At 49.2% G+C, this 64569-nt stretch overlaps 1 protein-coding gene across 4 annotated transcripts; it reads right to left on the bottom strand.

Annotated features, from left to right (window-relative positions):
• Positions 1-7312: 7312 nt before the first annotated feature.
• CTTNBP2NL (CTTNBP2 N-terminal like) lies at positions 7313-30324 on the bottom strand. 4 transcript variants are annotated; one of them, XM_051808570.1, is made up of 6 exons: positions 30140-30260; positions 26861-26939; positions 25169-25276; positions 13915-14145; positions 12074-12181; positions 7313-11303 (listed from the first exon to the last, which is right to left on the bottom strand). In XM_051808570.1, the coding sequence occupies exons 3-6, from the start codon at positions 25265-25267 to the stop codon at positions 9822-9824; spliced, it is 1920 nt and encodes a 639-aa protein (XP_051664530.1). In that variant the 5' UTR covers positions 25268-25276; positions 26861-26939; positions 30140-30260; the 3' UTR covers positions 7313-9821. The 4 variants fall into 4 exon arrangements, with proteins under 4 accessions (XP_051664530.1, XP_051664532.1, XP_051664531.1 ...); XM_051808572.1 differs by lacking the exons at positions 26861-26939; positions 30140-30260 and adding an exon at positions 30268-30324; XM_051808571.1 differs by lacking the exon at positions 26861-26939 and having other exon boundaries at positions 30140-30271.
• Positions 30325-64569: the final 34245 nt, after the last annotated feature.

Here is a 64569-nt window from a genome sequence, read left to right as displayed (position 1 = left end):
CCCCCAAGGCAACATTTTCCACGAAGAAAAAGGAATTTCTGGGATTTTGCTTTTAAGAGATTAGGTTACTAAGCGTGTGTGTGTTTGTGCCGAGGAGAGGAGCTTTCCCACACACACACGGGTGATCTGTCACATCCTGGGGCGATGCAGGGAGTGGGGTGGGGTGGGGGGACAGGTCCCCCAGGTGCTGCCTGGCCCTGGCAGCTCATGGCCCTTCCTCCCTTGCATCCCTGCATCCTCTTCACCCCTCAGAGTGGTCCTGGTGTGGGTGTCCGTGGCCCCACGATGGCCCCCCTGGGGATCAGGGGGGGTCCCACCACCACGCTGGTGTGGGGTCACCCCTCTGGGATGGGGAGTACAGGGTTGGCATCGCTGGGCATGTGGGAAAGGAGGGGGCTCATCCTTGCTCACTGTTTTGGAGGTCACTGCCCTGGCCCTGCTCTTTGAGCCAGAATCACCAAGTATCAGGAGCTCTCTGCCTGAGGCTGAGTTGCTGTGGCTTTGTGGCTTTCCCTGTCCCCAGTGCTGTCACAATGCTCCTGGGGGGGTGGCTCATGCCCTGGCAGAGCTGGGACCCACCTCCTGTGCCTGCGGGGCAAGCACTGACCCCGCCGTGCTCTTGCCTGTGCTTACAGGAAACCTCAGCTCCTCACAGGGAGCTGATCCCACGCCTGGAGGCTCGGCCTTCCGAGGGCTTGGCTGCACAGTAAGTGTTGAACAAGGTTGTGCTTTCATTGGCAGTGGCTCTTGTTATTAAATCCTTTTCGGGAGCTCATCTAAGCCCAACAAATTAACATAAGGGAAGCACGACAGCTAATGTCAACCTACCAAAACAATCCAAATCTGTACTTACGACAGGGAAGACATAAACACAGCCCAGGAGGAGTAACTGCTGCGTGTTCAGCGTCAGCATCTGGGCTGCTGCTGCTCAGCAAGCGCTCCAGTTCTGCTGGGAAATAACCAGGGGAAGGGCAGGTGCAGCCTCGGAAAAATTCCAGCCCCTGCCAAACCCTCGGGCGCTCGGGGATGGTGATGTGAGGCCGCTCGGGGGACACCTCGGGACATTGCCGTGCCACAGGCACGGGGGGGGAGCAGAGGCAGAGTCCTCTGAGAGCCGGGACATCCCCACCCCTGTTCGCGTCTGCCGGGGGATGAGCAACGGCTTCACCCCGTGAGTCACGGCTGAGTCAGCCCTTGCTCATCCTCTGCGCTCTAAATGCCTCTTATTCGACAGTGTTCGGGGGGACAACACGGAGGTCTGTTCCTAGAGAGACGAGAAGCTTTTCCCTTGCTTCGGCTGTAGCCAGTAGATGAAATAATTAACAATTTCTTTCTCGAAGAGTGGCCCGCTTGCTGCCTGGCTGAAGGACCAGCTGCCATGACCCTGTTGGTGGGAAATCAAACAATTCCCAGCTTTTCACTGCTTCTGACAAGTTGTTTTCGACTCTCCTTTAGAAGTCAATAAATAAAAATAGTAGATTCTGCCGAGCTTAAACACAAATGTGAAAGTACATTGAAAAAAGGCTCTCGATGGCACAGGCAGCCCAAGCACACGCAAGAGCCCCCACCAAAATACACAGAACAGTAGGTCTGTATCACACATGCAGACACACATTATTGTGGGTATTAAAGAGCCTAAATCTGATTAAAGCCTTTCTATCCCCACCAGTGGTCAATTCCAGAAACCAGCTCACCCAGGAGGCCGAATTCATTTCATCCCCAAAGTCTAATTAAAGCCATTAGTGTATTCCTCATCTTTCTGATAAGATCAAAGCATTCCAAGAGCCAGGCATTACCTTATTTTCAAGACAATTATACAACATACAGCATCGATTTATTCTGCCTCCAGCTGTACACATTTATCTCTGTCTATCATCGGGTAATCGGGACCATCAGACACAGCCCAGCTCTCGGCTGACAAGTGCCTGCGCTGGCTGGGCCGGGTTTCTTTGCCACCCTCACCTCAAATTAACATCTGAGGCAGTGCCTGGTGTCCAGACCCCGGTGCCCATGGGCACGGTGGGACACGGGGCATGGCCGGGCTGCTCTGGGGGTGCTCAGGTGCTCCTATGGCATGTGCCAAAGCCGTGGGAAGTTGGGGTGCCCACCTCCCCACAGCGATGCCCCTGAGTCCCCTTGTCCCAGTTGTCCCTGAACAGCCCTGGATTGGTGGGTGTGCAGATCCAGGACTGTCCCCGCCTGGTGCTGCCCCGGGGGCTCTGCCCAGCCCGGCACTGTCGTGGCTCAGCAGGACCATCAGCCCCGGCTGGGGCAGCGTGCTCGGGGGTGCCCTCCCCTCGCATAAACACCTCTCCAACAACTCACGGCCCCTGCAAGAGCCGAGCTGTGAATTTTCATCTCTCAGCTAATCAACTCGCCGGCTAGTCCAAACTTGTCAGGAGCTTTATCCCTGCCCTGCCAGCCTCCTCCCGGCCCACGGGTGACAGGAGACGTTCCCATCCCTCCCCGAGACACATCCAGCTGCTACAAAAACAAACATCCTCCCGCTGGTGATTCCTCCTCGTCAAACAGTGCTGACCCTGGTCCCCTCGGGAACATCTGCGCTGCGCCCGTGCCCGGCCGCCGGCACATCCCGAGCCTCCGGCAGCGCAGGGCGCTGTTTACGGCGGGGACGGCAGAGCCCTGTTCCTGCCTAAGCCGGGGCTTTATTAATTGCCCGTTCTCCCTATTCCTCCGTGACAAAAGATTAATCACCCGGCCGAGGCCGCGCTGCCCGGGAGGCTCCTGCAGACGAGAGGCAGCTGTGGCAGAGTCGGGGCTCCCGCACCGGCTGAGCCGACAGCCCCGTGCTGTGCCCCGGGAGGATGGGCTGCCCTGGCCGGGGTGCCTTCGAGAGCTCGGCAGGGTCTGGGCAGGTTGCACACCTAGGGATACCCAGGAACCCACCTGGGAAGCAGCTGTGGGATGTAGGGGAGACGGTGGGGCTGGTCCTGACCCTGGCAGTGTGTCTGTCCTGGTCTATTTTGCCACTGTGTGCCGTTGCATTAAATGCCCTGAGTGCTGTGCCTGGCCCAAAATGTGGCTCCAGAACACCCTGCACACACTGCTCTTCATCCTCCAGTCACCAGGGTTTCCTTGGGGCTTGCAGCCCTGCCAGCCTCAGTCCAGTGTCCCCATTTCTGGCACCTGGCTGGAGATGCTGGTGGCAGCAGATCTGCCCCTGGCCTGGGAAGGGAGGCAGGTAGGGAGCTCTGGGCACTGCTGGGCAGCACGGGGGCTCTGGAGGAGTCTCTGCCCACGGCATGTTGGGCACAAGAGTTTGTGCCCAGACCCAGCAAATATGCTGCACCTCCAGCTCCTCACGAGCTGCTTCATCAATGTGTAAACAGCTATTGGACTCTACATGAAACAATTCCCTTCTGTCTTTCAGAGCAAGGTGAAAACCATCAGAATCAGCCCTTTAGCTGGATTCCCTCGTCTGTGCAGCACTCAGGAGCTGCTCACCCCATGGGAGGGCAGCACAGGGGACAGAGCCTGTGATGGGGAGCTCTGCAGGCCTGTGCCTGACCTGGGACCTGCCACCCTGCACCCAGCACCAGCTTCAGTTTCCAAAGCATCACCCCCCCAGCGTGGCTCTCCTTGGGGCTCAGCAGCTGCCTGACCCACCGTGTGGGGTACAGAGCTGGCCCCTTGTCACCCCTCACAGCCACTCCTGTCAGCCAGAGCTGAGAGCAGACTCGAGGCACGTGGGATCAGTGGCCCAGTGGAGCTGAAATCACACAGCCATGGGGGAATGTTTTCAGCTGGACACCCGCTGATTCCTAATTAGACGAGCCGTGTTTGATTTGTGTTGCAGTTACACCTACAAACACCACTGCAGCCACACACACTGATTTTACAGAACCCTTCCTGGCCCTGAGCAGGTACAGACACATCCCCTGAGCAGGGATGAGCTACAGGTCCCACATGGAGCAACTCAACACACCCCAGCAGGACGCACAAACTGGAGGCAGAAGGCTGAGACCAGCACGGGGCGTTTCAACCTCCAAACCCAGCCCTGTGTGTGCTACTTTCACTGTCCTCATCCCAAAAGAGACAATTGCCCCCCAGCCTGGTTTTCCCAGACCCTTTAAGCTGCTGCTCTGGCTGCTGGGGTGGTTGCTGTGCCGGGGCCGTGGTGTGAGTGCGGCGCCGGGCCGGCGCCCAGGGGTTATCAGCGGCGGTGGCCGAGGCTGAATTAGCAGGGCAGGGAAGTGGGGCAAGCAGGGCTCAGCTTCTTGGCATGTTTGCTTGTGCTAAACCTGCAGCAGGAGAACTTTTCACAACAACACTCAGCGCCTGAAGACTCGCTTGGCTGCGTGCAAGAGACGGGGTTGGGTTGTGCAAACAAACCATGGCCGCGGGATGGCCCGGAGCTGGTGCTCGGGGTGGATGCACAGCAAAGCAGAAGTGCTTTTCCTGGCAGAACTGCGGGTCACAGCACCTGGAAGGGGCAGTCACGTTTCCCAGGGGATGCTCCTGGTGGGATCACCCCGGCCATGCTCTCAGTGCTGCCTGACAAAACCTCACCAGCACCCGGCATCCCCAACGCTCCACTGCGTCTCCCTGGCTGGTTTCTCTCCCCAACAGCAGTTTGTTGTCCTGCAGTGGCTCCATAAGGTGTTCTGGAGCAACAGGGTGCACCAGGACTGCTGGCTGACCCTGCATGAGCTCCAGTCCTGGGAGGGGAGGACACACAGCTGCCCCCAGCATCCGGGAGCTGGGATCAAGCAAGCCCATTCCTGCGTTGCCAATTAATTTAGTAACCCAAAGCTCCTGCCCTCCCTGCCGTGAGCACCGTGGTGGCCCTGCAGCCGTGTCCCCAGCAGGAAGGCACTACTCTTGGGTTTTGTGCCATGTTTTACCCATGTTTGGAGGAAGTTGTGGCTCTGAATGGGAGGGTGGGAGCTGGCACGTGGAGCCAGAGCCTCGCAGGACTGGTGGTGTGTGACCAGCTGGGTGCTGGAGGCTTCCTCCAGGGCTGAGCTCCTGCTGGGACAGAGCTGGGAATACTGGGAACAGCTGGTGTGTCGTGACAGAGCAGTAAAACCATGGCTGTCCCAGTCAGATGGGCTGTCCTGTGCTGAGGGTGCCCTGCCATGGGGGTGCCTTATGATGGGGGTTCTCTACAACAGGGATGCCCTGAGATGGAGGTGTCCTGCAACAGGGATGCCCTGCGATGGGATGCCCTATGGTGAGGGTTTCCCTACGATGTGGGTGCCCTCCGTCGGGACAGGCGCTGCCCGTTTCCCCTCGCGGGTCTGGCCCTGCCTGTCCCCAGCGCGGTCCCGGCACGAAGCGGCCGCCGGGCGGGTCTGGGAGAGGGGAGCGGGCGCGGAGTGGCCCCGGCCCGGCCCGTTCCTGGGCACAGATCGCCCTCCAGCGGCCACGGACCGGGAGAGGATGAGCCCTGCACAAGCCCTGGCCCGGGCTGCCCTGAGCATCCCTGCCCGGCCCTGAGCATCTCTGCCCGGTCCTGGGCTCCCCTGACCGACCCTGAGCATCCCTGCCCGGCCCTGAGCATCCCTGCCCTGAGCATCTCTGCCCGGCCCTGAGCATCCCTGCCCTGCCCTGAGCATCTCTGCCCGGCCCTGAGCATCCCTGCCTGGCCCTAGGCTCCCCTGCCCAGCCCTGAGCTCCCCTGCCGTGTCCGGGCTGCACAGAGCATCCCTGCTCGGCCCTGAGCATCCTTGCCTGGCCCTGGGCTCCCCTGCCTGGCCCTCAGTTTCCCTGCCCTGTCCATGCTGTACAGAGCATCTCTGCCCAGCCATGAGCATCCCTGCCCGGCCCTGGGTTCCCCTGTCCATCCCTGAGCATCCCTGACCAGTGCTGAGCTGCCCTGCCCAGCCCCAGGAGCGCTGGAAGCAGGGTGGGAGTCAGGGGCTGCAGGGATGGCTCAGGACGTAGCACCCAAGCCCCAGCCCCACATCCAGCAGTGCCTGCGGCCGGCCTGCAGAGGGTGGCAAACCCCCGGGCCCCCTCCTTGTGCTACACAGACCTCCGGGTCCCCTCCTTACCCCATAAAAACCCCAAGACCCCTCCTCACCCCACACAAGCCCAGGACTCCTCTCCTCACCCACACACACAAGAACCGAGCTGGCACGGATGCTTTTTGGGGGATGAAGGGATGTCTTCTGTCCAAGGAACTGATGCCCTGTCTCCTGTGCAGAACCCAGCTGTGAGCAGGGACCAGGACCAGGACCAGGACCAGGACCAGGACCAGGTTCAGCTCATCCCACTGGAAACAGGCTCCATGCTCACCTCAGCTGGGCTGGGACTAACACCGTGCTCACCGTGGGTCAGAGGCACGAGGAACCAGCCCGGTGCTGTTTACCCAAGGCATTCCAGGCTTGGGCAAGGACCTGCCACCCCTGGTGCTATAAAAAGCCATCAGGGCTGTGGCTGAGCCACACCAGCTCCCAGTTCCTGCCCGGGCAGGGCTCCTCACCTCCTGCTGCTTACGGGTAGGAAGCAATGCTTGTTCGGTGGCTCTGGGCTGGTGCCACCGCTGGCACAGCACTCTGGGGTGTCACCATGCCTGGAGAGATGAACAAAGAGCTTCTTCCCAGGCTGCTGCAAAACCTGTTCAGCTGAACTGATGTAAAGATAAGAAAACCAGGTCACTACCGAGGTGCACATTAGGGAGGCACAGGAGCCGTGGGTGGGAGGGGAGGCACCGGCAGCAGCTCTCCAGGGCAGAGAGGTGATGGTTCTCTGCATGGACACGCTGCATCCTGGGCAAAGGGGGTTTTGCCACAGCCAAGGCCTGTTCTGAGCTGGGTCACTCCCTGTGCCAGGACTGAGCCACACTGCTCCATGGCAATCTCCATGAGGAACTCTGCATCCTGCCTGAACAAATCAGCAGGGGACTGGCACATCCACTTCCTGCACATCCACTTCCTCCCCAGGTGTTTATTCATAGAATACCCCAAAAGCGTTATCCATCCAACATCTCAACACTGTGGCAAAGAGATACTCTAGAAAAACTGGTTTTACTTAAAAATACCTAAAAGGCAGAGTTGTGTGGAGCACCCAGAGCGTGCTGAAGCACACGGTGCCCCAGGGAACCTCCCAAATTACAGCACCAGCAGCTGCAGGTGGGGGGTGATGGAGGAGCCACACAGCCCAGGCAGCAGCAACAACTGCTCAGGACTTGCTCTACTCCCCAGAAATTTGCTTCTTTCTGATATTTCAGAGCCTCCATTAAAGCTCCAGGTCCCTGTCTGAGCACAGACACCCCGTTCTCACCACCAGGACTGTTTCCTGTCGGGCAGTCCCAACTCCAAACATCTCCTTAAGCAATTTGCACATCTTAAAAATAAAATCCTTTATTGATAATATGAATGTTTAACATGTTTAATGCCATCAGCTATAAAAATGATTAAAGACTTCAGCTTGGTACATTTGGCTTTACAAATTTACAAGTGTTAATGAATTAATACTAGTGTTATACATTTTGCACTTCATTATACTCCATTAGCCAGTGACAAACTCTGCAACAATGTCTGCTTAGGACTGATGTGAGTTAGAGAAGAAATATTTAGTTGCTTCCACACAGAATCTACATCAACAGTTAAATACTAACTCTAAATGTCTTACTGAATTAGTTGGATCCATTTTAATCCCTTGTGCTTAGTCTCTCTCAGAAGTTAGGCTACTAGCAAAAATACATTCTTTTGCATACCCCCTTCCCATATTATATTTCAGAAGAAACAGTACTCAGTGCATTTCCTATTAGACTTCATCATAGTATCTCTCTCTCTAGAGCTATCAATAAAGGGGATAATACCAGTTAGATTAATGTAAAAGCAAAGAAACTCGTTAAAGCAGTGTATACAAAAGCCTCACTTTTGAATTGGAAGGGATACATGGGCCAAAATCCACCTGCCCATCCATTTTTACAGTTTCTCTCAGCAAGAGGGAAAAAAAAAATCTCCTGTGGATACTTAGTTAAAAAAGTAATAAATGTGCTTCCAAAAGAGTCACTGCCCATTTAGCTCTGGCTGCCTCTGTCCCTCTGCTGTTTGTGCACAGCCTGCTCCACTGGATTAGGAACAACAGCCTAGAGGATCACAATTTAAAAGGCTGCTGTTCTAGTCCAAACACCTGCCACGGTGTGTGGGGTCACTCAGAGCAGCCCAGAGCTCTGCTGTCCCATGGGACGAGGCTCAAAGCCCCCAAGGAACCTCCCTGCCATGGCCACAAGTGCCTCCTCCCAGGGCACAGGGATCCTCCCCCCAGCAAAGGTGTTTTATCTATGGAAATACTGAAAACTGGCAAAGGAGAAGGTGTCTGTGGCAGTGGGAAGCTGTGCTCTGTGTAAACACCACACTGCACCCAGGGAAGGGCTCTCAAAGCAGCAAGTCCAGGTTCTAAATTTAGGCTCAATTCCCATCCAACACCGGAGATCATTAACTCAGGGTCGTGCTCTCAGCCCCTGCCACTGATCTGTGGGGTTTCTCCTGTATTTCTCACCACAGTGACTCAGAAAACCACTGTGCTGTGCTGGCTGCTTTGCCTGCAGCAAATGTTTCTGCACAGGAACCAGCTGCTTTCTCCCCTCTCAGGCCCAAATGCCTTTTCACACTCATGATTTGCCTCAAACTTAGACAATTCCTCACTAAATGGTTTTTTTTAATTGCCACATCTTCTTCCTATTAGGCAGGAGATCAGGAGCATATAAAGATTTCCCTAATACACTGTGTGTTCAGTACATATGTGTGTGATATACCTACACATATATACATATTCATTTCCACAGCAGTGATGATTTGGTTCCATAATTGCAGCCAAGGAAAGCCAGCAAGATCCCAAAGCTGGTGGGTAAAATCCAGGTCAGTCAGACACAACTGACAGAGATGAGGAACAAAATTATTGCTTTTGTTTATAGTCGAAGATCCCATGTTACTGTTGCAAAAAAAACTGTGTCATGTGGATTAGTGATTTTTTTTTCAAGTAATAGTGAGATCTTTGTCAAGTAACAGAAAGATCCTTTTCTCAGAAGTTCTACACACAACAGTAGAATGCTTGAGGAGCTCGAAAATTCTGGGTGACACACCACAAACCAGAGTTTAGCCATTTAAAGCACACAGGCATCTCTGCAGAATGTGTGAGAGGAAAGCAAAAAGAACTACATGGACAAGAAATGCTGTGAGAAAAAAGTATCCAGGTTGTATTACAGCTACATTTTACCCCAAAAAACTCATGTGCTTCCTCAAATTAGCTGGGAGCTGTGTCCTGAAGGGCACAGCATGGTTGGCTGTGTTGGTCTGGTGGTCACCTTACAGAATTTGTAGTGTATTTGCTAACTTCTTGTAGCAAATGGAAAGAATTCAAAAGAAAACCAGTGTTGGTTTCAACATTCAGGACTCAGAAGGATTTGTTTCTGCAGCTAGATGGTCCCCTCCTCACCTTTTCCCGAGAATCACATTCATATTGCAGGCTTAGTTCAGGCACTTTTATAAAATGTTCATCTGGAGTAAAAAGTCTGCAAAAAAATCTTTTTTCTGCATAATTTAAAAGTAGCATTTCAGTCCCATTAGAGGTTGATAGGTCCCACCACACGATTATGGTTCTCTCTAATGATTTGACTGTTGCCATGAGACGTTTGGAGGCTACTGTATAGCTGTAGTTAAGGTTTCTTCATAAACAAAAATATTTTCCTACCTATTAAAAAAAAAAAAAAAGAAAAAAAATATACTAAATGCTTTATACAGACAGAATCTGCTACTATGGAAATAAATAACATGGAGTGGAAAAAACAGTGTCTTATAGCTCCAGGGTGCTGAGCTGTGGAATGTCACATTCCCAGGTTCTGGAGACTAGCTGCTGGTTGGCAGGAGGATCTCCAGGTCTTTGCCATTCGACACGACAGCGTTGTTGGAGCAGCTGCTTGCCACGTCCATGGGGGCCCCCAGGGGGGACGCCTGGGCAGGGCTTTTGGTGAGAGGAGCAGGAGCAGCAGGTGACTGAGCCAGGCCAGGCTTCTTGGGAGGGATGGGCGGAGGGTTCCCCCTCTCTGCTCTAGGAATGGTCGGCGACTTAATCCCGGGAGACAACGGGCTGAGCGGGCTGGACACCTTGACAGGGCTGGGGGAGTGCCCAGCCTCGGTTTTGGGGCTCCCAGCACTGGCCAGGGTTCGGTAGTCCGTGCCAAAGGGGGAGCTGTTGGGGGAGACGGGTTTGATGGGGCCCTGCTGGCTGGTGAACCTGGAGAGCACCTGAGTGACCGTGTTGCGGGCCAGCTGCTTGGCTGCTGAGTTGTCTGCCAGGGTGGGGGACAGGTCCCGGGAGGGGGGGCTCTGCAGCCCACTGGACTGGTGGTCCTGCTCTGCCTGGGACTGGAACTTGTGCCTGGCTGCATGGAAGCGCTGGTTGATGCCCACCTGGTAGGAGGACTGGTAGCCAGGGCTGCTGGCCGAGGCTCCCACCAAGCGCTTGGTCAGCACCGGTGAGGAGCAGGGAGAAGGTGTCAGGGAGGACCCAGCTGTGCTGCTGGGAGACAGGGAGACCCCCCCAGCAGGGTGCTGGGACATCAGGTGCACCGGTGACTCCGTTCTTACGGGAGAACTCCCGTTCTCCACCGCGCTTTCCGAGGCTGCACCAGCAGATCTCTCCCTCTGAGCCTGGCTCTCTGCGGGGTGTGTCTGCAGGGGCTCCCCACCTGCCTGCCCATCCAGGTCACAATGCCCATTGGATTTTGCATAGGAGTGAACTGGTGCAGAGGGGTTGGGAAACATGCTGTGAACAGCTTTGCTTGTGCTGGCAGGGTTTGCCCTCTCTGCCTGCAGACACTCGGTCTGGCAAGACACAGACTTCACCGGGGGACTGTCGGTTGCGACGCCTCTGGACACCACCGAGGGGCTTGGCTGCAAAGGCTCAGAGGGACTGTGCTCCTGCTGAGAAGCCTCCAGCTCTTTCAGGGCTTTCTTCAGACATTCCACCTCTTCTTTGAGTGCTTTTGTACGGTTTTCTTCTCTGTTCAGCTTGGCTTTCAGCTGCTCCCTTTCAATGTCGAACTCCGAGAGCTGCTTTTCGACCTGTGCTTCCATCTGCAAACCCCGCTTCCTCTTGGCTGCCAGCTCCTCTTCCAGCTTGCTCACCTTACTCTTCTCCTTTTCCAATTTCAAGCTCAGTTCTGCTGTCTTCTGCCCCTCCTCAGCTGCTTTGGCAGTGGCTTTCTTGCACTCCACTACAAGCATGGAAGACAGTTGCTTGTGGCGTGCCCTCTCCTCCTCCAGCTGGCTTGACAGCTTCTTCTGCTCTTTCTCAAACTTTTTCACTTGGGATTTTTCAAACTCCACCTGCAAATTAAGAACAAAAGAGATTCTAAGGGAAACTTAAAGCCTTGAAGGATAATGCCCCAAAAAGGAACGGGGTTCACTGTGTATCTCGGAGAAATCACACAGTAAAAGATGGCAAAGGCTAAGAAAGAGGTTCTTGCCCCAGAAACCTGCAAGACAGTCTGGAATGACTCAGCTTGCACGTAGTAAGAATTATTACTTACTAGTAGTTTTATCATGTATGAAATTCAATTGACCTTTAGTGAGATATACACCCAGCCTGCCATGCACTGATGGAACAAGCGAGCCGGAGCAAAGCCTCCTTCCACCTCATTTACTACTTTGTCAGTTTGCCTTTTAAAGGCATTTAGGCTTTAAAATGCTGATGTGTTATGTGTGCTTAATAAAGGCAGCAGCGCTGGAGTAACTGAAAACAGTGGCTTAAATATTTATTAGCATCTCTGAATAACACCCCCAGGAGATCTCTCATGACTTATTCTGAATTTTGAGCACACAGAGCACCACCAATTGTAAGTTCAGCCCTGTTCTTGAGCACTCCTCAGATTTCAGGCTGAAGGAATATCTGATTGCCTATTAATAGCTTTTAGCACTGCTCAGCCACCGAAACGCCCCGAGAAATTAAGGTTGTTTTTCACAGCAAAATGATAAAAGCCAGGAGTGCCTTGGAGAGGGAGGTTCCTGCTACTCTTTCAACACGTCCCTGAGGGGTTCAGCACCCAGGAGCTCGGGGGTTTCTGTGGGCTGGGTAATCAGCAGCTCCCAAACTGTACCTGCTGGGTGAGCCGCTCCCGCTCCTTCTCCAGCATGTAGGTGACATCGTCCCCCTCGGCCGTGTCCTGGGCGTGCCGCTGCCTCTCCTCCTCCAGGTCCAGGATCACCTGCCAAACAAACACCAGGGGATGCCCAGCTGTGCTCACAAGCAGGGAGAGGTCAGCACAGACAGTCACACACGTCCAAAGCCACAGGGAGGGATCTGCGCCCTCGCACAGGCTCGAATGACACACGGGAGCAACCACTGCAGGCTCAGACATCCAAATTCAGCTCAAAGTCACATTTTTGGACAGGCTCAATGCTATGGTGTTACCTGGTCTAACTGAGTCAGTTTGTGAAAGAAGTTACAAAAATGTCACACTGCATCTGTCTTCACATCTTCATTTTATCATTAAATACCTGAATTGCGTGATTCTCCTCCACGCTGTGGAATAGCCTTGAGAGGTTCCTGCTATGAACATTCCCATCCCAGAATGGCTGGGGTTGGAAGGGCCCTCTGGAGATCACCTAGTCCAACCCCCTTGCCAAAGCAGGTTCACCTGCAGCAGGTTGCACAGATCACAGCCAGGAGGGGTTTGGATATCTCCAGAGAAGGAGACTGCACAGCCTCTCTGGGCAGCCTGTTCCAGTGCACTGCCACCTTCAAAATACATCAGTTTTTCCTCATATTCAGATGGAACTCCCTGTATTTCAGTCTGTGCCTGTTGTGCCTTGAAACTCAGAATTTCCTGGCAAATACAAACCCCAGCAGGAGCAGAGGTGCTGCACCCAGGGGACACAGCAGTGACAGGACAGTCCTTGCTATGGTTCCAGCAGTAATTCCCACACAGGCTTCTCCCCAGTGCCTTACAGGGATTTGAGGACTCCAGTGCCAAGTTTATTTTAAAGAACATTAATTTGTTCCTCCACTTAAGAGCAAGATGAGCTCTTGAAATGAAACTGCTTCCCATAAGGACCCAGTTAAGGAGCTCCTTCAGCTTTAACGCTGAATTACATGAATAATTGAAATTCTATTAACTCAACAAAAAAAACCCACTCAGAATACAAACTTTCCAAGAGGATCTGCTGTTTCTCATCACCGAAACTCTGAGCTCTCCCAACACATGCTCAACCTGAATTTAGCAGCTCCTCTTTAGCAGTTCCTCAGAAGCTCCGTCTTCCTGAAATTTAAGCTTCCAAATAATGCTTATATATCATTAAGTATTCAAGGGAGATTTTCACAGAAGGAGACAGGAAGAACAGAAGGAGAAGGGGAAAAATATCTGATTTTAATAGTATGATTTAATTAGATATTTGGCTGAAAAGTGAACCACAGTCTTGCTGTCACTTCCAGAGGCTTCTATTTCTGTGGAATTATGTGAACCAAGGACTATATTGATGTCAATATGCATCTGAAGAATAACAGGTGCTTCATTAAAGAGGCCAAATAGCATGGAAAATACTTCTGGTCACTCCATACTTCCTTAGGGAAGCACAAGGAGGTGCTATCTCATTACTACCTAGCACCAGCTCCTCAACAACCACTCACTACAAGCCACAAGCAGAACAGTGACTTTCTGCTGAGAATTCCATCTTCCAGAGACCCTTTCCTACATTTTGGGAAGCACTATACCCTCCCAGCTGCAAGCTAGCTCCTTTTTGGACTGTCCCAACAAAAACATCTTGTGTGTGCTTCAGATTTTGGAATTATAACTAATAAACTTACCAGCTGCATCACCTTGAATGAGAAGTTTAAACAAAGGTGTAAAGTCCTTTCACTCACCAAATCTGAGGGATTTAAATGTTCTTGCTGAAGTTAACATATCACCAAAATGCACATCTTACTTGAAGCAAAACCTACCTTTCTGTGTCTGCTTTCTGCAGCAGCCAGTTGGGATAACATTCTTTCCTGCATGTTCTTGCAATGTTTCATCACCACTTTCAAAATAGATAAAGGATTGGAGCATACTGGTTGTTTTTCACCATGATTCCCCTCTTTCAGGGTCTCAAAATCCCTCTGCAGAGCCATCAGTGGGTCGCTGATGTTGTACTTGCCATAGCGTTCCTCGATGAACGTGTCTCTGTGCTGGGCCTGCAACACAAAAACAAATTTGCATTTTAATATCCTTGAAGCAAACAAACAAAAAAAAAAAAGAGCTGAAGAAGGAAGCATTTTGTAGTTAATATTCCTCTCTCTCTGTTTTCCACTTAGAGATAAAGAGAACTCCACACAGTCTGATTCATATCCTGTTATCTGCTACAAGAATAGGAGCATTCAGACAGGAAAAAACACAAGTGTCATGTTAAAGGTTAACAGACAGGAGAGTAATTCATAAAACAAAGGGGTCTACCTGAAAGGCAGCACAGCCCATGCCACTGAAAAAATAAAAGTCCACCTGGACCTTCTGATCACACCAATAACAAAGGGACAAACACTCTGATCAAATTAATACCATGAGAAGGTAAGTGTAGGGTGAGGACAATAATCCTTCTACCATCAGAAGGGGTTTTCAAGCTGTTAAGTTTAAGGTTTCAGCTGGGCCCCAAGCTGATAAAAATGCTCATTAATACATTTAAAATGGGCAATATACCTCGAGTGCTGTGTCCAGCTCTGGCCCATCACTGCAAGAAAGACATTGAGGGGCTGGAGCGTGTCCAGGGAAAGGGATGGAGTTGGGAAGGGGCTGGAAAAGGGGCTGGAGCACCAGGAGCAGCTGAGGGAGCTGGGGGGGCTCAGACTGGAGAAAAGGAGGCTCAGGGGGGACCTTCTCTCTCTCTGTGACTCCCTGACAGGAGGGGGGATCCAAGGAGGTCGGGCTTTGCTGCCAGGGAACAAGGGACAGGAGGAGAGGGAACGGCCTCAAGCTGTGCCAGGGGAGGGTCAGGTTGGACATTAGGAGGAATTTCTGCATGGAAAGGGTGGTCAGGCCTTGGCAGGGGCTGCCCAGGGAGGTGTTGGAGTCCCCATCCCTGGAAGTGTTCCAAAAACGACAGGACATGGCCCTCAGTGCTCTGGGCTGGGGGACAGGGGGGTGTTGGGTCATCAGCTGGACTCGATGATCTTGGAGGTCTTTTCCAACCTTAATGATTTTATGAAAAGCTGGTGGTCTCCCACTAACAAAGACAATAAAATCTACAATATGGAAGTAAAGCCAGCTCTGGCCTGGATCAGATGCACAGCTGGGCACCTCCCCACTTCACAACTGCTCTCCAGGTGAGACACCTGGAGTGGTTTTTGTAAATGTTCTCATTCCCACAGCTGGAACAGAAGCAAACCCACACTATTCAGCCTGAAACAAGCCCTGAGGAGGTTAGAAAAAGCATGTGCTTGATTAACTTCTCACTGTCCCCGTTGAACAGTGATTTTTAACCAAGTGGCCCCAGACAAACAAGAAATAAAGGAAAATCTTGCTTAAAAACAGCATCTCCACAACACATTCAGTCTACAAACATCCTCATACCACACCTACCTGCCATGGCCATGACTTACATTCCACAACTGTGTGAAAGCAAAGAAGGTAAGAACCAGCTCCTGCTCAATAAAAGATCTAATCATTTACTGTCCCATCAGTGAAAGAAGCAGTTTGTGTGGTTTCCCTGACTGTGTCACCATCAAAGAATTTCGTGTTGAGCAATTAAAGAGTTTCATTCTTGCCAGAGCCTATAAATCTGTGAATTGTTAATAAAATCCTTAATGTTCTCATCCAGACTAAACAGAGTTTAGTTTCTCAAGAAGCAAGACAGGACTGATGAGGTTTCTTTGGTGACATGTAAGAATTGAGACAACTCACATGTACCAGGCTCCACATTTACAGTGTTTAATGGTTGGACTCGATGAGCTCAGATGTCTTTTCCAACTCAAATGATTATGAATCAGCCATTCCATCTGGAAATCTGTCTGTTAGGATACCAATAGGCTTATCCTACTGAATGATTACTGTGAAGTTCTGAAAACTAAACAAAACTTCATAAACACCCAGATATTAAAGTATTATCTGCATGTTTACCACCATGATAAGAAACCATGTGAAAACAGATATTTATGCAACAAAAGACACAGGAGGGAAAACAGTTCTAGATACAAAAGAGCCCTCAGAGCTGTCCTGGCTGGGAGAAACATAATCATTGCTTTCTACTGAAGTGGTTCTGGGCTTTGTGAAAACCTGGGACTCTTTCATTGTGGGATTCTGAGCATTTGTGAAAACCTGGGACTGTTTTATTCCCACGGGTACCACTGACAGCACAACCCCGTGCCCAGCAGAGCTGCTGCACCTGGCAGGGAATAACACCTTCCAAATCCCAGATTTAACTTGGATTCCTCTGGATCCACATTGTCTCCTAAGGACTGGTTACCATGACAATTCACACCTTTCCTTTTGCCATATAAATGGCTCTGTTCTGTTCTGACCTGGCCCTTTTTTTTTAGTGAGGCCACACATGTGGGTTTTCCTCTGCACGAGTTCCCTGCAGCACTGCAAGGCAGGAGTGAGTTCTAGTGCCTTTAACCACAGTGTGTTTAATTTAGAACAAACTTTAGCACCTTCAACCAGCCAAGCACTGTGTGACCCACAGGAGGCTTCTGATCCAAGCTGCACTTTTCCTGCCAGGGCACACAAATGACATGTTTTTGCCTCCAAACAAATGCTGCCTGTACTTTTATCAGATGTGCTTCACCTTTCTGCTCCCAGCAGAGCACAAACAGCAACTAAACCATCCCAAATGGAGCACAGCAGTTTTCCAGAGCTGGTGGAGGGCTCCAAGCAGCAGCCCCACACAGCCCTGACTCTGCTGATGGTGTGAATGGCACAGAGCTGGCACAGGGTGGAAAACAAAGCTCCCAGTTCTGAATGCAGAGCCAGCCCGTGCCAGCCTCGCTGGGCACCTCCCCAGAAACCCCCTCAGAGAACAGGACTGGCAAACTGTCCCCCATTTCTCATGGGACTGCACAAGGACATCTTTCAGATAGCAAGGACTGAGCCTGGCTCAAATGAAAAGGCAGCTCAGAAGCCAGGACTTCTTGGAATGGCTGTTTCCTGATGTCCCAGGATCAAAAATGCAAATATTTCACTTGAGCACACAAGGGCTGTAGTCACAGAGCCATGGAATATCCAGAGTTGGAAAAGACCCACTAGGATCATTGAGTCCAACTCTTGGACCTGCATTCTAAGGTGCAACCACGTGAGTGGCATGAAAAAAAATTAATAAAGTCAACTTCTGCTCTCCAAGGGAGAAGTGTTTGCATTGCCTTGACAAAAGGCAGAAAAAAATGAAACCAAAATACTTTTATTTGCATATCTCCTCCATAACCAAACCCAATTAGGGACATTCATCCTGTTTGGAGCTGGGTTTTAACCCCTGCAGTAAACACCCACAGAGGAACAGCTCACACTCACAGAAACCCCTCCCTCTCTATCAGCAATACCCATCAGGAACTGTGGATACCTTTGATCAGAGCTCCAGATATTGTTCTAACTTTACACAATGAAAAAAAAAAAGGAGAGGAAGGAAAAGATCAGCCCTGGAAATGGGAGGGCAATCCTGGATAATGGGGCAGCCCTGGTTTAATGAATCACAGGAAAAACTACAGGCTGTTTTTTTTTAGGTTTGTTTGGTTTTTTTTTTTTTCCAGGAACAGGGAATCTTCAGTTTTTCTGAAGAATTTATAAAAATGACTCAGTGAAACCTCAGTATAAGTGTGGAGGGAATTTCTACGTGACTCAAGCTTTAAAAAGCCTGTAAATATAAATTGGGATATCCATCCAGCTGGCCTAATTGCCTTGACAGATGAGCTTAATCCCAACTCATCCCAGTGTTGGTCATTCCACAACCACCCAGGAACATGGGAGAGACCCTTCCAAAGGGCACCAGTGTTTCAACAGTGTAAACAAACCTTGCCTTTACTGGGCAAGTTCTTCCTAATAAAATCTCAAAGAACTGGGATTAAGGTGTGTCCCCCTCCATTTTTTGCAACACTGGAGGTGTAACCAAAGCCCTGTTTTCCTTTGCTCCTCACAGCACTGATCCCTGTTGAATTTAGTGGGATGGTTTATTTCCTGTCTGGGAAAGAACAAGTAGTTCTTCCTTGCTACTCTGAGCAATTAAGTGTTTTCCTGCACTGGCATGACAAACAGATGAGACTATCATAACATTAAGAGCTTTCTCAAGTCCAGCTATTCTTCTTTAATAGCCAGCAGAGCATAAACACTTAATTAAAGTTGTCTAGACTAGGAAAAGTCTCAACCAGGTCATCCTACACTGACCACATCTCGTTTGCAAAAACAGACCCAGTGCTTTGGCATTTGGGCCACCGTGCACTTGGGAATGCAAACAGGGATTTTTTTGCAGAGCAGTCACCAAAAATCATCGAGGCAGCTCTTTGAAAATGAAGTCACAGTGCCATAATATGCAGAGGTTGTTTTATACAGGTGTGGAAGTGTCACAGAGTGACTCGTGCTCCTCACTGAGACAACTCTGCAGCTCAACTTCTCCACCACTGGAGGACTCATGTACAAACATCTCCAACAACTGGGATTTTGTCCTGTCTGAACTAAAGTTCAGTCTTAAATACAGTTGTTCAACCTTCAAAACAGAAGGAACTTCATGATGGAAGAGAAATATTCTGCTAGTGAGCCCAAAAAACTTAGACCTCAGATCCCACTATCAGCCTGCTGAAACACAGAGATCCACAGGAAGACAGGTTTTGATAGTAAGGAAATAAGGTTACAAAATGCATTGTTAACTCAGGGGTGGAAAATTTCATCTGGATCAGAGATGACATATATACTCCCAACAGCAGCAACTGTGCTTTGAAAGAAGATGAAATCCTCTGCAACTGGATGATCTCCTATTTTAGCACCTCCACCTGCAGCATCTCAAATATGCAGCTGGGAATTTCCTATCAAAACACTCCAACCCCTGAAGCAATTAAATGGATTACTCAGCAGTTTGGAAGACTAATAAACTGCCCTCTCCCAACAGGAAAAGAAGATAACATTTAAGCTTGGGCTGCTTTTAAAAAAGGAAGCAGCCACGCACATCAAGTGCTCTTAAAAATAAAACTCCAGACTTCTGGAAGAATTAGGCAACAGCAGAGAGGGTTCCATGTGAAACTGGCTGGCTTTGAGCTCCAGTTTGGGTAATGGACCACTGCTGGTCCATTTGGGAAGAGATAATTCTGATTTCATGGAGCAGAAGCAATATCTGACCCAACTGACAAGATATTTCCCATGCAGGCAAAGCAAAGGCTTCGCTTTCTTAGGAAAAAAGCTACAGTTTCCTCTTGGGATTTCTAGACTGGTTTGGGATGAATGTTTCCCATAACCTATTTCTGTAGGATTTTTTTTTTAATAAAAGATTTCCTTTTGCTGAAACCTTGTTTATGTGACAGCGTTTTCTCCCTGCATTCAATCATCTTTACAACTTGTTTTACTGGAACATCAAACAGGGAATTTCCAAGACTTTGTTTCAAGTATTTCTTGGACACAATGTAGAGTATTCCTCCTGCCTGTAATTTCAGAGTTCATCAGCACAAGGCAAACACACTGTTAATTAACTGTAGCTACTGTGTATGCAGTTCTCCAGTAACAATTTGCACAGAAGTTCCTCCTTCATGCAGCAGAGAGTGGAATAATCTTTAAATAGCTTCTTGTTGCTTTGAACTTCCTTATTAGCTTCTCTCCCCAGAGACAGATATTGGGAATAAAGACAGGCTGAGGTCACAGTAACCACTAACAGAGAAGGGAAATGGGGGTGGGGACCACTTGCTTTGCCCAAAAATGAATGTCAAAAAATGATGGAGTGGGATTCCCAGTGTTGCTTTAGCTCCAGCTCTGCAGCAATGCCAAGCACAGAGCCACAAGCAAACTGCTCCAATGCAGCTTCTGTCTTAATTGCCATCATTATATCAAGTGGACAAACCAGATAAACGAGAGCTGCCCACTTGGAACACATGTAGGGCCTGTTATCAGCTTTGGAGAAGACGTGGAGTTTCCTTAGGAAATGTCAAAAGAGCATAAAATTGCAATTTCTTTCTCTGGGAGCTTCTGGTGCAGTGTGTAAAGCCTGGCTGTGCCCAGCTCCCAGCTGGTGCAGGGATGGCACCGTGCTCAGGAACTGCACCTTGGTCACCCCTGAACCAGGGAGCCCAACGACACCCTGAGAGCTGAAATTCTGAGCAGGAGCCATTCCAGAGTGGGAACCATTCCCACACCTCTCTGCTCCCTTCTTCTGCACCTTCCTGGGCACCGAGGAGGTGAAGAAAATCAGGGTTTTTTTTGAAAGATCCTGGCAAAGTGTGCTGCTACAAGCAAGGAATAAACAAAAAACTCCCCGAAGCTGCAAGCAAAGCTGTGAGGAAGGGCTGCATTCCAGCAGGACAGCACCCCTGGGAACGCTGCTCCAGGGAAGCTGCTTTCCAAGTGATGCAAAAGCCCAATTTGCCCCATCTGTAAAAGATTTAGCAGCATCTGCAGCGAGGTTTTGTATTACTGAGCTTTTCTATTTAAACAAGAGGTAGGCTTCAGGTTTTGAAACTGCTCTGTAAACTTAGTTTCTAAATCCACTGACCAAGGAACACTTAATTTTGCAGTGCATTAATATTGCTTCAGAGTGACTCACTGAACTCAGGAGCAAAGAGATGAACACCAGCTCCCAGTCATTAACACAAAATAGTTTCTATCCCAGTGTAAATTGCCTGAGGCCTCATTAACATAAAAGAAAAAAGCCAGAAAGCTGTTTCCCGTTTTCTGAAAGCAAACAGAACTTCAGTTCTAATGTATGGAAAATTCTCTTTAAAGAGCAGGGGGGGGGCAGGGAACAAAGTGCTCTAACACAGCACTAGAGACCCATTTAAATATTGAATTGTTTCCAGTCGTGGTGTGCTATTTCAGAAGATGAACCTGTGGTTCCTGCAATCCTTTCCACACAGCAATAAGGACTCAGAGCCTAACTCTTGGTGTTATGCAACTCTCTGACAGCATCTGGGGTTTTTTGGATGATATAAACACAATTATAGCTACAGGAAAAGGAGCACAATAAGAAGTGAGACTTAAGGTCTGTTCCAACACTGAGATTTATGTAGTGGACAGGAAGCTACTTTCAGGCAAAAAAAAGAAAAAAAAAGGTTTTTTTTCTTTTCTCCAAAGAGATTTTAAAATAGAGGAAGCAAACTGAAGCACTGGGAAAGGGTATTTTGAACACAGTAAACTTGTTCACTTTATATGAGTATAATTGAATAATGATATTTTTATTTTTTCAATATATTTTATATTTTTATATATAATATATATTTATATACATAATATATATTTATATATATGATATATATAAAAATATATATAATATATATTGAATAGATATAAAATATATTGATATATAATATATATTGAATATATAATATATATTTCAATATATAATATATATTTCAATATATAATATATATTTCAATATATAATATATATTTCAATATATAATATATATTTCAATATATAATATATATTTCAATATATAAAAATATATGGATAGATATAATATATATTTCAATATATAAAAATATATGGATATATATAATATATATTTCAATATATAAAAATATATTGATATATAATATATATTTTAATATATAAAAATATATTGATATATATAATATATATTTCAATATATTAAAATATATTGATATATATAATATATATTTCAATATATAAAAATATATTGATATATATAATATATATTTCAATATATAAAAATATATTGATATATATAATATATATTTCAATATATAAAAATATATTGATATATATTATATATATTGAAATACATAAAAATATATTGAAATATATAATATATATTGAATATATATAATATACATATTCAACATATTTTATTTTATTCAATATAAATGAATAAATAACTGTTGAAATTGAAGCAATATTACAATTTTAAATGGACATTAAAAGGCAAGACCAGGTTCACAGGGAGAGATGATTGTCCTTATTACAATGCCCAGCACCCCAATACACAGGGAAAAAAATAAACTACAGGAAAAACAAGGCCACAAGTCAGGGAGGGGAATTCCTGCTATGCTGGAAGCATCAGTTAGAGGTGATCTAACAACTGCTCTGGGAGCAGCAAATACATCCCAGAAGTTTAAAATTCCACCCCAGCACACGAAGAGCTGGGGTGTGAAGAGATGTCCCCAGAGAAGGCAGCAAGGATAAAAGAGTAAAGATTTGGGCAGGGAGGAAAGCAAAGGAGCACAAGTGGTGTCTGGGACCCCCAGCTCAGCAGCTCCAGCCTGACCCAGAGGGCAGCAGGGCCTGTGCCAACCAACGAGGGCCTGAGACCAGGAGGGAGAGGGAAACTATTTTAAGCTTTGTCATCTGCATGCATGGATTCCCTCTGCTAAATGCCAGATGCAAAATGTTTGTCTCTGAGTGTGCAGGAGGATCAATTATTGCAGACTGGGTTACAGCCAAATTACAAGTTTACAAATGGAGGGGCTTGTCCCCTGCAAGTTCTTGTCCTTTCCTGTTATGTAGCAAAGGATTTGCCTCAAACGTCCAGAGTTCAGAAGCACTTAAATCTGAACTAGAAGTTAAATCAGCCCAGGAAGGGAAATGCATTTTTGCTACTATGTGGGAATTAAATAGGCAGATAAAATTCTGATTTTTAACCACTGACACTGATGTGTTTAATGTAACTGCTGGGGAAAATCACCGGCATGATTTAGGAGCGTGTAATCCCCTAATAAAGTTCAGAGGTTTGAACTCCACCTTTTTCCCCAACATATACCTGCACTTCCCATAAAACTATCACTCCTGCAAAGAAATCTGGCAGCTGAGGCAGGATATAAAGTCCACAACACTTTGGGAACAGAGAGAGCTGTGAGACCACAGTCAGACAATTCCTTCCCCAGCCCTGGGTGTTCCAACCCCTCTCAGGGCAAATTACAGCCAAATTTGTCCAATATATGCAAGTTAAACTAAATGCTCTCAGAGTTTCAATCTTTAATTCGGTCTTAAAAGGTTTTTCTTTTCTTCTGGGCAGCACTTAAATGTATCAAAACGTGAGTAAACAGATTAGCAAGGTTTCCTTTAATTAGTCACACACAATCAAAGTCTCCAGCCAGGAAGGCTCGGTAAAGCTGTTACCACAGTTACTATCAGCAAACAAGGAGAAAAACACAGCAAACCCCAGAATTTCTCTGGCTCTATATTCCAAATAAGTGGACAAAGCAAAGCTGGGAGTTCTCTGCTGCTGAACCTCTGCCCAGCCACCAGATTAAGCAGTTACACGACTTTTCCTTCCACGTATGGAAAGGGCAGCGTGGGCTCCTGCCAGCAGGAAGCCAGGCTTGGGCTGCAGCATCCCTGGGAACGGGCTTTTGGATGTGAGGAGCTGCACAGCTGGAGATCTGCAACATCTCCCACTGCTGCAGGCACTGGCCAGTTTTCAGGGGTTGCAATTTTCATGCTCAGGAGGCAGCAAGAGCCAGTTCTGACTCGAAGCTTTCCCTGCCCTTTCCTCCCACCTCCAGCTTTCCTCACAATCTCCAGATGAAACCCTGCAGCATATCCCTGACAGAAGAAGGGGAGAACAGCACTAACCTTTGATTAGCTTGGTATTTTATACTCCATAATTATCAAGCATAGGTTACAATTTCATTTAATTTCGTCTCAGTTATGAGGACTCGACAAATTATGTCAAAGGGTATTCTGACTGTATTAATGTCCTCACATGAGAGGGAACTGCAGGTTAAATTTCAACAGAAGAGATAATTGCTTTACACTGGAAGGGAGGCAGTAAAAAGCCTCTGGAATGGAGCTGCTGCATTCCTTCCCTGTGCTCCATTACACGCATTTCACACTGAAATATTAAAGTGAGGCTTGTTTGGGTAACAAATTCTGACCACACAGAATGAGAAAACAGATCCCAGGACAGAGGAGAAACAAATCTCTTTCAAAACAGGAGGTAAACCTTTCCACCTGATCCACAGTTTTGAGAGGGTGAAGATATACCTCCAAAACGAAAATATTATTTAAATGCAAAAACAATTAACAACAAACATAAGCAGAGGACACCCCTCTACTCCCCCAAAAGGTGTTTGGAATCAAGCTACAGAAGCTTTTGCTGGAAAACCAAGCCCTGCAGCTCCCAGGCCTGCAAGCTGCCATTCCTCTTTTGAAATAGCTGGGAATTTTAAACATTATGAGCAGTGACAGCTCAGCTTGGAAAAGCCTTCAATATTCAACCCTGCCACAACTCATTGCTTCAAAAATTGACCCCTTCCATCATTTATAGCACTGGGGTTTTTTCCACCTTACTGAGGCTGAGTGCCAACCAGGTTTCCTAGCAGTATTACATATATATTTTTAAAATTTTCCAGGCTTAATATCAACACAACAAACTGGCCAGAGAGTACCACAGACCACACCACTTCAGCCAGTTTTCCTGCACCACAAACAACCCCTGCAAGAAGAGGCTCCAGCACCACTGTCCCTTGTCCCATCACGTGTGCTCACACCACCACCACCACATCACCTGCACTGATGTGGCTTAAATTTGACTTTTTTTTTTCAGCAGTTTTAGCTGGTTTCTGCCTCACTGGAAGGCTACACTGATGCTTGTGCCAGCAAAGGGAAAGAATAAGTGTGGGGCTCAGCAGTGCCAGCTTATGGTGGCTCAGTCAATACAAAGCCACGGGTGCTTTTCACTGTTATTCTCACTAAAAGACTAATCTGGGAGCCCTCCTGGTGAGCAGAGTTCCTGCTTTAAGCAGCCCTTCCCTTGCTAAAGGAGAACAAAACCAACAAAGGAATTCTGAGACAGCTTCTGCACAGCAGAAACACGTGGTTCTTTTATGAGGAAGGATGGAAACACGCAGGTAACTCTGCATTTCAACACTGAAATGCTCCTTGCAGCAGCTTCCCAAAATTAATTCCAAGGCACAGGTGATAATACAGCATTTATTATGTAATCCTGCTGATATTAACATGGGATTCTGAGCCAGTAATAAGTCTTTGCCTCCCAATTTCACCCTGGATACAAGTGCTCTGCAGAACTTAAAACAGTAGAACTGATGTCATTTTTGCCTCTTATCCTGGTACTTACAAACATACCTTTAAGGCCTCTATGACAAGATCTCTTGCTTCTAATTCTCCCTCTAGAATGCTAAAGAGTGTCAGTAGTTCTGGTTTGCTGAGTTTTTCCAGATTCATCCTGAAAACCTGGAAAAAAAATGGAACAGAGTTTAGTTTAGGTGTTTCTTTGGACATTAAAATCAGTATTCTAAGCTGTGACATGTAATCTCCATTTAACTTCAGCTTCCAGATTTTGGATTGCAAATTGCCCTGAGGGGGGGAAGGGAACAATAAACAAGGGGATCATTTTCTCTCCAGCTTCCAAGACCAGTTGTAGAAGATGCATTGCCACCTTTTCCCAGGGGACACGAACATATGCACACCCAGATGGTGAGGGCAGAGTGTGCAGGCTAAAATGACAGGATAACATTCACCAAGAAGTAGCCAAAGTTAACAGGAAAGGGGGGGGAAAAACATGGATATTTAAAAGCTGTAAATGACACATCTGGATCAGGCAGCTGCAAACATCACTGAGGAGCTGTGATGAATGAAGGCCAAGCTGGGCCACCCACACAAGCTCCATGGTGAAGGGAATATTGCAGTGCTGAGATATGTTTCCTAGGAATGCCATTATCCATTCCTAATGGAACAGGCCCAAACCACTTTACAAAAATCAATGCCACGGAAAATACACATTTAATTACCACTATTTCCAACTGTTTCACTATCACCATAATTTATTAAATACAATTTTACTGACTACATAAGAACAGAGATCCATCATCTGAACTGCACTTAAAGAAGCTTTTTATTCCCTTGCATCTTTGCTGCTACACTTAACGCTGGCCAGTAATAAGCCTTTTCATTACATTATTTTGTTAAAAATGGAAATAATTGCAAGACTAAATCCTTGTCTGTAATGCAGATATATCCATTGAGACAGTCTTGTGCTTTGCACAACCGTCAAATGCACTTTTCTGAGTTCAGGTTTCACCAAACTTCATGTCAGTAAGAAAATGCTACAGTACCAAGAAGCTTCTCAGAGACTTCAAACTCCAGTGGCAAGTGATAAAGGGTTAAACTGGCCTTTACTGGAGAAGCCTATCCAGCTAAAACGTTCAGCTGAAGCCTAATTTGTCTGAAGTCACTGCTCCTTTACAACTGATTTGCATAACTGTGCCTTGGAGAGTTATACACAAAAGCAAGTTCTGTCTTGTTTGTGCCAGAGCAGTTTTCCAGTCACTGGGAACAGAAAGTTCTGCTCAGAGAGGAGCAAGCAGCTTCATACAGCAAGAGAAATCAGAAATGTGCTCCCTGCCCCTCTGCTAAGCAGGGAAGGCTGTCATCACACGCTTCCTGCAGTGTTTTACATGAAATTCCATAAAGCAGCAACATTTCTCACTCTCAGACTCTTCTGGCTCACCCTCCCACTGCCACGGGCTGCTCAGGAAGCATCAGTGGGAGTGCCCACGACTGGCTGTTCCAAACCCAACCTAACTGGACACCGTGGATCTGTCAGCAGTGCACCCACACATTCCAGAGGAAAACCCACGAGTGGGGTGTTTGGAAAACCTCTTCAATCTGTCATCATGTTAAAAAAGCCTGATCTGGAGCTGACACAAGGGTGTCACTTCAGAAACTCGCTCTATTGACTCAAATCACACTTGGGTGGGCCAGGACAGTGCTGGTCACTCTTTAGCAAGAGTTACACCTTCTGAGCAGCCAACACACCTTGAGTGGGCCAGGATGGGAATGACCATCAGCTTCAGGAATGGCTGGAGAGTTCTGTCACCACGAGGATCCTGCCTAGCTGAGAGCACAGGGAAAGAGTGTGATTTACAACTTGTTTCTCTTAAAAAGGGAGAGAATGCAACAGAAGCAGCAAATTAATGCTAAAATGTAACTAAGCAGCCATACAGGGTGAGGAGAGAGGGCTTGTTTTTAGCCTTTAATATTTACTATGCTTAAGTCTGAGTTGCACCACTTCCCTGGGCAGCTTTTAAATGTGGAATATCCAAACATCTGCTCAGGAGAGGCACCTCAGTCCTTGCTCAGGCTAAATTCACAGGTGCTAAGACTGAATCAGTACTGAGGGGAAATAACTTTTTCTGCCAGATACTCCCCAAGTTATATTGGTTTTCTGGCATTACAAACCAGAACTAAAAAGGAGAAGTTTCCTTTGAGATCTCGGAACAAAATGTATCATCTAATTCTGTCACCCCAGGACAGCAAGTGTCCAACATGGACTTCCAACGTGACTCTATCCAGGCTTTTCCCTCAAAAAGGGAGGACATAGAAATGTGCAGCTGCATCTCTCCATGAGCTACCAAGCAGCTCACTCTTACAGCAGGGGCAGCTACCAGCTGCAGTTTGGCATTTAAAAGCCATTAGTCTGGGCAGTAATAATTTCTACTCTATATCCTAAATACTCCCATTGTGACTTGTACTTCCCAGTGTTATAGGAATAAGCCCTGCTATTCTTACCATGCCTCTGTAGTCTTTAATCAGCTTAATAACATAAACAAGCCCTGGCCTAAAATATACAGGTAAAAATACTCAAGAGAAATAAAGAGCAGGAGCCAGTTTGCAGCGGCAATCGTTTATACAACAACAAGAGGTAACATTAAAGGTATAGAAGTGGTGCAGCCTCAGCTTCCTTGTGTGTAACCTGCTGCTTTTGGACCTCCAACTGCTCTGCTGGCATCAGTTGCCCCACACTGAGGGGACAGACTGGCAGCAGAGGCTACAAATAAGGTCACTGCCCTAAAAAAAACCATTAAAATGCATCTGTATTCTGCAGGGAGCTTCTAGAACCCACCTGGCAGATTCCTGTTATGCTGAATGGATCATAACCCCAAGTGTTCCCTTTCAGGGCCACTCAACCCTGGGGAGCTGAAAACTTGGGGGGGAGAAAAAAGTTCTGTTCATTCTAAGCTGTTATTTTACAAGAACAAGAAGCACCTCTGGATCAAACAGCTAATAAGCACATATTTGAGCTCCTCCTCCCCCTGTCCAAATCTAAATCCAAATCCATTCCCAGCCCTTCAGCATCACAGGCTCCTGAGCTGACCATTCCAAGGCTGCTTTCAGGCTACACATCCCTATGCCTTCCCTCTTCCCACTTTGTAACAGAAGATCACATCAAACCTATTCAATCACCCAGTTCTCCCCCTTGCAAACAGCCCCCTTCTGCCAAAGGGATCTGGGTGCCTCAGCTGGGGAACCTGACCCTCTGTTTCCAAACCTTTAACCAGGAGATAGGGTTTCCCAGCATCAGAAACAAGATCTAGCAATTCCCAGGGCACATTACCCCTTCCCATCCAGGGAAACAGGCTGAGTGGAATCAGAGAGCAAACCACAAGGACCTCATTATTTAGTCTGATGGTATAAATATTTTCCCTGAGCCTGAGATATAGCACCATTTTTGGACAATAAGCCCGAGTTTAGAGCACAAACAAAGATAATTACTTATTGCTTGCCTAAAGGTGAGCTTCCTCTCAGCTATGGACCATCAGAGTCTCCCCAGCAGACTGTGAGTGGAGATAAAACTCTTCTAAGAAAGTTATTTCCCAGTATTTAACTGAAAATAACCATCAAGAGCAGTTGAAATGTACGTACAACCACCCAAGCCAACAAACCAGGGGGAGTTATCTTTGGCATGTGCCACTTGAGGAACAAAACAGATAAGCTTCCAGAGCGTGGCAGCTCCTCCTCGCCCTGAATCACGGCGAGGTGATTATGAAACCAGTCCAGGTTCCATTTCACTTGTCTCACACACATACGAGCACGAACCAAGCGAAAGAATGTTGCCAGCACAGGGGAACTTCACCCACCCACTTGCAGCAAAGGTTGGAGGCAGAGGGCAGCAATCAAAGATCAGCCCGAGGCACAGAGAGGGGAGTTTGTCAGGTGGAAGCTTCAAGATCCTCTGCAAGCCCTTGGCTCAAAACTCTTCCACTTAGAAGAATATAATGAAGAACAAAGCTTGTTGTTCCTTTTTCCTCCGAAACAGGGTATTTCCAAAGCTGTGCCAACGCAACAATGCCTCCCTCTATGTCCACAACCCCGAATCAGCTTCCTTTTCTCTTGCCTGTCCCCGAAGAGGAGCTGATATTTTCCAGGAGCCAGCACGGGCAGTCGTGTAATCGCATTCCCAGGAGAACCCAAATGACTAGTTTGGGAACTCCTGATAGACAAGTTCCCCGAACTGCTGCTGCGTGTGTAGCGTGATGTTCGAGTCGTAACAATAATTACACGATATGTTTATGTAACAGGGAAAAAAAAAAAGCCAAGGATGCACTTTATAATTGTGCATCCACGGTGCTACCTGGCGTTGCATCACAACTGTGGAGGATTAGGTTAAAATGAGAAGGGTTTATGTGTCTATCTCACAGGAGAAAGGACATCTACCCCCCAAAAAACATCCTCGCACTGTTATTTTTTTAAGTACTACTGGGAAAAGAAGCAAATCAGCAAAATTTTGAGCGTGTGCTTTGTGCGAGTCCTTGAACAGCCCCCGTGCAGCTCCTTGAAAGAGAATCAAAACCATCGCTGACCTTCAGCCCCCCCAGCCCGGGGGGAGCCTCGTCCCCTCCTGCCACACGATCGGTGGTGACCCCGGCACCGGGACGGGACGAGGGTCACCCCGGGACACGGGGCAGCTCCAGCGGCACATCGCGGGCACCGGCACCCCGGGAGGGGGCGGCTCGGTGCCTCCCGAGCTGCACAACCGGGCCGGTGCAACCGAAACAAAGGGAAACGCCGCCCCGGAGCCCGAGCCCGCCGCCGCCCGGAGCCCCCCGAGCTCCCCCGGCACCGGGGGCGGCACCGCGGGTCCCGGGGGGGACAACAACCCACCCCGCCGCGCCAGGCCCGGCCCAGCTCCCGGGAACGCCCCCCGCTCTCCCCGCGGCCTCCGCGCCCCGCGGTACCGCCCAAGCCGCGGCCGCGGCCGCCCCCGCCCGCAGCGGCCCCGCCACCGCCCCTCTCTCAGCCCGCGCCGCCCCGCACCTGCCGCTGCCCGCCCGCAGCCGCAGCGCCGCGCCAGGACGGGCCGGACCGAGCGGGACCGAACGCGGAGCCCGAGGCGGGACCCGCTTTGCCCCGCACCGACCTGCCCTGCCCTGCCCCGCACCGACCTGCCCCGCGCCGCCACTGTCGCCGCCGCCGCCGCCGCGCCGCTCCGCTCCCCATCGGCCGCCCCGCCCCTTTGCCCCGCCCCTCCTTGATTGACGGCGTTCCCGCCAATCAGCGCCGCGGCCGCCGCGCCCTAGGGCCAATCCGCCGTGAGGAAGGCGGGGAGAAGGCGGGGCGCGGCGGCGACAGCCAATCAGATGGAGTGGGCGGGGCGCGGAGGGCGGGGCGGAGGGTGAAAATCCCTTTTGTTCGCGGCGGAGCGAGCGGGCGGCCGTGATTGGCGCGTCACTTCCGCCGCGGGCGGGGTGGAGCCGCCGCGGGCGGGGCCGGGGGCACCGCCCGAGCCACCGCCCCCGCGCTGAGGCGACGGGCCGGGCGGGCACCCGGGAACAGGGCCCGGGCGGCGGGAATGGAGTGTATAAAAACTCATCGAAAGGAGCCCCGCAGAGCTCCTGCTTGGGAGAGCGGCGGTGCCTGAGCTGGCGGGGGATCCGGGCAGGAGTGTGCCCCCTCAGGGAGCCCGTGGCATACCAGAGCCCCTCACAGCCCTTCATGGTGCCCGTAACAGACCAGTGCCCCTCAGCCCCTCATGGTGCCCGTGCAAGGGCGGTGCGTTTCAGAGTCCCTCGTGGTGCCTATGGCAGACCAGTGTCCCCTCACAGCCCCTCGCAGTACCCATTTCAACAGTGCCTGCCAGTGCCCAGGGCAGACCAGAGCCCTTCATGCTGCCCAGTCCCACTCCCCTCACAGCAGTTCTGAGCTGTGCTCCCCTCATGGTTCTCAGGACAATCCCACTCCCCTCATAGTTTTTCTGAGCCCTGTTCCCCTCATGGTTCCTGGGACAGTCCCATTCCCCTCACAGCAGCTCTGGGCCCTGCTTCCCTCACTCCTCCTGGTCCTGCCCTTCATGGTAGCCCAGCTCAAAGTTGGCCTCACTCTCGAGACTGATGGTTTGCCTGAGGGTGTTTATAATACTTACGTTTTCTTTGGGAAGGACCATTACACCACGGCGTGACTCACCTGGGCACATCCCTTACAGCCTGTCACAACTTCCCTCTGATGAGCTTTCACAAGCGCCGAGCGACTCCCCTGCATGGAGGTGCTGTGGAAAAATCAGTGTTTAGATTTATCTACCTGCTGTCAGCTGAGGAAAGAGCCCTGAATGCGCTGGAAACGGTTGCTGGAAGGAATGTTGCCCATGGATGCCTCAGCTGGAGCGGGGTCACCGACACTGTTGAGGGCAGCAGGATTTTCGCTGCCGGAGCTGCTTACCCAGCACTCTGCTAAGCCAGAATGAGAACTGACCCTTTCTGTGGAGAACGTGGCAAATCATTCCACCCCTGACCTTCCACGGGATGTGCTCACTCGGCACCGCTATCGTGCTCAGTTCTGATGAGCTGAAAACAGTTTTTAATGGCTTTTCCCACTGCTGGGACTGTCTTAAGCTGTGCTGGGGGACGTTTAGGTTGGACATTAGGAAGAATTTCCTCACAGAAAGGGTGATTAGATGTTGGAAGGGTGGTGATGGAGTCATTGTCCCTGGAAGCTTTTAAGGAAAGACTGGATGTGGCCCTCAGTGCTCTGGTCTAGTTGACACGGTTGTGTTTGGTCATAGGTTGGACTTGATGACCTCAGAGGTCCTTTCCAACCTCGTTGATTCTGTGATTGTGTGAGTGTGACGGTGGGGAAGCGCTGGGAACACATGGAGCTGCAGCACAGGGCCTGTGACACATGCCACGAAACCAGCAGTGTCCAAATCCACTGCAAAAAGGTGTCACATGGTGACAGGACTTTACGTAGAGACAATGCCACCTCTAACCATTGCAGTCTCGTGTCTAGGATGTTCAGAGGATGGTTTTGTCTAGACAGGCTGTCTGAGCATTATTTCCCAGCCTCAATAAATACTGGAAGTTTTGCAGCGCCTCTGGTGTCGCTGTCTCAGAGCCCAGGGGGGAAAAATGCACATGGGTTACCTCTCCTGAGCCATGCCAGCCTGGAAGTGCCCTTGTGGCACTGCCACGAGCAGTTGGTATATTAAGACCTGTAATTGTAATTACCTTTCTCTCACCCTGGGCTTCTCCTGGCTCTCTGCTTTTCACCTGTTGTCTCTTCTTTTGTCCTTGAAATATGGTTTTAGGGCAGACATCCTTTAATCATATACCTGAAAAATGGTGATAGCTCCCGTCACAGGCTTCTCTTCACTGCCTAAACACCCTCATAGGACATGAGGGTGCTGAGTGAAGCCCTTGGAGAAGGAAGGATGGGCTGGAGAGGGTGTAAGAGGAGGGGGATGCTCTGGGAAGTCCTGGTAGAACCAAGGGAGGAGGTGGCTGCTGGCAGAGGGAGATGGATGGGCTGTCTGCAGGAGGGTTGCTCAGAAAAGGGGAAGGGGGCTCATGGGGTGCTGCAGATTAAGGAAGTTGGACAAAGCAAAAGCTGACTTAACTCACCACATCCTGCGAGAGCAGGACGTGCAGCCTGCCAGGGAGACCTGTAAGCTGGCTGTAAACTGCTACAGCATCTCATCTTCCCGGAAAAAAAGGGCTTTGAGGGAAAAGCGGGTAGGGACAAAGATCCACATCGGGTGTGATGGTCAGTGAGGGCTCGATGCTCGCACATGCAGACCGTCCCCACCACCTGCACTTCTGTGTTGACTTCGGGCTCAATCACCGTTTGAAATCCAAACCAATCCAGGTTTGCAGCCCCAAACCGCTCCGAGCCCCGGGAATCCGGCGTGTGGAACACGGGTGGGTGGGATCTGCTCCCTCGTTCGCGTGGCTGCAGCTCCCCCGCGTGTCCGCAGCACTCGCTGCTCAACGGGAGCTCGGATTTTCCAAGAATCGCCGCGCTGGAACTGTTTTTCCAAGTCCCACAAATTACAGCTGAAAGGTTATTGACGTTTCCATCTCGAGCAGCCAGGGAGGGGTTGTATTTCCCTGTATTTCCACGTTGGCACAGATCATCGGCGGGATCATCTGCTCGCTGGTCATTCCTGCTGCGAACATTCCTGACGCTGCCCGGTGCCACTCCTGGAAACACAGGAGAAAGGAGACCTTTGTGTGGAGAGAGCTTTGCGTGAGGCTGATTGATTGGTGATGAATTGAGCCTGGAAAGGTCACGGATACATGAGCTACATCAGGGAACATCTGGCACCAAAAGCTTCTCTGTTCTGGGGCTTGGGGAGGACACTTGGTGAACCCACAGCAGCTGAAGAGCAAACATCTGAAGGGACTGAGAGTCCTAAACGTCCTAGGTGGTCTCAGGGATGGCAAATAAACAACTGCAGCCTTGAAATCCAGAAAATTAGTGCAGATGAGAGAAAAAAATCATTTCATAGCTGAACCCATACAGAAAAACTATATTAAAAAATAAAGAATATATTCAGGTGCCCACGGGTCTGTATTTGGGGGGCAATAAATTAGCTGTACAGGAGAAGGAGGAGGCTTTCCAGGTCTGGAAGACATTTCTTTCTAGGCTGTTTGGTCACTTTATATTTGTATATTTCTTTTAACATGCAGTGCAGGCCCTGGCACAGGTTGCCTGGAGAAGCTGTGGCTGCCCCATCCCTGGAAGTGTCCAGGGTTGGGTGGGGCTTGGGGCAACCTGGGCTAGTGGAAAGTGTCCCTGCCCATGGCAAGGGGCGGAACTGGAGGATCTTTAAGGTCCCCTCCAACCCAGCCATTCCATGATTTCTGTGATCAGCAGGAGTGTCAGATACAGGCAGGAAAAGGAGATGCCTGCCTGGGATTGCCTGCAGGGTGGATTTCTGGGGTAAGGACACAACAGAGGCACATCCAGATGGCCCCAACACCTGCACGTCCATGAGGACAAGCACAAGGGTGTGCAGGTGCTTCTGGTTCCCTGTGTCTGGTCACAGCGTGGGACAGGAGTCAAAAGAAGAGCGAGGGGCTCTTGGGGGGCTGCAGGTCCTGCAGGGGGAGAGTGGGAGGTCTTGGCTCTCTGGGATCCCAAAGGAGGAACCAGGATGGGGTCCAGCCCCCTCAGCAGCACTGAGCAGGCTCACAGCCCTCTGGAGAGCATTAATCACCAAAAAAAGCTTCCAGGAGGGAACACATCAGAGAGATTCCTCCTGATGTATCACAGAGATAAACCACAAACACAAACAATTAGAAAGAAGCACATCTGTCATGTTCTTGATGTTGTTGAAACGAGAATCCATCTGGGAGAAGAGCCAGCCCTGCCTCCCTGGGAGTTATGTATTTTTTCTTTTTAAATATCATCTCTAGAGCTGCGTGTTGTTTGTGCTGGCAAGGGTGGGGTGTGGATTTCTGAAGGCTCCCCGTATTAACACAAGATCTATAGCCTCATTCTAGAAATTTTGTGGCTATAAAAATATATTCTGGGTTTGACTGAGTGGTTTTTCCTTCCCTCCTGAAACTCCGGAGCCGTGTAAAATAGCTTCATAAAACTTGTGGGGCTTTTTAAAGCACAAGTTACTGCCTTGCCTTGCTTTTAAAAGTGCACCCTTGGTTTTAAGTGTTGGGGTATTGTTTGCTTTTAAACAAGTGAATGCTGAAGAGGTGTTCTAAATTCCTTTTTTTAGCTTATCGAGAAAAATCCAATTATACCTCAGGGAAATAGGAATAAAGCATTTTATAAAAATATATGGTGGGCAAGCCCAAAAAAAAAAAAAAAAAGCCTCACTCTTCCAAAGTAAGCATGCAAAAAAGGGGAAAATCCTTTCAGCATTATTCCTTATACTTATATATATATATATATGTATATACATACTCTCTCTTGGGAACACTGTGGTGCCCAAATTATGAGTGTGCTTCCTGTGCACCAAAAAGTCCTTTGAGTGGTGTTGGTGTCTCAGGAAGGAGCGATGGGCTGTGGGAGCCCCGGATCCAGCCTGGGCTCCCTGGCTGGGTCTGGCTCTGCCGGAGTTTGGCTGCTGATCCCCACCCCTTGCCTGGGCCAGAGGGAGCTGCCATCAGTCCAAATGTCACTGCAGAGCCACGCAGAAGCTCCTGGAGCTGCTCCCAGCTGCTGTTCCCGCCTTGCAGGAAAAGACACTCGGCTCAGCAGGGAAGCGACTCCTGGCTGAGGGTTCCCTGCCTCGCAGCCAGACTATCGCTCCTTCCATCTCCCTCAATTGCTTTGGGAAGTGCTGGAGCGAGCCTACTCCAGCAGCCAAGAGGCAGCTCCAGTTCAAAGGATGTTGGGAAACCCCTTTTCCCAATCAGGCACTTTGTATTTTCAGTTGCTAAGTGTTTCCCTTTCATTCCTTGGCTCTCTGGCTCCGCCTGAATTGGCTTTCTCAGCACTCCAGGAAGGCTTGCGTTACGTTATGTAGGATTTAACAGCTGTAACTTCTCCAAAGGTAACACAGAAAAGTCTTTTTTATGACACAAGAGGCAGATTTCTCATTTGGGAAGCTGATTCTTTGTTGTTATCAAGTGACTGCTTCGGTGCCTCCTTCGTGCAACTTCATGAAAAAACCGAAAGAAATTTTGTTGATATATCTGATAAATGGAAGTACCCGCTGAGAGGAAATTAAATTTGCTTTTTTTATCTTTATACATGCATATCATGTGCATTTATGTGTCATATTTAGATAAAAAGACCCCTCAGGACACTGCCTGCATTCACAGAAGCACAGAATGGGTCAGGTTGGAAAAGACTACAGGGGGAAGGTCTGGCCTCATTCGTGCAATTCTGGAGCTGAACAAACTGGGCATTAAGTCTCCAGTAAGGTCTTGTTCATCCCAGCTTTGCCCTGCAGGAAGCTGACAGATAATTCCTCCCCCAGTCCTGTCCCAACCCCAGCCCAGGAACAATTCCAGATTTTCTAATCCCTTCAGATGATTTCTCTTTGCTCCATGAGCATTTATTCATCCATTGACTCATCCACCAGTCTCTCACATGGACATAATGTCCCTCTGCTGGGAGCACAGGGAGCACAGAGGGGACACAGCCTTTGCTTCCTGGCAGGTGGCATTGACCTCCCTGGGCAGGGAGCTTCTTGCCACACCTAAAATATCAATTATAGGCAGCGAGGGGAAATGTTGCTTTGCTCTCCTGAAGCTCTTTAGCAATTCCTCAGGAAAAAGCACTCCAGGAGTGCTGGGTTAGTGAGGACTTTCCTGACAGTGATTGAATGCTTTGATAAGGAGCAGGAGTTTGTTGCCACCTCATTTACCATGCTGGGCTCTTTCTCCAAAGCTCATAATACTGTTCTGGCCAGACCAGGACGTAAAAGAAGTAGAAAACAGAAATATACTTTGAAATTACCCTCACCTGAGAGCAGAGTCTTGCTTTCTCTGAATTACCCTACACTCCATGTGTTGGGAAATTGCTTTCCCTGATGGACAATCTTCCAAAAGCCCCGGGACCCTGATTGATTTCTGTGCCTCTGCAGTTGGGAGAGCAGAGAGGAGAGAAGTGTGAAAACCAGGACAAGGAACGGGAAGGATGAGTTCTCCCTGAACTGGCTGGCTAATGTTTCCTAATTATCCCTCTAAGTGGAAAAGAGAGGGAGTACAAGGAACCGTGTTAGGCTCACACAGCTTCATAGCAGCCCAGTGTAAATTAGTCCTCATTTCTGAGGGACATATTTCTGCATGGCACCTGTTCTTGCCATCAATCCCGGGCTGTCTTTCTCCACAAGCTGCTTCGTTCTGTTTTATTTCTCCCTCCTGGAAACTCATTTATTATTTTACATTACTGTCTGAAGCCTTGAAGCATCTCTTCCTGCATTTAAAAGAGGAGGAGAAACCTCCCTCTGTGACATCCCCACGCAGGGTTGGCTCTCCCAGCCCCACTGAACAGCTCTGAGCTTTGGTTAAACCAACCCACTGTAATGAGCAAAACATCTCATTTTAAATAGCATCTCATGGAAGATGCTGTAGGAGGGCTGGGAGCATCCTGACACTTGATTAATTGCACTACAGCATAGTATAGGACAACAGCAGTAAAACAAACAGAGACACATTCAAAAGGACATAATTAACTCAAAACCAGCCAGCTCGTGGCACTGCTGACCCTGCTCACAGGGAACAAACAGCTCTCAGCACGTGTGCAGGTTTGTCCTGCTTTGAACCTCACCAGGGAGGAGCAAAATCCACAGAAAATGAGGTTTGGACCTGGGTTCTGAATGCCAATAGAAGGATGGGATGGAGGAGCCCAGCTGCCTGCCTTCATCCTTTCCGTGTCCCTGCCCTGGGTCTGTTGAGACCCACGTGCAAGGAGCTCTCAGGAGCCAACACCAGGAATGAGCAGCTTTGCTGGACATTTCACAGACACCAAATGGGGAATCACAGAGCAGAAAAGCTCCAAGAAGAGGAACTTGCTGCAATCCTGCCACTGGTGGAAGGGACACCACAAAGAGCTGAAGCTGGGGAGCACGGGGGAAGTTCTTCACCCACCAGACATCCTGTGGGAACACCACAGATGGAGCAGCCACTGACCAAGGATGCAGAAATTAGGAGTTATGCTGCATCACAGGGGATAGAGGAAGTCAGCAGAAAACAGCTGTACCTTCTGTGGGTATTACGTGAAAATAAGAAATACTGACTGCTTCAGGAACTTGGTATCTTTAGGGAGAACTCTGTGCCCTTGGAGAGGAGGGAGCCTCTCCAGAGGAGGAGCAGACCTTGCAGCAATGGGCTCCTTCCCCTGTGTCTAACTCTCTGTAGGAGCACAGGGGAGCTCTGCACTCCACCTCACTTCAGCTGGGGAACAGCAAGTGGTCCTGCAGACAGACTGCAAAATGCATTGAGTCTATCACTGAAGGAAAAATATAAATATGGTTTATGCAGAGATGCAACCAGATGAAACAACACCTGGGGTAGGAACTGCTCCCATTCCAGTGCAATGCAGGGGCAGAGGTGAATTTTCTCCCAGGACAGCAGCCAGGAGTTTCCCTGCTTCACAGGGGTTTGGTTTTTTTAATCAAAACAAGAGCACGAGCAGCTGGTTCCTGCAACAGTAAACTAATGTTCCAGAGACATTCCTACCCACGGATTGCAGGGCTCCTGCACTGCCAAGTGCCATTCACACTGATGGTTAAGGAGGTCACAAGAATGTCCCTCAGGGGAGAAGCCAGCCCAGGACAGCCAGCTCTGGCACTGTGGGGCCATGCCTGGCCACCCACACCTGAGGATGCCTCAAATTTGCTCCTCTCTGACTTGATTTGTCTCCCTTTTCCATTCATTCCATCTGGTTTGTGAGCTCTTTGGAGCAGGGACAGGGCTGCACAGTCTGTTTGTACAGCCCTCACATAACAGGACCCTGATTTCATGGAGGGTTCCCTAGGCATCACTGCAATATAAATGTTAATTAATAATAAAGCCTCCTGAAGTCCCACATCCTTAATGATATATGTGGCCTGACTTGAAATTTGTCTTTAAAAACCACCTCACTGCACCTCCACAAGAAAAAATTCAGGATTCAGACCTCTCCTCTCAGCAGCAGCAGCAGCACTGTAATTCCAGATTTGTCCTTGGAGTCACATCCTCATCCATCTTCTGAAAACATCCAGACCTTCCTCCAGCCCCTTCCAGATATCAGTTTCTCTGCCCCTCTCCTGCACAAGTCTTTGAGAAACCACTGTCACAGGAAGGGCAATAGTGGTGGGAAGAGATTGGATCCAGCTTTGGAGGAGAACAAGAGCCTGAGATTTTCCTGGTCCTTCTTCCCTGGCTGCTGCTGTGCTTGCTCAGCCCTGAATTCCTACTGCAGCCCAGGTGAGGATGGGATCCAGGCTTCCAAAACTGCTCCCATGTGTGACCCTCAGATCACAGAATCCCAGACTGGTTTGGGTTGGAAGATCATCTCGTTCCAACCCCTGCCATGGGCAGGGACAAATTCCACTAGCCCAGGTTGCTTCAAGCCCCGTCCAACCTGGCTTTGGATACTTCCAGGGATGGGGCAGCCACAACTTCTCTGGGCAACCTGTGCCAGGGCCTCACCACCCTCTGAGTAAATAATTTCTTTCTGATATCTAATCTAAATCATTCCTCTTTTAATTTAAAACTCTGCCCCCTTTCCTATCACTATCTGCCCACCCCAAAAGTCACTCTCCCTCTGTTTTATAAGCCCCCTTTAGGTGCTGGAGGGCTGCAATGAAGCCTCCCCAGAGCCTTCTCTCCTCGATGCTGAGAAGATCCCAGCATCACATTATCCAGATTATCCAACTCCCAGGTTTATGATGTTTCCTCTGCCCACAGAAATTTGGCCCTTGCTACATCCCCAGGCTCTGCCTTCCTGAGCTCTCCACACTGAGTCTGCCAGCAAAGGCAAAATCCTCCAGCATCTCCCTCTGACTCCACATTCCTTGGCTTCAGCTGGGTCTTTGTGTGCCAGCTCTGCTGTTCTGTTAATGTGCTGAGGAGGGTTTCTCTCAGCAGGCAGAGCAGCACTGAGGGCTTTCCTAATGGGGATCAATGGGCCAGAAAGAAAACAGTGTGAGGGCTCTGCAGTATCCTCCCTCCAGCAGCCCCTCGGGACCTGCTGAACCCACCCTCCCTTCCCCAAACTGGGAAAATCCCACTATGGCCAGAAACTCTGGGTTAATTCACCAGAGGCTACTTAAAGCAAGGATGAGTGTGCCATGAGGTGGTTTTCTCTCAGCTCTGAAGTGCTGTTGAGATGAGAGCTGCTGGGAATCAGGCACAAGAGGCAGAGGAGATGCAGCAGACCCACAGATGGGGAGGCAGTGAAGAACCTCAAAATTTCCAGCTTCCCCCTCAAAGTCAGGACTTTCAAAAAAACCCACAAACTTCAAAATAAAAAACCCCAGCACTTTCAGTGTGTTTTCTGGCTCGTGGCTGCTCAAACACATTCTCTGTCCCATGTTGGCCTTTGCCAACATCTCACTCTGAGCAGAACACTCACAGGACCAGGGTGGGATGGATGGTACAGCCCCAAGTGATAGATCACTATTGATCCTACTTACATTGATGAGCAACATTAACATACATCCACAAGAAATACACCCTGCAACAAAACAGACCTTTGAGTTCCAGAGCTGCCTGTGTTCCTTGGAGTGCAGGGCAAGGAGCAGGACACAATTCCACAGCAACTTCAGCCACAACACACAGAGTCTTCTGAAATGGAGGGAATATGAAAGAATATAAATAAACTTTGCTTCTGCCTGGAAGGACTTTTGGCTGTTTCTCAGCAGCATCCTTCCAGGGAAGAGGTGGATGGGGAAGAGCTGTGGGACTGAGAAAAGGTCTCCTGAAGGCTCTGTCTGGAGAGGTTAAAGCAAACACAAATATGGCATTTCTGAGCTGTTTCATGCACCAGGCTCTCTCCCCTCCCTTCTCCCTGGCAGATCTCTTATTCCAGAAACCTCAGAGAGGTTCCTGTTCATCCAAGGAACATGACAGACATCAGCCAGGGCTAATGCAGCTCTGAAAGAGGAGCAGGAGTCACCCAGGTCCTGCTTGGATTAGTTCCGAGCTGGCAGAGGGAACATGAGAAGGAAGAGGATGTGAAAGCAACATTTTAAAGGCCATGGGCAATGAGGCAAGTCAGGAGGAATAATAAGAGCCCCGTCTGCATTAGGACTTCACTTACAAATAACTTCTGGAAGGCGGCTCTGAGATCACTGTGATTTCATACCCGATTAAACCGCGGTGCAGAGTCCTGGGGGCAGCTGAGACAGTGATTTCTGCTCTGTGCTGCTCACACGTTTACTAATTGTGTGTTTACTCTGCCCAAGTGCTTTCTCAGCGTGGCTGGGCTCAGGTGTGATCAGTGGGCAGCGAGGTGGGGGCACAGGGGTGCCCCAGATCCTCCATCACCCGGCTGCACCGTGCCAGCACCCCAGCTGGTACAGGATGGAGCTGGGCACCGTCCCCAGCACCACACACTGCAGCAGGAGCCAAGGGCAGAGCAGGCAAACTACCACCACTGCTGGTGTTTCACTTGCCATCTCAGGGCTTGGTTTGCAGTCAAAAATGGACATTTTTATGGGCAGCACCCCCACATTCCCAGCACCTGCTGCTGGGAATGATGTGCTGAGGAACACCCAGCCACTGGCTCTGTCCCCTGCAGCCTCCCTGCTTTGCAGAGGGAACATCACCCAGCTGTGCCAGAAGCCCACTCCCCTGGCCAGCCCAGCCTCGGACCTAAATAGTGACAATAATGAAATAACACAATTACAGTGAGCCTGAGCTGCTCAGGAGAGCTGACACCCAACCCCCCCTCACCTATTCCTGAAAGCAAACAGGGCCTGGGAAGCAGCAAAACCTAAGGCTGATATTTCCTCTCCAGTATATTTAAGAGTAAAAAGGCAGAAGGAGATGACGGGGCCAGACATTCAAGAATATTTCCTATTTTTTGGATTTAGCTCCAGTGGGGTTAAACCACGACAGATCTTAAAATATTAATGCAGTGACTGTTAAAGATGATTTTCCTGCTCCAGCTGGAGGAGCAGAGGTGAAGCAGGATGGCTCGAGCATGATGTCAGTGCAGGAGGTGGAATGCAAGGGCAAGTCCTTGTTTAAATATGAACACAGAGGGAACAGGCAAAGCATTACAGGTACAGGGAGAAACACCTGAGCAAGACGTGGGGCGACTGTTTCAATCCGGCAGCTGCGAGGTTTAAAACCCTCTCATTAAATCCATATTCTTTTCCCAGAACTCGTAAATTACCCTGCACTTCAGCAAAGTCACAGTAGCATTAAATCAGCCTGAGAGGAGTGAGGCTCCAGCCCTCTCTCACAGTTCAGGAAATCACTGGTTCATGGGCAAGAAGCCACAGCATCCAAGGTTGCTGTGCCACAGGGAGCTCCAGGCTCCTCATGGGTGATGGATCGTGTCTTGGATGCTGCTCCAGAACTCGGTCAAGCCCTCGCTTTATTACATCTGCTGAGAAAATACAGTTGGGTTTTTATTACCCAGGAAAGCCTTTTCTCTAACACATATAACAGCTTATTGAGAAAATGACTCATTTGGTTTAATAACGAGAGGACACTTGTGTGGCCGCCCCGATTAATCCCCGGCCAGCCTGCCAGCATCTTGGAGCCTCTGATAATTCCATGCTGAAAATCCCTGCCTTGGTGGCCTCATGCAGAATTCTGCTGGCAGCTCTGGGAAAGATCCTCTTGAAAAACCCCCAGCGCAAAAGGGAGCTCAGAGGACAAATTTCCATCGAGCCAACCCATTTAAATCTGAGGATTCTAAGGCAAATCTCAGGTTCTTCCCCCGGGGGATGGTTGGGCACTGGAACAGTGGGCATGGCCCCAAGGCTGCCAGAGCTCAGGGAGCGTTTGGACAACTCTGTCAGGCACAGGGTGGGATTTTGGGGTGTCCTGGGCAGGGCCAGGAGCTGGACTGGATGATCCTTGTGGGTCCCTTCCAGCTCAGGATATTCTATAATTCTATGATGGACTGGAGTTAAGGCAGATGATGGTCCCTGTGAACCAGAGCAAACTCTCTCCCATCCATGCTGAACAACTCTCCCCTCCCAGGAGGAGCAGGGGACAGACAAGGAAAAGGTCAGAAAGGATGTATAATATTGTCATAATATGTCTGTTATTGTTAAAATATGTATAATACTGTTATAATATGTATGACATTGTTATAATATGTACAATATTGGAGGGAACTGAAGTAGCAGCAGCACAGAGGACCAGGGGAACTGGCCTGATGTTGTCATGCATGTCAGGCTTGCTGGCATTTGGCAGATTGCTTTAGAATTTGCATTCAGGCAGTGTGAGTTGAAACAGCAACACCAAACTTCATCAGTCTAATGTACAGGTGATTTGCATAACTTCCTATTTGCGTGGGGCTCCTGTTTAATTTTTCCCCCTTCTATGATCAAATATACCTACTTCCAGATGAAACGTGTGTCGAGTTTAGAGGGTTAATCTGCCTGCAAGAAGGGACAGTGCTGACTGCTTGTTAGCTCCAAAATACACCTGCAGGATCCCTGCAACCTGGAGAAATCTCAGCTGCCTCCATCCCTCAGGGAACTGCAGCACCACCAGTTCTTTAAGAAAGAAGTCGCATGCCCAGGGCCCCCCTTCCTCCCTCTCTTTTAGTGCCTGGGCTACTTAGGCTTAAATAGATCACAGAAAGCTCGTGTGTGTCCACCCAGAGATCCCAGGTTTGATGTCCAAGGCTCCCGGTTCCCACAGGGGTGCAGCATTGCACCTTCTGCCCGGGGAATGGAGCCGACTTGTCGCTGCCGATGTTTCAGCTCCCTCTCACACGGGCAGAGACAGGTTCAAAGCTGCATCTGAAAGAAAGCAGCTTTTGGGAAAAGAGCAGCTTTGTAGCCTGCCTGAATGACACCAGTTTGCAGGAGCAATGCACACTGAATTACTGGACTGGGGACTAGGGTGACATGGGCTCTGTGGCTCTTTGGAGGGCACAGAAGAGATGGGTCATCCCTGCCTGCCTCAGTTTCCCCACAGCAAGTACCAGGGTGGCAGGACTGGTGTGTGCTGTATTACAGTGCAGGAACAAGGGCATTGCCAAGGTTAATTAATACCAGCTTGCAAAATGCTTTGGTTTGAGGTCTCAGACACTGGATTCATACCCAATGCCCTGATCAAGGATGCGCCACCTCCACCCACAGACGGATGCATGGACCCACCAGCAGCATAACTCGAAGTATCTGGCTGATTTGCTTGCTCAAGGAGTGGGAACTCCTCAAGGATGGCACTGCCTTAGTGCTGCCAGGTCAGTGAGGTGCCTCGTTGTATTGAGCTCCTCAAGATCCCATGTGGGTTCTCCCTCCGCATCGCCCGAGCCACGGAGAGGGAGCGACTCTTTGTGTGACAGGAATGAATATTTAACACAGCCTTCCTCACACCTGCCCTGCTGGCTGGACAGCCCAGCCTGCCTTTTCCTTCACGGGCAGAAAAGCCTACATTGATCTGCTGCTAAAAATAGGAGCCCTGAGGTTGGGAGGCAGCGGCACCAGCTCCGCCACCGAGGCTGCGAGAGGTTCCTCACATCTGTTGCCTGGCAGAGGCCCAGAGTATTTTTCTGGTACAGGGGGCTTTCTTTTTTCATGCATCACCAAAGAACAGAGCTGCTATTTTTAGCTCTAATAAGCATATTTAATTTCCTACTGCCTCGTTTCTACTGTTTTGTGCAACTAGCATTTCTGAGCACGTCCCTGGGGAGCAGGTGAGGAGCAGCTCCTGCCTTGTCCTCGTCCCTCGAGCGTCTGAACTGATGCTGTTCCCCTCAGCACCACCAAACCCTGGGATTCAATAAAGAAAAATGTGCTGGGGCTGCCCCAGATGTAACCTCAAGGCTCCCACCTCCATCAGGGCCTGTGGGGTCCTCTGGGAAGGACCCCCACACCCCCCAGTACCCCAGTTATTATCTGGGGCAGCAAAGCGCTCCCATTACACAAATGATTAATCAACACAACATCAAAGGTCGCTCATTTGAAGGTATAAAATGCAGAGTAAGGCACTAAGAGTCACTGTCAATTAAAAAAGAGCTGCATTAAGAGCAGGAGTGGTGGAGCCATTTCCCAGTTGGAAACACTGGGAGGAGAGTGGAGCCAGTGCTGCCTCACTGGGACTTTGCTCCTGCATCAGTCCTGGACCACACAAGACAAATAAAGTCACATCACGAGCCCTTCAGAATTCAAGGTGGGCAGCCAGTGTAGCACAGACAGGAAAGACAGAGGACTTAGAGAAATCTTTTGTTTTCACTGATTTCAGGGAGGGGAAAAAAAATTTCTACAACAAAAAAAAAGCCTCTGGAGCAAGTGGTTGGCAAAAGATCTACAGAAAACATTTCTGAGAAGTGAAGAGGGGAAAAAAAAGTCCTGATAAACCCCTAAATGCTGAGGGAGTGATATCATAGAGTCATCAAATGGTTTGGGTTGGAAGGGAACTTAAAAATCACCAAGTTCCACCCCCTGTCACAGGCAGGGACACCTTCCACTAGCCCAGGTTGTTCCAAGCCCTGTCCAACCTGGCCTTGGACACTTCCAGGGATGGGGCAGCCACAGCTTCTCTGGGTAACCTGTGCCAGGGCCTCCCCACCCTCCCAGGGAGGAATTTCTTCCTAACACATAATCCAAATCTCTCCTCTTTTAGTTTGAAACCATTCCCCCTTGCCCTATCACTATGTACCTCTGTAAAAAGTCACTCTGTTTTTATAAGCCCCTTTTTAAATACTGAAGTGTTCATAAGCTTTGATGTATCGTCAGAGTCAGGAAAAATAAAAACAAGATCTTATTGCACTCAAAAGTGCCAATGAGAAAACAATGGGGCCACACTGTCCTGCAGCTCCCAAACTTCCCCTGCCATCAGCTCATGGACACCCTGGGCTGATTCAAAGCAGGGTCCAAATTCACTTTCCATCCATCACTGATTGTGGTGACAAGGGGAGGGGATGCAAATGCTGAACTGTGTGAGAAGTAACACAACCCAAGGCACCCTCCATAACTCACTGTCAAGCCCAGGCTGCAAACACAGGTCTGCCAACCAGACAAATAAAGAATATGGGCTGTTTATACCTCGGTCCTTTTCCTCCAGTGATCAATATGGCTCATTAGGTTTATGAGACAATCATGTCTTCTGCTACCCTGGCCCAGAACCTCTGAGTAGTGGCTGCCCATGCCAAGTAATTATAACGACCTCTTGCAAGTGAGGCAGAAACGACCAAGTAAAGGGATTTAAAGCAGTTTAATCAGGCTGAGTTCTCCTTGAGCTCAGTGTCATTCCAGTGTTCTATCAGCCCAAACCTGCACTTTAGGAGATGTTCTTGTTGGCTTTCAATGCCAAAGGAGCTTTTCTTCCTTTCCAGCCCTCTGCTCACTGGCCATACCCTCACCCTGGGAGCAGAAGACCAGCCTGAATATTTCAAAGCAGTGTTGTCACTCTTCCAAAGCAGAGTGACAGCAGCTGGATGAGCAGGCAATGCTTTTCTTACAACTGTGCCTGAAAGAGGTCAGTGGGACATGGTTTTGGATGAGGACATGGACTCCTTCAGGAAAAGCCATTCCACTGCCAGTGGCTTGGCAACAAATGGGAGATGTCCTGGGGACTCAGTTTAATGATTAAAGTAATGGCACTTACAGGAGCAACACTGTTAACCAGGGATAGGAAAGCAGCTACTCCAAGCCCTGCAGTGTCCGTGGGATGAAGCTCTCCAGGCCCATCCAGGTCCCTTCAGCCACCTCATCCCCGCAGTTCCTCCAGCTGTGGTGCTCCAGCTCTCACTCAGTGTTTCATTTCATCACAAGCTGCTGCTCTGCTTCAGAGCCCAGGTTCATCCTTTTCCACCTCCCCAGAGCAAAGCAACCCCTTGATCCACTAACTACATTTGACCAGGGCAGGGTGGTTGTCAGTAAAGATTAACTGAGAGGGGATCTCATCAATCCATACAAATCTCTCCAAGGGGTGCCAGGATGGTGCCAGACTCATGTCAGTGGTACCCAGTGACAGAAGGAGGAGCAATGGCCATAAACTAAAACATAGCAAGTTCCACCTCAACATGAGGAAGAATTTCTTTCCCTGGAGGGTGGCAGAGCACTGGGACAGCTGCCTAGGGAGGGTCTGGAGACATTCCAAACCCACCTGCATGATTTCCTTTGTAACCTGCTCCAGGTGACTGTGCCTGGGCAGGGGGGTTGGACTGGATGATCTCCAGAGGTGCCTCCCAACCCAAACAATTCAGTGATTCTGCACCAGCCAGAGCCCATGGAGGTGGCTCAGGGGTGAAGGTTTCTCTCCCTACAAACAGCAGCTGCTGTGTTTTCCTGGTGTCTCTGCAGCCCACACCACACTGTCATTTCTCCCACCTGCCCCCTCCTTCCCAATCCCTCTTGGCTGCAGTTGGGCACAGCCCCTGTCCCCCCAGACATCCCTCCCACTGCTTGAGAGACAAACCCAGCCCCTGCAGGCTGACAGCTCCAGGTGTTCTGTGGATTACTGCCTTGGCAGGGCTTAAATGTTTGCTGCAGACACAAGCCTTGTCATGGCTGATTTTATTTATTGTTGTGTGAGTGTATTTGCAAATAAAACAGAAAGTGAACAAATAAACTGGGTGACAGAGCTATAAACCCCGAGCCTGCTCATTCACTTGAAGAAAAGCCTTCCTCAACTAATTAACCTGTGCAAGCCTTGTGCTGTTCATAAACAAGCCAGGAATTAATAGTGTGTTTTTTCAAACAGCCAACATATGCCACTAAATCTTTATTGGGCAGCAAAACAGAAATAGCTTTGCTTTCTAGGGTAAGTACAACAACAACAACAACAACGAGAGGCTGAGTTCTCAAATAAAAGATGAGAACAAGTTTATTCCCTGCTTTTTCTGCCTGCACTGGGCAGCATCTGGGATGTGCTGGAGTGAGGGTTGTGTGAGTGGAAGCTGCAGCCCCCAGGGATTACAGAAACAAGCACCAAAACATGGCTTTTGTACACCAAACCTGCTCACAGATCCAGCTGGAGGAGGGATGATGTGGTGCAACAGAGTGAGGAGCTGAGGGGAGCAGAGAGGAACCTGTGGAATGGGTAAAGGAAGCTGTGGATCTGCTGGAATGGAGGGAGGAGGGTCACAAGTAGCCTCTAGGTAAAATAAACAATGGGAAAAGCTGGCAGAGGGTGTGCTGGGCACAGGGACCTCCTGGCCCTGCACGGGTACTGCAGGAGGTGTCTGCAGGCTTTGCTCTGAGACCAGCCCTGTGCAGGCACTGGTCACACACAGGATGGGACACCTCAGGCAAAACAGAGAGGGGGCAGACACACAAATCAAGGAGTAACACTTTTGAAGGAGAAATTATAAATTGCAATTTAATCACATAATCACTTTGACACTCTCAAGCAAGCTAATTTCTTCCCTTGCCTCATTTCACCCACTTGGCAAGATGAATCTTGATGAATAATGTCCTATGAATATTTAATTTTTTGATCAATTTGATTTTTTTCCCCCTCCTGTCCCTACCTGCTGGATAAATCAGTTCCTTCTTCTTTTCCTCTCACAAACATTCAGAGAACAACAGCATCTCCTTTGACTTCCATCCTCTGCTGATTTCACAATTTTTTTTCTTTCTTCTTGAAAGCTTTTTGGCCAAACTGATCATTTCCATCACACCTCACCTGTCCTCTGGCAGCTCCCTGGGGCTCACCCTTACTGGGAAACTGGGGCCAGCAACACCAACTTATTTCACCCTGAAAATCACCCTCCAGCTCCAGGGAACTTCCTCCAACCAGGAAAACTCTGCAGGCAGATGAAAAAATCGATTGCAGAATGGCAGATCTTTATTGTTAATTGATTATCTCTGATGGTTTTTAAGCAGTTTAAATATAATCAGATTGTTTGTGCAAGAATTTGGTGACTGAGGAGAGGGGAATAATTATCTCCCTGCTAATGAGCATTGACAGCAGCACCCTGTGATGGGTGGTCTCATCTGTGGGACCCTCAGGGTCACCTCTGCCAACCCCACAGCTCTCATTCCTTCCCTAAACACAAATAGGAGCGGTGTTGGGGAGCAGTGGGATCCCTGCTAGTGCAGGCTTCCAGGAATTAGCTGGATGTGCCTGCAAGATTTTGCTTAAAAACAGCCAACCACCTCTTGCAGCAGGAGGGAAGGATAAGTGGTCCACCCTAATCCCTGTCTACTTTATTTCCTGTTTTTTCTTTGTCTCTCCCGGCTGTTTAATCCATTTCTGCCTAAAATTACCAAATTAGGAAGCTGTTTTCAAAAGTTAACACTGATTTCAAGCTGCAAATCAATGCCCTTGGCTTTCCAGAACAATCCATCCCCACCACTGCTGCTCCTAACGAGCTGCAGGGAACAACCAGACCGTGCTGAGGCCACGAGAAATACGGGATAAACTCTGCCTGGAAAGCCATCGGATTTGGGGGCCTGCAGGTCTGTGCTGCTGGCTGAAATCTCCAGGCTGAAGGCAAAGCTGCACTCCTGGCTCAGCCTGACAGGGTATTTTCTCAGCTTGCTATAAATAGATGTGGCACCCAAAGAAATGCTGGGGAAGTTATTGCAGCTCTGGGATGGGGGGATTTTGTCTCCCAGTGGGTTCCCAAGAGAGGAGCATGTTGAACAGGCTGGGCTCCAGCTGCCTTGGGAAGGGGAAGGTGGGGTGTGGAGGCTGGGATGGTTTGCTGGGTCCTTGCTGTGCTGTGCCTGGTGATAAATCACCATCCTGAGTTCATCAACACGAGCAGTGTTTGTATCCTGGGGGGGCAGGAACACCCAGCCCTTGGAAGAGCTCTGAGCATGGGGGGACAGGACAGGGAAGAATGGCTTTGAACTGAGAGAAAATAGGTTTAGATTGGATATTAGGAAGAAATTCAGCCCTGTGAGGGTGGTGAGGCCCTGGCACAGGTTGCCCAGAGAACCTGTGGCTGCCCCATCCCTGGAAGTGTCCAAGGCCAGGTTGGAACAACCTGGGCTAGTGGAAGGTGTCCCTGCCCATGGCAGGAGGTGGAATGGGATTAACTTTAAGGTCCCTTCCAACCCAAGTCATTATGGAATTGGTCTTAAGCTCTGCCAGGGGAGGTTTAGGTTGGATATTAGGAAGAAATTCTTTCCAGAGAGGGTGCTCAGCCATTGGAATGGGCTGCCCAGGGAAGGGGTGGATTCTCCATCCCTGGAGGTTTTTAAGATGAGACTGGATGTGGCATCAGTGCCATGGGCTGGTAATCATGGCAGTAGAGGATCAAGGGTTGGACTTGATGATCTCAGAGGTCCTTTCCAACCTGGCTGATTCTATGATTGTATGATTCCATGATTCCATGACTATTACACTCCAGGCAGGGATAACCTGTGTACAACCCCTCCCTGGCTGTCACACAGAGGGGTTCTGGGACATCCTCCAGTGTCAGCCCACTTACTGAAGCAGTAGGAGAAGGATGTAAGGACCAAGAGTTTAGAAACCATTAAAAAACTCATTCCCAGGAGAGCTGGTACTGCTCCCATTGCTGGCAGGTTATTGCAGACTTCTCAGCTCTTGCCTAAGGAGAGACTCCCAAGCACACTGTGCTCCAAGAGCACTGCAACTTCTAGTTTTAGACACTTGATTGATGAAATGAGCTCTCCTGGCCATTTGAAGGAATTCCAGCAGTTTTTGGCTGGTGTGTCTGGAGAGATAATGAGCCTTTGGCCAGAATTCCACATTTACAGCACCCAGGAAGGCTCCCCCAGGCTCCAAAAGGCAGCAGCTGTAACCACAGCCTTGGTTAACTCAGCATCCCCCATTTCCCAGCACACAGGTGATCACTGAGTAATGTGCTTGATGTTTTCTGTAAATTATTCAAAAGAAATCTCAGATTACAACTTATGAATCTTCTGCAAAGGGCAAACATGAAATTTAAGGCCTGTTTTGACTGAAAAGCAAAAAAACTGACAGCCTCGTAAGGAGGTGGCCTTTCTGGGCTATCCCATCAACATCCCATCTGTTATCTGACCTTATCTCATCCTGATCTGCTTCCCCAGTCACCTCCCTCATGGAAAGACTTGAGCATCAACTCAATCTCACAGGATTCGTGTTTGCTGCCTTTTTAATATCTCAGGTGACACAGATTGAGCTGGTCAGGCTCCACCACCTCCAGGTGAAATAGGACAAGGGAAAACAACCTCAAGTTGCACCAGGCAAGGTGCAGGTTGGATATTAGGAAAAATTAATTCCCTGAAAGGGTGGTCAAACACTGGTCAAGCACTGCCCAGGGAAGTGCTGGAGTCAAAAAATGAGTAAATGTGGCACTTTGCACTATGCTTTAGTGGGCATGGTGGGATTTGACCAAAGGTTGGACTTGATGATGTGGAAGCCTTTCCCAACCTTAATAATTCTATTCTATGAAATCCTTGCACATAATGCCAAAATATCATCCCCCTGTGACCTCAGATCCCTCCCCCTGCCATCCCCTTTCCCCAGATGCCAACCCCAACCTTGGAGAGGTGTGCCTTGGAGCTGTAACAAGGGGCACAGTGCTTCCCACAAACCAGTAAAACCAGTCCCAATCTCTGTGGAGGATGAAGGAACCATCACTGAGGGACCCTTCAGATTTGCATTATTAGCTGACCATCAAAAATTAAGTTGAAAGACTGAAAGGAAAGGACACAGTTTAGTGGTGGCCCTGTCAGTGCTGGATTAACACTTGAGTCAATGACCTTGAAGATCTTTTCCAGCCTCAACAGCTCTTTGAGGAGATGCACTGAGCTGCACTGAGGGGAAAGAGCACCAGCCAGGGCTGCAGGAACCCTCTGGATTCAGGATCCCCTCCCCTCCTCCTGCTGCTCCAGCCGAGCTGTTCTGCCAGCAACTGTGCCTGGTGCATGAGCACAAACACTTCCCTTAAATCCATCGCCCAACATTCAAATCTGCCAACTGTTTGAGCAAGAGAGAGGCTGTGAGAGCGCCTGGCACGTGCTGTTTGTTTAAGCTGTTTATTAAAACTGACAGTCAAATCACTACAAATGCAGCTGAAACGCCTCCGGGGGTTTAAGGGAGGAGAAGGAAGTGGGAGTGTTGCAGCATAGGGGGTTTGTAACCTCTGAGACTGAGTCTTGCAGAGGGAGAAAGGAGGACAGTGATGTCTTGGGAAGCTGCACAGGCCCCAGAATGCTCTGAACTGTTCCTGCCTCTGCCTCACATTCCCTGTTTCCCTCTGCTTTTGGGAGGTTGTTAGCTCAGACTCCCACTTTCCCTCTGTGCAGTGGGATTTCTGAGAGCCTGCCCTTACCCTGGAGCTCTGACAGGGTGAAGTGACCCCTTGCACTCAACAAATGCTGCTCCAGACCAAGCTTCCCACCGTGCCAAGTGCCAGTGCCAATGCTCATGGCAGCTGCAGGGAACACAGATGTTTCCTCATTCCCTGTTTTCTCTCTTTCTCTGCTGTTTTAGAAGCAGCCATTCATTTACTGAGTCCCCATCCATCCCTGCTTTCAAAGCAGCCAAGCTATTGGCTTTCCACATCCATCATCCCATCTCCAGGCATTCCACTGGAATTTCTCAAGCAGCACAGGGAAGGGAGTAACAGTTTACAAACAGAGTTCAGTCCCTTCAGGCTGATCAAAGGGAGAGACAACAGTTTTCTCTCAGGTAAATACTTCAGCACAGAGTTTGTCTCTGATGATGGAGATCCCAGAGTGGGCACCAGTGGAAAAAACATGAATGGGGAGACAGGAGCAGCCTCTGGAGGGAATGACTGAGGCTTTGTGTGCCTGGTTGAGGTTCTGGGGTTGGTGCTGCAGCCAAGGGAGAGGCAGAACTGCCTGGAAGGAGCTGCTCAGCCACGTCACCTTCTGGCTCCCAACTGCTGCTGTCAGTCCACTGGCCTGATCTTGTCAGTGTGTGAAAATGAGTCCAAGGGGAACGTGTTCCAAAGCAGTTGTGACATGACACTGTCTGAGGCTGTGGTCAGGTTGGATTAGTGTGTGTTTGCTGTGACTGGGGGTGACAGTCCCTGGTGGCCCAGCCCAGCTGACGTGGGGTGCCTGCAGACACCTCCCACCAGCAGGAAGCAAAGAACTCTGCAGGCTGGGATAATGCCCTGCATTCCCACATTTTCTGCCTGTAGAGACAGTCAGAGTGAGTTTGAGCTCAGCACGGACCTTGTTTGCAATAAACCCATTCTGAAAGGCCAAGAATGGAGCTTCAGCACCTGGACCTGAATCCTGACACCCACTGGCTGGGTGCTGATGGTTTTTCTGCACTGGGAACAGTAAAAAAAAAAAAAAAAAAAAAAAAAAAAAAAAATAAAAATCACACACAAAGGCCTCTAGAAAATCTCTGTGATGTGCTGGATGGAGAGCAGAACAACTCAAACAGGCACTTCTGATGTGCTAGGGAGAAAGGAGTGATTGCCCAAGGATGAGCTCGTCAGGGGCTGGGGACAAAGGGATGTGGGAACAGGAATGAAAACAAAGAGAGATGGAGATGTCTGTGGGAGGAAGGGCAAGATTTAGATGGCAGTACAGTTAGACAAACCATTCCTGCTGGAAATCAACACACCAGTACAGCAGCACAGGCACAACCTACAGCAAATTTGGCCAAAGATACCTAAATGTGGCGACAGGAGAAACCTCATCATAAATTATTACCTTTGGAAAAAAAATTAATACTGAAGAAGAGAATGAGAGGAGAGGGTGCCCTGGTGTAATTTTCAAATCTCAAACATTTTCTTGTTCTCCAGGGCTGGTTTCTGTGTTATTTCCCCAAGCACACATCACCTCCCCTTGGTGATGTCCAGGACTGTGGTAGCACTGCCAAAACTGCACCCTCCCACACCAAACTCCCATTGCTACCAGAACCCCCCTTTTTTAATTTAATTGGGTTCTTTTTATTTAATTCTGCATCCAAGGCCACTGCCAGGATGTGCTGAGCAGCTCCTGGCCTGGAGGAGTCCAGCCCTGTGAGTGCTGGAGGGTCAGGTGGGAGGGCATCGCTCTGCAGGGCACGCACGAGGGGTTTGCTCTTTCACTGCCCTCATCATGTTGCCATTTGCTCTCCTAAAAGGGGAGCAGAGTTGTGTTTTGAGACAACCAATGCTTGCAAAAGGTTACCCTCCCTTTGGCATTTTCCTAGTGGAAGTCACAGGACAAGGAGCTGAAGTTCACAGCCAAGCTGCAGAATTAATCCCCCGCTGCTCTCGGTGGAGTGAAAGAGTCAGGGATGGAATTGAAAACAAACCCCCTGGAAACAACCCCACCCCAAAGCCTCCCCACACCACCTGCTGCTGGAACAACCCACGGTGAGCTGCTGATACAGAGGGTCCAATTCCATGCATGGCACATTGGAAAACTTCCCTGGAGCAGCACATGGGGCAGGTTTGGACGGGGATCTCAGTGGACCCTGAGCCTCTAGCAGGGGGTTGCTGCCTGCAAACCACAGCCCCTCCACCACCATCTTTAAAATCTGCCTCTCTGGGCCAAAAAAAACCACCTGACAAAACTCTAGGACAGAGAGCAAGCCTGCTGTTTGTGAATGCAGCTGTCGTGAAGCCGTTCCAGGGAAGCCAATGTAATATGAATGATTAAATATCACATGAAATAGGGGAGCTTCATCTCCATATATCCCTCAAATCCTAAGGCCCTCCTGTTAGTGGGCTGGGCAAATCCTGGTTGCTTCCTCTCCTCTATCCATCCCTCCCTCCTTCCCTCAGCAGTGCCAAAGCAAAGCCCTCCTCTGCCCACAGCATCCCACCACAGCCAGCTGGCAGCTTCCCCTCCTCCTCCAATTATCCCCCCAGTTCCTATTTCCAAGCTCTTCCCCACGACCTCTGCCTCTCAACAACTTTCTCTGGAAGCTTGTGCTTAGCCCTGCACAGACTTTAGGGGTGAGAAACACTTCCCACCTATGAAAGCTTCAGCACAAACCTCTGTGTTCTTTTCAAGCCTCACCAGCACCATCCCTGTGCTGCTGCTGCACAGAAACTGCACCTCCTGAAGTCCTCTCAACTTTGGTGCCTTGGCCGTGCCTCTCCATGCCTGATTACATCCCATCCAAAGCATTTTTCTTCATTTTCAGGAGCACTGGTGCTGCTTAACGAGGGGCACAGTGCATGGCCACCCCCTGCTAACAGGATTCACTTCATTATGAGCTTCAAGCCACGGCTCCACAGCACAGAGAACCCAAATCTGACTGCAAGGACTTTAATTTGGGATTAACTGATCGGGAAATTAGATCACTCCTGACATCAGTCATCCCCCTCTCCCTTCTCAGCTCGTGCTCAGGAAAGCTTGGCTGCAGCAGGGAGGTGGGAACAGGCTCCCCAAGGCTGCCAGAGCTCAGGGAGTGTGTGGATAATGCTCCCAGGGACAGGGGGGGATTTTGGGGTGTCCTGTACATGGAACTGGACTTCATGGTCCTTATTGGTCCCTTCCAGATCAGCACATTCTCTGATCTTTACACCTTAAGTAAGAGCCACTCCTATTCCTTTGTTTCTTTGGGATGAATTTATCCCTCAGGATTGTATTTTCTTACTTGTAAAAATAAATTTTACTCTTAAGAGTAATTCCTTCAGACTGGATATACCAAAGGTTTCCATGGCAAAGGGGCAAAACAGTGCCCAGCACCTACACAAACCTGTTGCTTATCCACGTGAGGAATAATAAAGGATAGAAGGTGGGGGTTTTTTTGTTATTTTCTTAATTTTTATTTAAATGAAATTGTGTTTGAAAAAGTAATGAACTATCAATAAGTAGGAAAGGTGTGGCAGGATCAGCTCCAGCTGTGGAATGCTCATACACATCCCCTCATCCAAGGGGATTTTGGTAGTGCTTTTAATTCAGCCCTCCTACCACAACAGCAGCAATGCAGATACTACATCAGCTTCTTGATTTGGGGTCTAAAACGTTACTACTGAGGGGAAAAATGTGCTTGTCTATCCTGTGACAAGTAGATACAGGACAGATTTGGCAGTATTAGGTTTGCAGTTGGACTCAGCCACCTTAAAAGTCTTTTCCACCCTAAATAATTTTATGATTCTATCTGCAATTGCTTGCAAGTTACCCCCACTCCTAAAATAATCCCCATTCCCAGGAATTCTCCTGTTAGCAAACCATGTCACTTGTATGTTCTCAGCACAGAAATGCAAGAGAGGCACAGACACAGAGGAAACAACTTTGTGAAGCTCAGGAATCACAGAAAAGTTTTTTCATACTTTCGGTAGAGATGAAGATTCAACAATAAATTTTTCTTTATAAAGCTTTTGATCTCAGAACTCACTTTTTTTGTAGTCCAGGTCAGATTCCAGCAGCTCTGCAGCCTCACTGCCCCCACGGCTCCCATCAACCACCCCCAAGTGCTCCTGTGGCTTTGGATTTATTGACTCTCCCTTAATATTTGGCAGCTGTTTTAAATGAAAACTAATTAATAATGATGCTTACTATTCAACCATTGTTTGGTGTGAGCGTATCTTGTATTATGGGATTGCTCCTTGCTTTAAATGCAGGAAATTCGATATCTATGGAAGGAAAGCTTCCTGAGAGTCCCAGAGGCACAACCTGGTTTTCCAGGGGGTCAACCTGGCAAGCAGGGGTGGATTAAGGAATCATGGAATGGTTTGGGATGGAAGAAACATTAAAGCTCATCTCATTTCAACCCCTGCCATGGGCAGGGACACCTTCCACTAGCCCAGGTTGCTCCAAGCCCTCTCCAACCTGGCCTTGGACACTTCCAGGGCTGGGGCAGCCACAGCTTCTCTGGGAATTCCATCCCAGCCCCTCCCCACCCTCCCAGGGAGGAATTCCTTCCTCAAATCCAATCTAAACCACCTCTCTCTCAGTTTGAAGCCATTCCCTCTTGTCCAATCACTCCAGCCCCTTGTAAAACGTTTCTCCCCATCCTTTCTGCAGGTTCCCTTCAGGCACTGAAAAGCTGCAATTACATCACCCTGAAGCTTCTCTTTTCCTGGCTGGACAACCCCAATTCCCCCAGATTTTATGTTCCTTGTCGACAGGAATTCTTTTGGCCCGTGAGCTGCTTCCCAAAGAAATCCAAGTGCAACATTCACACGCCATAAGCAGGATGTGGGAATCCCTTGTCCAAGGTCAAAATCAATTTATTCTCCCGTTCAAAGCAATATCCTCGTGAATACATCACTCCCTGTGCATGTGTCCCTGCATAAACATGCACACACACGCACACACCCCTTATCTTGTAAATTCCTGCTTTTTGCTCTCATTTCTAGGGCGACACTTAATAGAAGATGCAACATAATAGAAGGCCCAGCTGGGGAAGGCACGATAGAGCCCAGGCCCCAGAAAGTCAATTACTCTGTAGGAGAGGGTGGCAACTAATGAGATTTGCATGGAAATAACTGATCTCCTGATACAAAGGATCACACAGGCTGTGCTGGCAGACAGTGCTGAAGGAAAGGTAAAGGCAGAGGATCAGAATACATCAGACATGGCTGGAATAATCAGCATTTCTTTGTTGCTTTGTTGGAGATGGCCAGGCAGGAGACTGAACCGGGGGAGATCTGGCTGCATTCTTGCAAAAGCCATTCATTGAAAATTAATGACAGCTTAAGTTTTCAATTAAATTTTAATTTAAACTGTGTGACTGGTGCAAATCAGCACAGTGCCACTTGTGGCAGTGATTTATGGGAGCTGAGGGTTTGGCCCCTCGTCTGGAGTGAAAGCTCTGCCAAAATGTGCTGCGACAGAGATCCTCTGGCCAGATTCTGGGATGTGTTAAAGCCCTGATAGGTGCAGATAGGCATGAAATCAATGGAGCCAGGCACCCCTGAAAACTCCATTAGGGGCCTGTCTGAACCTCCTGATACTTCAAAAACTGCCCCCAAGCAAAACTTTGCCATAAAGGGAAAAAAAAAAGATCCTGCAACCCCCAAATCCTCTTTTCTTTTCCGAGTGGGATCAGTTCATGGCACTGAACAGATCCCATTGGTCTGGGATCTGGGCTGAGCTGGTGGCTGACACAGCAGAGTCTTTTAGTTTTGAGGGATTTAATTTGCTTTTCTGCAGCTCTGCTCTCACTTTTCCATGTTTGGCCTGTTTGGGCACTAACCTTTTAAAAACCTAAATGGACCACGGGATAAAAATCAGGAGTCATTTTGATGTTTGAAAAACACCTCCTGCACTTTGGAGAGGGCACAAAATAATTGGCCATTGTGAGATATTATATCTAATTCATAAGCCATTACTCCTGTATTTTTGGTAAATAATGCATTTTAATGAACACATTAATTGTAGAGGAGCTGAATGACTGAGGTGAGGGCATTTGGTGTCAGATCCCAGCCTGGACCTGCACAATCTCTCCACAGGTTGCAGCTGTTTCCTCTCCCAGGGATTCTCCAAGGAATGATATTCCCACATGTTGCCCACCCAAAGCCAAGGGGGGAGTGGAGAGTTTCTGGGCAGTGGAGAGTTTCTGGGCACATTCCCTGTGGCTTCATTCCAGAGGAGGGGTTTGATTCGGACTCAGTGGCTCCTCTAATAGATCCCTGGCAGGGAATTTAATAAGTTAGGAAGTTTTACACACTCTTTTTCTTTTTTATATTTAATGCAGTCATTTCTCAATCTGCCATCCTCGAGAGGTTCTTTTTTTCTCCTCCTCTGTTGAGATCTAGCTGGGCTGAGTCATTATTCCTGATGTTCCACAAGTCCCGTCCTGAATATTTTTAGAGGAAAAAAAAAAAAGTGAGGTTTCTGCCCAGCGCCTTTCTTGTTTATAAATTTTGCACAAATTCCTGACACAAAAGCAGCAAAAAAAAAAAAAAAAGGAATTCAACTGAATCTTTTCAAGAACAGGAAGAGCTTGTGATGTGCAGAGCAAAACCACTGGGTTTAACAGGCTGAGAGGCTGGAAGAGAAGGAAGCAATTAAGGGGAGGGAGGGATGTGGAAATGAGGGTCATTCACACTTTACAGAAAACCAGCCCAATATTTAGTTATCTCTTAAGCTGTAAGGGCTTGGAAAATCCAAGGACACGAAGGCCAAGGCTCTCTTAACATGAGTATTCTCATTTTTACTGGTGAGAATGCTGAGGATGATGACAAAATCACTTGTCTGTGCAGCTTTAAGCCCTGGAAGTTCATGTTTTTGGGCATTAGACTGGAATAGCCAGTTCCAACTCATCTGGCAATGATTGGGCTGCACTAAACTTATGGAGACAAGAAGTTCAGGAGAGGTGAGTCACAGCCTTCCCACTCCCCAGGATCAGGGCTGACTGGACCAGTTTGAGTCACACCCAAAGGCTCAAATAATATTACCAGAGCCCTTTGAAATGTAAGTCTGTGCCGGGTGGAATTTGTCAGGCTCATTTGCACTGTGTGGAGGAAACACATTGGGAGTTTGTTCTGGGTAATGCTTGGAAAACTTCAGAGCCAGTGGCAGTGATGGATGGACCCAAAGGATCAGAGCAGGCACTGCCAGAGGGGGAAGATGAGGAGCTGACAGCAGGAAAAGCTTCCCTGCACATCCACTTCCTCCTCCCGGGGTTCTGCAGGTGGGAACAGGCGTGGGGAGCACCAGGATGCTCCTCCATGCACAGCACAACACCCTCCTTCCAGGTGGAGCACAGCCCTGTGCCACTGCAGGCAGAGGGATTCTGGTCAAGCTGGCACAGCCCTTACCCACTCAGCCAAAATACAAATATTTTAAACATTTTCAAATCCAACCTCTTCTCCATCCCCAGCTTTTCCTGTGGCCTCTGAAAGCAGCCAGTGGAGCAGGGAGGCTCCTCTCCCTCTCAGTCATACTCAGCCTCCTGGAAGGAACATCCCCAAGAAAGGGTTAAATCAATCACAACTAGATTCACTGGCCTTTTATTAACAAGTGTATCAAATTTAAATAATTAGCATTTTAATGTCTGATGCTGTATACAGGGACACCGAAGGGATGGCAGAGCCATATGGTCCTCTGATTAATAATGTCAAGCAGAAGCAGGAAGAGCATCCAAGGGAAAAAACATGCAGGTTGCAGAGGCAAAGAGCTCTGACATGCCTTGAGCAGTGTTATCCCTATGGAAAGGAGCTGTCCCCATATGGTGGGGTGGGATGGGCTCGGGAGCTGCAGTGGCCAGAGGCCCCCCCAGGAGCCAGAATGTCCCCACAGGCATCCTGTGACCTCACAGGCTGCCTGGTCCTTGAAAAAACAGGAGCTGCTGTGAGTTCCATCTGACTCATGTCCCCAGAATTCAGCACAACTGGATCACTCAGCCGAGGTCTGAGGTGGGTTGGGCAGAGCTGGGCATTGCCCTGGGCAGGGGGACCTGGGGGGGTGACAGTCAGACCCCCCTCCCATGGCTGGGAAGGGCTGCTCTGGAGCTTGGTCAGGTGTGAAGGTGGGTGGTGGGATGGGGAGTCACACAGACTGGTCCTGAGTAAGGTCACCAGCAATTTATCTCCTGACATGATGGTGAAGCAAATGACACGTGTGGGAGAGCCCAAATATTTCTCTCCTGCTAAGGGGTAGAGAGGCACAAAGGTCTGCACAAGGGGGAGTGGTTTCAAGCTGAAAGAGGGTAGATTTAGATGTCAGGAAAAAACTTTTGGCTGTGAGTGAGGTGAGGCCCTGGCACAGGTTGCCCAGAGGAGCTGTGGCTGTCCCAGCCCTGGAAGTGTCCCAGGCTTGGAGCAACCTGGGCTAGTGGAAGGTGTCCTTGCCCAAGGCAGGGGGTGGAGCAAGATGAGCTTCAAGATCCCTTCTAACCCAAACCATTCTGTGATTCTGTGAGTTATGATCACAGACTGCAACACTCCTGGCAGGGAATTTGCTCTGGGAGAAATCCCCCTCCCTCCTCTGCTGCTGCAGCTGATGCCACTGTTCCCACCTTGGCTTTACCAAGGTGGGGTTTCTAAGAGGCCCTTAGAGCTTTTAATGCTCCCACATCTCTGAGCACAGTAGATAAGAAAGAAAAGCCATTTTCCATCTGTCTGCAAAGGCCTGTTTTGTTCTCACTCACACGTAAAGCGGAGCCAGCAGAGATTGTTACGGGCTCAATGACAGTGCTCTACAAATGTTAATATGGTTTTTAATTGGGAGGAATAATAGCTTACTGCTGCACGCTTGGCAGGCCAGTCTCTGCAGCTACTCAGACCTCCCCCTTTTCTAAAACAGAAGGGAAAAATTGCAATTCTGCATTGCAGTCAGGATTTATTTTAAGTAACTGAGGTGCTCAGCTGACACCGCCGGTATCCCCCTGGTTACTCCCACAGCACGAGGGAGCATCCAGCACCTACACACCCCCTGGGGAGGGGGACAGGACTCAGGATCACTAAATGATTTGGGTTGGGAGGGACCTTGAAGCTCATCTCCTTCCACCCCCTGCCAAGGGCAGTGACACCTTCCACTCTCCCAGGTTGCTCCAACATCCAGCCTGGGCTGGGCTGAGTTCCATGGTGGGGCTTGGTCCATTGCCAGGCTCTGGTGAAGTTAATGAGGGCCTGTGTGCCAAAGGAGATCAGGAAAATAATCTGAATTAACTTTTAAATGGATTAGTCAAATTGCATTAGATACCTTTGTAAACACTTTTGTTTGGAGTTGAGGGGGCCTGACTCAATCTCGCTCGCTTCGCTTTCATTCTGAGCAGCAGCGTCTAAATGGATGCTTAAAGAAATTTAACCAAAAAGCTTGAAATTTGCACCCTAATTAGCGAGGTGAATCAACCTGAGCACCCAGAGCAGAGTCTGGGGTACTCCCCAGCTGCCTGTGTGGGGTGGGATCCCCACCTTGGGAACCTCTGGGGAAGGGACTGCTCTGCCCAAGCCTGTGAGTCCCAATGGGTTTGATCTTTGCCCTCCAGCCACTCTGTTCACATCTTTCACTGGGTTTTCTCTCCTCATTTCCAGCTTTGGCACAAGTGCAGGGCATGGCTTTGCTTCAGCCAGAGCTGGGAGGGCAGACAGTGAGTCCTGGTGCTTCCCAGGGAGCCCCCAGCAGCCCCCAGCCCCTTGTTGAGTGTGTCTGACCTTCAGGAGCCCAACTTGGCTTTAATTTGTCTCTTCATCTGTGTGGGGAAAACAGAGGCAAAGTGAGAAAAGCCACCAAGGCACGTGGGATAATCAGGGTAATGGCAAAGCATCAGTGAGTCTGTTTGCTGCCAACCCCCTGGCACAGCAGCCTGGCTCAGAAAGTCTCTGTGTCCTTCTCACCAGTGGTGCCTGGGAGGGAGAAGGGCTGGGGAGACTCTCCTTGGGAAAGGTGAAGCACTGGGAACACGAGGCTCACTCTGTCCAGAGCCCATCCTTGGCTGCTTCCCCTGCCCACCCACGGTGTGGTTCATCCTGGGGGCAAGGAAAAGTGTGGGAAAAGAGGATTTGCATGGTCAGGGTGGGGAAGCAGCTTGGCAGGGCCACCTTACACCATCATGTCCCTCAGCCCCTCCCAGCACACACCCTGTCACCCCCTGGGACACTGGGGAAGGGGGAAGGAGGGGGGTCTCAGGAGAATTGCAGTGTTTGCTGGAAACTGGTGCCAGCTGATGGCATTTTCAAGGGCAGAGGGAGATAATTCCTGCCCAGCTTCACTCCCCAGGCAGAACAGAAAGGGCAGCCATGCAGCTCTGCCCCTTTTTGGAAGAATTACAGTGCAGCCAAAGTATTTTTAGTAGGACCTTAATTAAATCATCAAAACATTCCAGGCTTATGTTCATGAGCAAGTAAATTCAGAGAACAGGACAAGAAAAGCAGCTGTGCATTATTTTTGAGTAATGATATTTGAATCTCTGTGCTCCAGAAACTGGGGGAAAAAAAGTAAATTACAGAGAAAATGCACTCAGGAAGATTTTAATGTTATTACAGACCTTCATTATAATGTATGGTCAAGCATGTAAGAGAAAATCTTGGGACCCGGGGGTAACATATTGATTCTGGTGGACATTAAAATTTCTGTTTGATGCTTAAGCAAAATCTAATCTGACTTCTGGTTTCTCAAAATATTTTAGGGTAATTAGACATGTTTGTGCTTTATTGATTCTTAAAATGAACATAAGCACACGGGGAATTGCTGTGGCTCTGGATTAAAGGAAACAAGACTCCTCTCTTTGCAGAATTTCCTGTAATTAAATCACCTTCTGCTAACGTGACCCTCGTTATCTTGGATGGAAATGAATGCAGGAACAGGTAAAGGAGTTTATAATGGCAGTGGTGATAGAAGTGAAGCTTTAAAGTTTAAGTGAAAGTTTGGTTTTCCCTCTGGAGTTTGGATAAATCTCTCACTTGGAAGATTGGGGCTCCAGTGGAAGGTGTCCCTGCCCATGCAGGGGGTGGAACAAGATGAGCTCTAAGGTCCCTTCCAACCCAGACCAGCCTGGGATTCTTTGATAAAACCCCAGACAGCCCCAGAGCAGGGGGTGGGGGTGGATTCCCATTGGAAATTGGCTTTTGAGGAGTCAAGCTTGGAGCAAACGCTGAGGGCAGGGTTGGCACTGCCAGCCTGATGCACTGATGGAATGACAGTCCCTGTCATCCAACACCATCCTGGGCATTTCCTAGCAAGGGACCAGTCCTGCCAATCCATCCTGGAGCTGCAGCAACACTCACCACTCTATGAATTTTTGCTGCCTTTTCCACAAGTATCTTGGAAGATGGAGGCCACAGCACAAAGCTCTGGGGGAAGGGGTGACACCTCTGCAGAGCTGCCTCTCCCGAGGGAGGAGAAGGGACCTGACAAGCTGCATCACCCTGTGCTGGAGCCCAGGGCATTCCCAGAGCCCCCAGCCCCCCCAGAGCCCCCAGCCCCACATCCCTGCTGTGCTGGACACCACCAACCCTCCCCATCCCTGTTCCCACACTGCTCTGAAGGAAGCAAAGTCCCAGCAGGTCCTCAGTCACATTCAGCTACTCTGCACCACTGGTTGCTCGAGACCTGCAGGGGTTTTGGGGTGGGAAATGCCTTATTCCTCATTTCATACTCAACACTCCAGTTCATCCCAATCCTGCAGCTGGAAAAAGCCAGAGATAGGGAGCAGGATGAGCCAGGCTGGTGGCCACTGGATCCAGAGTCAGACTTGGAGTCAAAGGACATTTCATTAAGGCTGGGAGAGGCTTGTCTCCAGTTTGTTTATTAACATGATTACAAGTAATCTTTCATCTCAGAGACAGGACTGGTTCTTACTCTGGCTGTGAGTCAGAGCACTGAGTACAGGCCATTTGTACTTCTCCTCCTTAGCAAGCACACGAGGCTCCTTTAGATTTATATTTTAGCCAGTGCTGTGAACTGCAGATGAAACACTTTGGACAGAAAATCAATAAGAGGACATGTGTATTCCCACCCTGAGCCACAGCAGCACAGACAGCAGTGTAGAGTGTGCCTCCCTCTGCTCCAACCCTGTGTTTATCCATGAGTCCCTGGATCCTGCAGTGCATCAGGTTTACATTGGGTGAACTCAGTCATAGATTTAAAGGCAGAAAGTACCATTTCAGTGATCTGGTTTGGTGTGCCATGTGAGCCAGGCACAGGATTGCCTGGGATACAGGGCCCTGATTTAACTGATGGCCTCACAAGGGTAAGTCACAGAATCAGAGATTGTGCCAAGCTGGAAGGGACCCACAAAGTCCAGCTCGTGGTCCTGCACAGGATCATCCCCAACAGTCACATCATGAGCCTGAGAGTACCATCCAAATTCTTCTTGAGCTCTGGCAGCCTTGGGGCTGTGTTCGCTGCCCTGGGGAGCCTGTTGGGTGCCCAACCACCCTCTGGGGGAAGAACCTTGTTCTAACATCCAACCTAAACCTCTCCTGACACAACTGCAAGTCACAGCAGGGTCCAGGCTCCCTGATCCCAGGAAAAGCTATGGTATTAAGCTCAGTGTTTAAAGAGTGTCCCAGGGGCTGTGTGGGGTGGTGGGTGGTGGCTGTGCTGCAGGATGGGACCGTGTGCTGCCAAAACACCCACAGCCACCGTGACCATCCTCAAGCAGCACCATCTC

Source organism: Manacus candei, unplaced genomic scaffold, assembly GCF_025592945.1.
Source record: "Manacus candei isolate 608988 ecotype Guabito, Panama unplaced genomic scaffold, ASM2559294v1 h1tg000073l, whole genome shotgun sequence".
In the NCBI taxonomy this organism is placed as follows: domain Eukaryota; kingdom Metazoa; phylum Chordata; class Aves; order Passeriformes; family Pipridae; genus Manacus; species Manacus candei.
Note: the sequence above shows the minus strand (reverse complement) of the source record. Positions and strands in the feature narration are given on the sequence as shown.

Excerpts from the sequence above, each read along its gene's own strand:
- CTTNBP2NL (XM_051808572.1), bottom strand. The coding sequence starts at position 25,267 with ATGAATCTGGAAAAACTCAGCAAACCAGAACTACTGACACTCTTTAGC. Across the intron at positions 12,182-13,914 it reads CAGAAAGCAGACACAGAAAG|GTGATCCTGGACCTGGAGGA; the intron begins GTAGGTTTTGCT and ends TTTGTTTGGCAG. Across the intron at positions 11,304-12,073 it reads GGGAGCGGCTCACCCAGCAG|GTGGAGTTTGAAAAATCCCA; the intron begins GTACAGTTTGGG and ends CTTAATTTGCAG.